This window comes from Hyaena hyaena, unplaced genomic scaffold (genome assembly GCF_003009895.1).
Source record: "Hyaena hyaena isolate Hyena2069 unplaced genomic scaffold, ASM300989v1 scaffold_495, whole genome shotgun sequence".
NCBI lineage: Eukaryota > Metazoa > Chordata > Mammalia > Carnivora > Hyaenidae > Hyaena > Hyaena hyaena.
In genome coordinates this window covers 1056252-1120287 of record NW_024081128.1, presented here as the reverse complement: position 1 = coordinate 1120287, position 64036 = coordinate 1056252, and the positions used below count along the sequence as shown (strand labels likewise).

At 42.7% G+C, this 64036-nt stretch overlaps 1 protein-coding gene across 1 annotated transcript; it reads right to left on the bottom strand.

The window, feature by feature from the left end:
• Window positions 1-14803: 14803 nt before the first annotated feature.
• BPNT2 (3'(2'), 5'-bisphosphate nucleotidase 2) lies at window positions 14804-42875 on the bottom strand. Its single transcript, XM_039254611.1, has 5 exons — window positions 42395-42875; window positions 25690-25852; window positions 24493-24588; window positions 17646-17807; window positions 14804-16180 (listed from the first exon to the last, which is right to left on the bottom strand). The coding sequence occupies exons 1-5, from the start codon at window positions 42782-42784 to the stop codon at window positions 15909-15911; spliced, it is 1083 nt and encodes a 360-aa protein (XP_039110542.1). The 5' UTR covers window positions 42785-42875; the 3' UTR covers window positions 14804-15908.
• Between the last annotated feature and the right edge of the window lie 21161 nt (window positions 42876-64036).

Sequence of the window (64036 nt, the reverse complement as noted above, 5' to 3'; positions counted from 1 at the left end):
CTTTCTTTCTTTCTTTCTTTCTTTCTTTCTTTCTTTCTTTCTTTCTTTCTTTCTTTCTTTCTTTCTTTCTTTCTTTCTTTCTCTCTTTCTCTCTTTCTCTCTTTCTCTCTTTCTCTCTTTCTCTCTTTCTTTCCATTTATTTATTTTAAGAAAGTCAGACACAGAGAGAGAACAGGAGAGGGGCACAGAGAGAAGGGGAGACAGAGAGAATCCCAAGCAGGCTCCAAACTGTCAGCGTGGAGTCCGATGTGGGGCTTGATCTCATGCACCTTGAGATCATGACCTAAGCCAAAGTCAAGAGTCAGAGGTTGAGCCGACTGAGCCACCCAGGGGCCCCGAAAGTGATTCTTTAAGATGATCTTTTGCTTTTGGTCCTTAGACACAGCAGTCATCCAAATCCATTTTCTTTCCTCAAAGATTTCTTGTCTCTTATCTGCCCTGAATCGTTATCTTCCTATACTTTGCTAGAAGCCATGGGCTACCTGATATCCTGGACTGGAATTAAATTAGTCAGTGCCTCACCCTGCAACACCACCTCCATGCTTCACCGCCCCTTCCCAAGTCATGCAGGGGCCAGACACAGTCACAAAGAGACCAGCCTTTGCCCTTAAAAAGAAAGCTGACTTGAAACATGACTCTTCAAATAACCTGTTACGTTAGAAATTTACACCTGGGGATTTCAACCAGCAGAAGAGGTTAATTACTAGCGAGCTCTTCTGTGTTACTTTCAATTCTAACTTCAAGGTTTTGAAATTCACACCCGAACTAAAACAGTCTTTTTGGGTTTTTTTTTCCCTAGTCAATGTAGAAAGAGTGATGCTCTACTTCCCCTGTGTGGCAAAGCTTGATATTTCACTCTCTACGAACCAGATTAACAGCCAAAACAAAACCAGATTTACAACCAAAACAAAAGGAGGAAGCAGGCACTGTCAGGACGTTTATTTATTTTTATTTTAAATTGCCCATATCATGATTTCCTTTTCTGAACAAAAGAAACTAATAGCTATTTCAAAATATCCTTAGAGGAATTTTCCTTTTATTTCTCTTCTCAACTTTGAGAGTCTGTGAGTAGCCTTCTATAACTGTAAAATTGGAAAGCATTTTTAAGGATTTTTTAAGCTCATGCAACACTTGGGGAAGATAACAGTAGTAAGTTCATATCTCTCTCCAGATCTTCTAGTTTAGAAAATAACAACAATAAAAATATCTAAAGTTTAGCTGGGGCGCCTGGGTGGCTCAGTTGCTTCAGCGACCTGATTGCGGCTCAGGTCATGATCTCATGGTTAGTGAGATCAAGCCCCTCATTGGACTCAGCGCTGAGAGCCTGGAGCCGCTTGGGATTCCCTCTCTCCCTCTCTGCCTCTTCCCCGCTCCTACACGTGCTCTCTCTCTCTCTCAAAATAAATCAACAGTTAAGAAACAGTTGAAGTTTAGGAATCCCGGGAGTCGGGACAGTACCCTTACTTACAGAGTCTTTTCCTGGAACCCCTGAAGCTGAGGGTGGGCGCCAGGGTCTCCGGGGTGATGGAGCGTAAGATACAGGCTCTGCGGCCGGAGCAACACGTATTCTGGCGGATCCAGAGAACCACCCAGAAGTACACCATTGTCCTGAGCCTGAGTCTCCTGGTGTGCTTCCTATACCCACAGCACAGCAGTCCCCTGGGGCCATTTTGAAAATGCAACCTCTCTGCTCTCCCCAGACCCCACCTGCCCAGAGTCTGCATTTTAGCGAGATGCCCAGGGGATTCACTTGGACTTGAATGTGTGAGAACCCCTGGGCTAGACCTGAGACAACCACCAACTGGGTAAGAGTGTGGTTGGAGACAAGACAACCACAGTTTAGAAAGTGAGCCCCAGACTGAAAGGACAAAGGAGGGCGTCCAGATTGCAGGGTATGGTTTGCAATGTGATTCCCAGGGCCAGGGAGGGGACTTCCAGGGGATTAGAAGCATGAATATTTTTTAATTTAGTGGGGATGATTAATTCTCCTGAGCTTTCCCACCTGGGGCAACTCAGTAGAAGTCACCATAAGAAGAGTCGTGGGGGAAATCAGGACGATGGTGGACCTAACTGTGATCAACACCCTAGTGAGCGCTCGCAAGGCTAATGGCTTACGGTGCATTGTTTGATTCTCACAACAACATCAGAGGCAGTGAGACTCGGGTACACGTTAGTACTGTGCCCGGGTCAAGGAGCTATGAAATAGACAAAGTAGGATTTGAACCCAGATTCTTAGTTGAACGTGGAAACTGAATTTGTGCCAGAACATATATTAAGCTAAGGAAAGAAGCAACTCTCAAACTTCAGCACGTACAGGAAAAATCCTTAGGCGTAGGTCGGATTTAATTTACCAAAAGGTCTAGAAGTCACATTAATAATGTGATTCATGTAGAGAGATAAACCTGAATGGCTCCTTTTGCATGATTAACTAGTGAGCCAGTGGGTAACTGAATTTTGTTACATTCCTGCTGAATGGTTGCACACAATGGAAAATGTATTCACTTTTTTCTTTTCATTTTTCTCTTTTCTTTTTCATCTTCTGCATCTGATAGGTTTCCCAGGTTTCCAGCAGCCTTATAACCTGGGCTTGTATGACCTTTAAAATAAAATTCTAAGGCCAAAACCATACCACTTTCCAAAAAAAAAAAAAAATGCAGATCCCCGGGCCCCCAAGCTAAAAGCGCTGAATCTGGGAGTGTCCCGCAGGCCCGTGAATCTACCACTTGACACATTTCCAGCTGAGGTGCCCCGGGTGGCTCAGTCGGTTTACGTGTCCCCCCGACCCCGTCCGACACCCCGCTGACAGTGCAGAGCCTGCTTGGGATTCTCCTTGCCCCCCGCCCCTCCACGTTCCCACCCCATACATGCATGTGTGCGCTCTCTCTCTCATAATAACAAACTTCAAAATAGATACTTCCAGGTGACTCCGAGGCAAGGGATGCAGGGACAATACTCAGGTAATCAATACTCCAGTGACAGGGCAGAATGGTGGCTGCAATCTTTGAGAGGCTAAGTTGACATGGAAGATACTATTTTCAGGCAAAGATCCTGCAGTTAAAAGGCATTTGAAAAACGATCTTAGCTATGCACGCAAAGTCCTTCCCAACCCACCCCTGGCTCCTGCCATGCTCAGCCTGGCGATTCCACAGGGTGGCTCTTATCTTGACTGTGACCCTGGGAAATGGGGAGGGACATTCGAGAGTTTCAGGATTGTCCGTATCAGTCTTTGCTGCAGTCTCCTACTGACAGATGCATGAATATCTGCAGGGCCGTCCTTCATGGGGAGGAACGCTTGCTACTATTTTTCTAATATTCAACTTCTCATTTCAAATTAAATGAGGTTCATCTCAATATGCTCATCTTACTTACATAAAAAATATACCAAAGTATATGTATGTAATAAATTGAGTGGCTCAAAGCATCTAAACGCGAATTGACGCGAACTTTTCAAAAGTCGAATATGTCAGAGGCTTTTACATACTTTCTTTAAAGTTTATTTATATATTTTTAATATTTTTTAAAAATTTATTTCTAGGAGACAGACAGCGTGAGCAGGGGAGGGTCAGAGAGAGAGGGAGACACAGACTCTGAAACAGGCTCCAGGCTCTGAGCTGGCAGTCAGCACAGAGCCCGACGCGGGGCTCGAACCCACGAACCGCGAGATCACGACTGGAGCGAAAGTCGGATGCTTAACCGACTAAGCCACCCAAGCACCGCTAAAGTTTATTTATTTATTTCAAGAGAGAGAGGGAATGAGAGTAAGCAAGAGCAGAGAGAGAGGGAGAGAGAGCCAATGTAGGCTATGAGCTGTCAGCACAGAGCCCACCGTGGGGCTCAACCCCACACGTTGGAGATCATGATCTGAGCTGAAGCCAACGCTCTTTCGCTTAGCCAACTGAGCCACCCTGGCACCAGCTTTTAAATACTTTTAATTCCTTAAAAAGCAAACCAAAAACTCATTAAGTATTATGATCATACAAAACTCTTTCTGGCACTAAAAATGCTACTACCATAGATGTAAAGTACTTCCCCATAATCTCTATTTCATTTTTATTCTCATCCTATTTCTTCCTTAGGTGTGTTCTTACGAGGGGCATTGCCTCCCCCCCAAAATTCTCTGTTGAAGTCCTAACCCCTAATATCTCATAATGTTGACCTTTGGAAATAAGGTCTTCACAGATGTCATTATGATCCTGGATCAGGGTGGGCCCCTAATCCCATATGGCTGGTGTCCTTATGAAAGAGACAAATCTGGGCACACACACAGAGAATCATGAGATGAAGAAGGTGGTACTGGAGTGATGTTCAAGAAAGCAAGGAACATCACAGATTGCCAAGGAGAAAAAGAAACAAAAACCAAACCAAACCAAAGCAAACCAAACCAAAACAGACACTAGGGGGAGCTAAGGAGCAGACGCTCCCTCACAGCCCTCCAGAATGAGCCCTGTTGATACACTGATTTTGGACTTCTGGCCTCCAGACTGAGAGACTGTCCAGTTCTGCTGCTGAAGACACCCAGTCTGTGGGACTCTGCGAGCAAACTAATGCAGGTGTAATTTTATTCACTTGAATCAGATGAGTCAAGGCAAAGACTCTAATCAGGGCTATGGATTCAGGTTGGCGTAAAACAACCGAGTTCATGGAACTGAACAAAATATTTCTAAGCAACGGACGATAAGGGGGTACCTCCCTGGAATTCTTACAGTCTTAGAAATTGCTAATACAGAAGTCAAGAATATTAAACAAACAAATGTATAACCAAGGTTTTAATTTATTTACTTATCATAATAAGGGATTCTCAGGACATAGGCCATTTTTCAAAAAATCATTTCTAAATGTTAGTATATTGAAAGCATATAACCTTTTAAATGTCTTAACCCCTAAAGGAGTGTTTCTTTAACTCTTGTAGTTGCTCTGATCAGAAATATCATCTCTGTCTCCACAGTGCTTTACCGTGGACCGAAGTCCTCCTAAAAGAAGCGATGGCATCAACACGAGAGCATTTCTGCCCTAGTCTGTTATCCATTTCACAGGGCTCTTTCACGTGGGAACTTTGCCTGTTAGATTAAGAATTATTAGATCTGAAAGATCTGGAGGATTTCTTTTATTCACAACCTCAGTCTCTCCTAATACTTCATCTGAGTTCATCCGCCATATTGAAAGACCACAGGACTTGGGACCTCACATTCTCCTCTTGCCAGAATGAGGCCAGCCCCTCATGCCACCACTCGGGATAAATAAAGTCTGGGACTCTGGCCTTTGGGCACTCAGTACTCATCACACTCAAACCTGGAGTGTTCAGAACTTGCCGTGTCCACTGAGCTCCACACAGGTTTCTACGTGTCAGCAGTGGGCACAGTCACGGGCTACTCAGACTAACATGGTAGTGCTGACTTTTGCCTTGACTCCTGGAAATCTGAAGAAGAAGAATGATCACGGATCTTGACGGGGATATAAATTCTGAGCATGAAAACAAGGGTGCAGGCCAATCGGTGTATCTTCAGTCTCTACCCAGCCCAATCTCTCACGGAAGAGCAAGGTGCCAAGAAGGTGGCCTCAAAGGCTTTAGGCCATGGAGGACACAGTCCACTGCTGCAGAGCTGGGGTGTTGTTGAGTCCAGGGCCTCCAGTCAGGAAAGAACAGGTGAGAAGCCTAAGCAGACAGCAGTTCTCAGCTGCTCTTTGCACAAACGGGCACCCACTGAGGCTGAGTGGAGCTCCTTCACCTCATCCTCATTGATAAATCCTTTATTAGATGTTAGTAGCTACAGTTCCCACTGTCAGTTTTTTTTTTCTTTCAAGTTTTTATTTATTTATTTGGAGAGAGAGAGACAGGGAGAGCACCAGCAGGGGAGGGGCTGAGAGAGAAAGAGAGAGAGCATCCTACACAGGCTCCTCAGCGTGAGGACGGAGGCAGACACTGGGCTTGATCTCACAAACCATGAGATCCCGATCTAAGGCGAAATCGAGAGTCGGATGCTTAACCGACTGAGCCACCCAGGCGCCCCTTTTCCTTTTCTCAACAGACCCTGTCTTGTCCCTTGGGACAGAGAGTGTAGGACAGGTAAGGGCATGTGTTCCAACCAAACTGACCTCCGTCCTTTCCAGAAGTGGAAAGTTAGTAGAGAAGACTGTTGTGTGTCTGTGGGGATGACTGGGAGCATGTGGATCTTGGCTCATGGACAGCTACGTTCCCCATTTTGTAGAGCGAGACCGTCTACAGGAGGCGAGGAGCACAACACACCAGCAGAGACAGCCAGGGGGGAGGGAGAGAGAGACAGAGGGAGAGAAATGGCCACACCCTCTAAACGGCCCACCTTTTCATCCCTTTGTCTTTCTCAGACACTTGAGCCAATAAATCATTTCCTGCTTCAGTTAGTTTGAGGTAATTTTTGTCTCCGGAAAGCAACAGAGTCCTTCCAAGTAAATACAGCAGGGAGCAGAGGCCTTGAGATCAGACCACTGTAAGAACATCTCAGGGGGCGGCTGGACAGCGCGGAGGGTCGTGCATCCTTCGGGGCCTGCACCCCCTTCTAAGGCTGTTGCGTATTTTATCTCGTTTCATTGCAACAGCACCCCTGTGGGTGGTACTTCCGGTACGCCCCTTCACTCCTGAGTAGAGTCTTGCTCAAGACCTCGCGGCTAGTAAGAGGCAGAATGGGGGCGCCTGGGTGGCTTAGTCGGTTAAGCGTCCGACTTTCGCTTAGGTCATGATCTCGCGGTTCGTGGGTTCGAGCCCCGCGTCGGGCTCTGTGCTGACTGCCAGCTCAGAGCCTGGAGCCTGTTTCAGTCTATGACTCCCTCTCTCTCTGACCCTCCCCTGCTCACGCTGTCTCTCTCTCTCCTAGAAATAAATAAAAATATTAAAAAAAAAAAAAAAGGCGGAAGGGTGTTCAGATGGGTAAGGGCCGCGCCAGGGTCCCGGGAGTGAAGTTCCCTACTCAACACTCCTCTCTGGAAGTCCCCAACTCCTGTCTCCGGCACCTCTCAGTAACCAAACTGTTGCGTTAAACGCGGGCCACTCGTGTAGCAGATCTCCCCTGCACTTTCCGGGGGCCCGGGACTCCGCGGTGACCTGTCACTACTGGAAATTCAGCTCTTGCCGTTAGTTGCAGGATCATTTTGTTGTCTGACATACTTTACAATTTTAAATGTTTCCTCTTGTTGAGATATTGGACCACTGAAGTATTCCAGGACGGATTTGGCCAGCAGTCCAAAACAACCGTTTGACACACTGAAGGATGTTTTATCACTTCTCCAGAGAATAATAAGTGCATTTGAGAAAGATCATGTTCCTTCCCACCCCACGAGTCTCCACTGCTTACCTACCAACAGCTGCTTTAGGCAAAATTACATCCACTTTTAAAAATATTTTCCATGACAATGTTCTCTTTGAAGAATGAGTTTTGGTCTTCTGCCAGTTGGAGATTTGATGTAACCAAAGATCTTAATCCAGCCCAGAGAACTAAATTCACTGAATACAGAGAGAAAAACTTTCACAAATGTGCTGTTTGCATTTCTACCAGGAAATAAGAGCTGACCCGGTACTTATCTGGGAAGAACTCCCACCAGAGCTGTGGAAATCTTGTTTCATGATCAGAAATCTTGTTTGGGAAAGAAACTATGCTGCTCTCCGTCCAAGAAGATGGACTCCTTCATTTCCCGATGTTCTCATGTGAATCCGTGAAGCACGACTGGCTGGTAAGCTGCACTGGCTGAGAGGAAAAGCCATAAGTTCCGGAGAGTCAATGGAGACCAGGGAGGTGCTGGACTCCATCAGTGAATCCACTGTGAATCAATCATAGTTTTTGTTTTTGTTGTTTTTTCTCTGTTGTTTGAGCTCCAAACTGAATGAGACAAGTTAAAATTCTCAGAAGTTGCAAAACGAAACAAAAACAGAAAAACACAAAAGAATCCAAAGACAAAAAAACAGATACAATTTGTGAAACATCAGGTGGTCCTTGGCACTCCCAGGGTGGCCCCTCTTCTGGGAAAACTTGAATCCATGTTAACTTTGGAAACTCTGACATGACATTCCTACTAAGAGCCTCCCAAAAGAGTTAAAAGGGAAAAAGAAAATAATCTTTGAGGTTATAGCTGAGACATTGAAAAAATTGTTTCTGTGCTCATCTCAGATTTCAAGATATACAACACAAAGCTATAATAATCAAAACGGTATGGTATCGGCACAAACACAGACACACAGATCAGTGGAACAGAATAGAAAAGCCCAGAAATAAACTCACATTATACAGTCAGTTAATCTATGACAAGGGAGGCAAGAATATACAATGGGGAAAAACAGTCTCTTCAGTAAATGGTGCTGGGAAAACTGGACAGCTACACATTGAAGAAGGAGACTGGACCACTTTCTTACACCGTATACAAAAATATACTCAAAATGGACAAAAGACCCAAATGTGAGACCTGAAACCATAAAACTCCTAGAAAAAAAACTGTAGGCAGTAATCTCTCAGGCATTGGGTTTAGCAACATTTTTCTACTTCTGTCTCCTCAGACAGAGGAAACAAAGGCTAAAATAAACTATTGGGACTACGTCAAACTAAAAGCTTTTGCACAAAAAGACCCAAGAAAATAAAAAGGCAACCTGCTGAATGTGAAGAAGATATTCGCAAATAGTAGATCCAATAAGGGGTTAATATCCAAACTGTATAAAGAACTTACACAAGTCAAACCAAATAAACAAATAATCTGATTAGAAATAGACAGAAGACGTGAACAGACATTTCTCCAAAGAAGACATCCAGATGGCCAACAGACACATGAAATGATGCTCGGCATCCCTCATCACTGGGGAAATTCAAATCAAAGCTACAATGAGGTATCACCTCACACCTGTTAGAATGGCTAAAATCAAGGACACAAGAAACAACAAATGCTGGAGAGGATGTGGAGAAAAAGGAACCCTCTTGCGCTGTGGCTGGGAATGCAAACTAGGGTAGCCAATGTGGAAAACAGTACGGAAATGTCCTCAAAAAGTTAAAAATAGAACTTCCCTATGATCCAGGAATTGCACCACTGGGTATTTACCCCTCAAATACAAAAACACTAATTCAAAGGGATACATGCACCCCTATGTTTATAGCACCATTATTTACAATAGCCAAATTATGGAAGCAGTCCAAGTGTCCATCAATAGATGAATGGATAAAGATGATGTCATATATATGTATATATATGTATATATACACGTATACGTACATACGTATATACGTATACGTACACACACACACACACAATGGAATATTATTCAGCCATAAAAAGAATGAAATCTTGCCATTTGCAGTGACATGGATGGAGCTAAAGAATATAAACGTTAAATAAGCCAGAGAAAGACAAATGCCATGTGATTTCACTCATCTGTGGAATTTAAGAAAAAAAAAACAAAACAAGAAAAGACACAAACTGAAAAACAGACTCTCAACGATAGAGAGCAAGCTAATGGTCACCAGAGGGGAGGTAGCTGGGGGGATGGGGATTAAGGAGCACACTTGTCCTGAGGAGCCCCGGTGACGTATGGAATTGGCGGATCACTATATTGTATACCTGAAAGTAATATAATACTGTATGTTACACACTGTATGTTATACTGGAATTTAAAATAAAAAAAGGATCCTTCCAGCTCTAACTGCTTTTCCACCACCTTGTTGTCTTCACTTCTTTTGCTCCTTTTCTACCCTCCCTCCATCTTAAACAAATCTATTAAGGAATGCAAGTTACCCAATTTTGTTATGGCTGGGTTTGTCTTGTGTGCCCCGTCTCTAACAGATGCCTTTTCCATACGTGGGGTGAGAAGACCGGCAATCCCCGAAAAGCAGGGGTTCCAAAGCAGATGCGTTCATAGAGAAAGCAGGACGGGTGGTCCCGGGGGGCTGAGGTGAAGGGCGAATGGGGAGGGACAAGGTGGGTAGTTTCTGCTTGGGACGATGAACACGTTCTTCAAAACCATGGTGGTGGAGGTTGTGCGACACTGTGAATGTATTTAACGCCACTGAGTTGTCCACTCACATATGGTTAAAATGGTAAATTTATGTGTGTTATGTTACCCTCGTTTATAAAAAGAAAGACAAAAGCGGATGCGGCACACCGTCTCTTCCAGACATGACCGATTTATTCAGAAAAGTCCAATTTCAGTTTGGCAAAGTATATCCAGGGGCAGAGAGTTTGGGACAGTCATTTCATTGGAAGCAATCACATTTTCTAGAGAGAAATGTCCATGGGGTAGCATCTAAAGGAAAGAAAGCAAAACTTCTAAAAATAATTTAGTGCGTGGGGTGATAATCATAAATATGTGCGGTTAACAGAACAATGGGCTTACACAACTGAGGGGTGAGAAATGCTATGCTAGTAGTAACCCTTTATTCGATTCAGTTCAACATACATTAAGCACCTAACTTGTTCAAGACGCTGGGCTAGCGGCTGGGGTTGAGGTGGAAATACAAGCATCACCAAGACATAATCCCTGTCCTTAGAAGTTCACAACAGCACATATAAACGCTACAGGTGAGGTACAAAATAACTGCTCTAAACACATGGAGAGAGGAGAGTTTTTCAGTAGAGATGAAAATCGGGACCCTCCCGCCTGCCTTAAATTTGGTGGCGTGGGAGAGGCAGGATACAGCATGCCAAGTAAAGAAAACTCTGGAGTCGAAGCAGGTCTTGGCAACAGGAAATGAACTAGCTCCTCTTTAGCTTTACATGTGTGAAAAGGGAAGGAGAATCCAAAGGCATTTATTTTGGTTTTAATCCTTCTCATCAGCGTTAGCCTGTTGCAAGGAAGAGATCGACAGAAGTCAAGTCAATTAAAAAAGCAAACTTTGAAGAGGCAGGGACGTGAACGGGAAATGCCACTTCATAGTTTAGTTTACGTAAACTCAACCCCGTGTGTACACACATCTGGTAGCTTAAGTAACATCATGGAATGGGGGGCTAGGCATCAGGAGCACCGCGGTGCGTCGTGGCACAACACGGTCTCTCTTGTTAGACTGTACAACTAGCTTGGGCTCCCGCCATTGGAGGATGTAGTGTCACATGGAAACTGAAGTCCGTATTTTACACATGAATTAAAGTCCTTAAAGTCACCTCCTCGGTTCAGCATAAATGATGGAGAGAGACAAATTTGGGGAGAGAGATAGAGGTCTCCTTAGGCTAAACTGATCTACTGATGACTTGGCATGCTGTATTTCCTATTTAAAAAATACAGGATGAGCAAGTCTTTCCTGAAGAATAACTTACTACATGTGTAACATACTTCAAAAGTAATTTTAACGCAACGTACTACTAAACATCACAGTTTCTGCTTTTGTCACGTACACAAATTACCTTAATTATAATACTTGAGGGAACATTTACAAACACAATATATAATGTTTTAATATTATCCATCAGCCTTAACTTCTAAGTTTGGCTGATGTTATCTCAAAAAAGAAAAAAAGACACTATTAATAAATCTCATTTTCCCACAGAATAATTCACCATCCAACTTTACAAATAAATTAAAAAAAAAAAAAAAAGAAACCAATAGTAAATTGGAATGGTTAACACCTGCCAGGTTTGGAGAAAACAAAAATCAACAACTTACACAAAGAGCACCTCATAAAACCAAAATTGAAGTACCAAGTTCAATTCCTGTCCTCTCAGTAACTGCGAATCAGAAGCCCCCCCCACCCCCCGCCTTCAATCCAGAACTGCTCCGGTTTAAGTCACATAATACACGGTATTTTGTAGCATTAATAAATTATTGATATGGTATCACGAACAAATTGCTAATTTTTAAAAAAACAAAGCAACTCAGAGGACCAGTAGTAGAACAGATACAACATACTAAAATGATTTCAAAGTCAAGTGAAACAAAATGTACCTTACCTTGGTCATGTGTTAATTCAAATTAAGAACCAAAGGATGAAGTATCATTTCAGACCTATATACATCAAGATGCCAGTTCTTATAAAAATGTACTTCAGGTGTAAATGCTAGATTATGCAAAAATAATTTTATATCAATTGTATTTAACTTTAATGAATTTTCCCCAACTCTAATATTAAAAATGTTAAAAGAACTTAAATTTTAATGGCAAAAAGTTCCTATTTTCCCCATCTATTAAAAAAAGATTTTGTTTTCCCTTATTAACATACAATGCCCTATTGTTAAGGCACAACTTTTTTTTTTTGTTTTGTTTTTTTAGGATAAAAATGAAACCACAGAATCGGTTTATTTTATACAACAGTTACAAGACAGACGCTTTGTACGCATAGACTGAAAATAATACATCTTAAAATTCAACCCAGATCAAAATGAAAAATCACTGTTTCTAACCAGGACCAGTCAACACACAACCAGCATAAATCGTCACGGCTAGAATAATCCACGCAGTTTCTATTTTCAACCTGCCAAAGACGGTCGTCCTAAGGCCATGTTCAAGGTGTTATCAAGGGTTGACAAGCTGGATGGCAGCCCCCCCAGCTTTCTTTACTTACTACGCTAGGCCATCAGAGCGAGTTCTCACCTTCAAAGCCTGCGGAAGATCCGCTTTCTGAATATCCGGGTCAAGGGCAGAGTTCCTGATCCTAGGGGCGGTCGATGCCTGACACCTCCCTCTGCAACCCTTCCCCAGAGACTTGCCCCTCCCCCACTTCTTCCGACCCAATTTGCACAATATTCCAAGGGCAAATGGAATTTGCACAATTGTTACTTAAAACACAGAAACCAAAGCACTTCTCAGCTTCATCCTACGGCCACTAAAATCAAGAAAAAAACACTAAAATGGGGGAAAAGGGCAATGAATACCAGACACACAGGATCCATCTTGTCGGTCCTCTGTAATCTCAACTGAAACAGGGGCAGAAGCGTGGAAACAGAAAAAGCAAGTTTTAAGCAGGCTCATATACCTAATTCTCATCTTTACTGCATTTTCATTCTGTGACGAATGGATGGGAAGAAATGCTCTGTATAGACAGAAGTACTGGATTAGACCTGACAGTATAAATCTTTGTGGTTTTGAATGATTTTCCTTCACTTTCGGAGAAGTCTTTGGAAAGGACTGGTCAACCAAACTCTAACAGGCTTCATCTCTCTGACCGAGAACTTAGCTAGAGTCTCCATTCTACTTTAAGATTTCAGCAGCCAATCCTGAGAAAAGTAGGCCTACGAGAGAATTCAGGGGTTAAGTGTTGGGGTCAAGAAAGAGGGGCAGATACTGAAGAACATGAAGGGGCTCAGGACATCGAGAATGAGGTAAAGATGAAGAAGGGCAGAGGAAGGGGGCAGCTGATAAATTACTGAAGTTACTGGCGTCACTGTTTTCCCTAAATGTGATGTGTAGAACTCAACATTGTAAGGGAACACTGTGCTCTAAATGAGGGCAAAGGTAAAGGAAAGGGAAGACCAGGAGCTGGGGAGCGTACGAAATGTTAAACTCTAATGATTTTGCTACATTTTATAGGTGATTTTCTTTATGTAATTCTCGGAGGTAGTACATGCGTTACTTACTCATGGTGGTGTACTGGTGTGTTCTGGCACAATGTCTCACATAAATATAAACACTGTTCTTTGTACTTCTCTTAGTTCTGTAATGTAGACTGACTTAAAAAAAATTTTTTTTAATGTTTTATTTATTACTGAGAGAGGGAGAGATACAGCATGAGCAGGGGAGGGTCAGAGAGAGAGAGAGAGATACAAAATCCGAAACAGGCTCCAGGCCTCTGAGCTACCTGTCAGCACAGAGCCCGATGTGGGGCTCGAACCCATGAACCGTGAGATCATGACCTGAGCCGATCAGGATGCTTAACCGATTGAGCCACCCAGGCGCCCCCCGACTGACTTTCAGAAACAAAAAAAAATTGAAAATGAACTTCCTATTAAAAGCCCGTAAAACCATTCGTAATTAGACTATACCCAATGAATTATAAAAATAATGCATTTAACTGCCAGCATCTATGTTTTGCACATGAGCCCTTCACAAAAGTCATTATCTGCATGCAGATTAATGAAATGAAAAAGTAAAACCAAAGCAATCACGCTTGCTAATATGAACTAGTTTCATTTCCATTAAACTAGAAAGTTTCCATCTATCATTGGAAAAAAAGAAAAAACAACTCCCAATCAAATGCCACTTGCTAATACGCTGGTCTTACTCCCCCATGTTTGACAGTACAATCCAACGCTTCTGCCTTTGCCATGTCTCCCGAGAAAAAGTGTTTTCATGTCATTGCCAGGTAAAAAGGTGAGGTCTCTGACATTCTGTTCTGAATCCCTAAGTCCTATCTACATACCAAGTGTTCCAATGACCAAAACAGTGTATGAATTTTCACTGACCAAAATTCTACCTATTGAGGCCCCCTACGCTACCAGATTTGTGACCAGTTGCTGGATGTTGAGCATAAACATGTGCACCCTCCTAGAGTCGATTCCCTAAGGAGGAATTAAAGGGCTTTGGAGACAGTGTAAAATGCAGACCTAAAGTTGTAAGCATATCGCACCAGGTGGGGAGGTCCATTCTCGGTCAATTTTATCTCCAAGATAGGAAAATAAATGGAAAGCTATTTTAAAGAAAAGAAAATAAGGCATCCCTCCCTTTTATCAGTATATTATAAAATACAAAATCACGTGAAATAACGGTATTTGTTTACACAAAGTTTCCAGATATCACACGGAGAGAAATCCGGCATCCCCGTGAAGGACAGTTCACAATGCAAGGGTCTAATTATAGGGACTCAGCGAATCCTCTACCACCTCTCTTCCAACCAGATTCTGCATACGGAATTTTAAAAAATTAATCAAAAAGTAACGTTAACCATCATTCTTTTAATCTCAATGGAAACTTTCAAGTATCTTAAAAGTTATTACTTTTGAGAGTTTAGTTAGGTTAGGTCCATTTATTAATGGTAAAAGCAACCATAAATCATTCTTGAGAAGGAGAGAATCTCTACAAACAAACCCGGCAAATTTTTTAAGAAGTACTAAAACAAAGTGTTTTAAAATAATGAGAGCTAGCTTCATTCATGGAATTATCAAGTAAGCCAATTAACAGAATCATTTATATTCTTGTAGTGCATCATTTATCCCGAATGAGCCAATGTACCCAAATCCCAGTGCAAACCCTGAAACCTTAATCCAGACCTGACGAGTTAAAGACTAAATGTTGGTCAGGAGGGAAAAGAGGGAACCTCCACCCTTAGAGCAAACGAAAATCAACAGGAAGACAGCAGAAGTGTTGAACCCAGGGGTACAAATACACTTTTCTGCATCAAAACCAAACCAAACCAAGCTACACACCCGGAAGCTACAATTACGACGCAACATCATACAGCTACATTCTCGACTCGCTGGTGAACCAGTTATTAAAATCTCAAAGAAAGAAAACAATTTCTGCTTTTTCTGTTTTAATCCTTAAGAAATATTCAGTAACAGATAAATAGAGCATTTGTTGCATATTAACGAATGTGTGGCTTCTTGTGCTTTCTATTTGAACGAGGGGTAGGACCCCCAATTATTTTCAATGAGATACAGTTGTAATTATTAAATCTACACAAAATCAATCCTTTCTTCAGCCCAATTCTATATGAAAGTACTAACAAATAGTGAAGATTCATGATGTTGTGTGAAAATGGTGACTCATAACAAGGTACTCGGCTATAGATTTTAATTCACAAATATATATATGTGTGCCTTGTGTATGACAACTGTACGAAAATAGTCTCAAAAATAAAGACAATACTTGAGACAGGAAGCAGCCCACTTTCCCTGATCTTGCATCCTATCACAGGGAAAATAAGTCTCTGATGCTTCATAAATACTTAAAAAGTTCAGGATGGCCTTAACCATGCATAGTCTCTGCCGCTGCTTTGACCATTTGACTCGGAAGAGCTGTGACCTGTGGCGAACTTTGCTTATTTATGTCCTGTCTTCTCGAGATCTGGGAGTTTCCTGACCAGGGCTTGGTGGTTCATTCTGATGCTGGCAAGGAGCCCTCCTTCAATGCCGTCAGAACCAGTGTAGCTGATCTCTTCACCATTCAGGGTAGTCATGTGGCCCCCTAGGGCTTTTAAGATGGCATTGCCAGCACATATATCCCACTTTTTGATGTATGTCACGTGGATGTATAGATCGGCTTTTTCTTGACTCTTATCGGGCACATCCAAGAGCGCTAAAACTTTGTAACCTAAAAGATGAACACAGAATTTAGGTTACTCTTCGGAAGATTTGAAGAGAGTAGCTTACTGTTTAAGGGCACAGGATGTAGAGTTCTCTGGACTGTGTCTGCAACTGCTACGTCTCAAATTGTGGGAAAATAATTTTGTTCTGTTTTTTAAAAAAAAACTAACGGCACAGACCTGAAACCCAAATGAGCGGTTAAAAACTACTGCAAAGTAACTTACAAAGCTATTCTCCAGTGTGACCAAATACACGTCTATCATCTTCTAAATGTGAACCTCCTCTGTGGTTCTTCTCTGTGGAATGACACACTCACTATGACACACTCACTAGGTCTCGTTTCCTATGGACACTACGCAGAAGCCACGTGCTGTGGGTTTCCTCTAAATACCTGTGAGCGCTGGACCTGAAAGAAGACCAAGTAACACTACAGTCTTAAGCCCTTATGGTAAGGAGGCAAAGCTTTTACAAAAAACAATATAATAAAGCAAATGCACATGAAACCAGCTCTAGAATCTGGTTTATCCCATTCCCACCGGTATTTCGAACCTCCCGCTTCCTAACCAGCCGACAGACGGCTTCTAAGAAAACAGCAAAGTCCTATTAAGTAAGGTTCATATGTGTAATCGCTAAATTAAAATTATAAGGCTTAAAAGTGAATGAGCATTACTTTTTCCTTTATTTCTGTGATGAAAAGGTCTTCAAACGCACGTTTCCGACCATAACGTGTTCTTCATTGGAATGAAAACATTTCTGTCCTATTAAACAGCGCGCAAAACCAGTGTGAGCAAACGGCCTGTCAGCCGAATCCAGGCCAGGCACCTTCTGGGTAACCCTAACGCTGCGAACGGTTTTCTGTGTTTTAAAGGTACTAAAACCCCAGAAATCCGAGAGGGTCCAGATGTGGCCTGTAGCGCCTTACATATCGATGGCTGGCCTTTGAGAGAAGGGAAGCCAACCCGATTAGTATTGGAGGGAAGAAAACGGTACAGAACATGCAGCAGGCTGGCGGCCGCTAGACTCTGGCTCCTCCCAGACACGCAGGCTGCAGAGTTCACGGGCGTCAGAGTGATCCACGGCCCGGCCGTCCGAGCCACGCTTTGGATAATGCCTGGCAGCTTTCTGCCGTACAAAGCATCGTAATGTGCTGGGGCCTCCCTTTCCTCCCTGCTATTAATACAGATGAGCGAATAGCACGATTATTTCATCATGCACGGGAAGACGCTTCTGCAGCACTCGCGGAGCAGGCGTCATGTGGTGAGACTGGTCGCGGCTGTGACACTGGAGCGCAGGGGCTCCTGTGACTCGAATCCCACCGCGACGTCACTGACTAGGAGACCAGGCCTGTCTGGGAGGGACACGGTCTCTCCTCACTTTCTTCCCCAGCACAGGACAACTGGTGCGCCCCCCGGTAGGGCCCTGGGCACGCTGGGGACGCCGGGCACAGGTGCCGCGGGCCGGGAGGGACGTACCGGCACCACCGGCTGGGATGATGGTAGTCTGGTTCCCAAAGGTCTGAAGAGCAACCTGCTTGACCATTCCTGAGTGGGAGCGCGACACAACGATCCTTGGGGTCTTCTCGTTGTAGGAAGCGCGGGCTCTCACGTTTGACCCGCCGTCCACCATGGCCCAAGCTGCAGAGCGAACACAATACCCATTAGTGGCACTGAAGCTCCCTCAAACTAAAACTCAGAGCACAGAGAGCTGATGCAGAAAATACCCTTTGACACAGGATTACTTGTATTTTCTTCCAAAACAGAAGTGTTTGCTTTTCTGAGAACAAGAGTAATATTTAATATTTTTTACATTAAAATAGGCAAATATTAAGACAAAGTTAAAAAGAAAAAGGCCACATAATCCTGCCCAACCAGAGAGAATGTCTACTAAAGACTCGAGTTAACAACCCCCAGGTTCCAGAGCTCTCTGTGAGGGCCGAGTTCTCACTGGGACTGCGCTACAACTCACCACGGCCCTGCATCTCATCCCGCTTCGTTCCCTCCCTGACACAAATAGGATCCCAAGGGAACACTTCAGTAAACGTCCTGCACGCTAATCTCCATCTCAACAATCTGGCTCCCGTGCCCCTACAGATCTTTTTAAAAGATGTTTATTTATATTTGAGAGAGAGAGAGAGAGAGAGAGAGTGAGCCAGTGTGCACATGAGCAAGGAAGGGGCAGAGAGAGGGCGAGACACAGAGTCCAAAGGAGACTCGAGGCTCCAAGCTGTCAGCACAGAGCCTGACGCGGGGCTCGAACCCACGAACTGAGATCATGACCTGAGCCGAAGTCGGGCGCTTAACCGACTGAGCCACCCACGAGCCCCACAGCTCTAATAGATCTTAAAACTATTTTGTGAAAGGCTTCATGGAATCCTAATCCCAAATGGTGCCAAAGTATTTCTCCAGACTACCGGCTGGCAGCCAGAGAATCACAATAATTTACAACAGAGACCCAGTCATGACCACTTTAAACATCTTTGTCTCACTAGTAACGAGACGAGATGGGATATGACACGTAAAATCACGCACCAGCAAGTACAGGGTGAATATCTACAATGTATTCTTGACAAAAATGCTTAGCCTTAGTCCTGTCAAGGCTTCAGACCTCATTTGCACTCGAGAAGAAAGAGAGGAGGAAAAATAGACAAGCTAAGAGACACCCTGAGGAAATAATGAGAAGAATCCAAAAAGCAGGACATTATGTAACAACTAACTTGATCTTAACAAGTAAGGTCATGGGGAGAGCAGGACGGGAGGTTGTTCTAGGTTAAGAGAACTTAACAGAACAAGGAAAAACTGTCACTTGGCTGGATCTTGGTTTGAAGTAAGCAGTTATAAAACCCACTTTAGGAACAATCGGGGACAGGGGTGTCTGGGCGGCTCAGATGGTGAAACATCCGACTCTTGGTTTCATCCCAGGTCGTGATCTCACAGGTTCGGGAGTTCGAGCCCTGAACAGGGCTCCGTACTGACAGTGTGGACCCTGCTCAGGATTCAATCTCTCTCTCTCTGCACCTTCCTTAATCATGCGCGCACACACTCTCTCTCTCTCTCTCAAAATAAATAAATTCAAAAGAAACAACTGGGGAAAATATGAGTATTGGATCAATTAGGGAATAAATGTTAATTTTAATATTATAGTAACAGTTCTATAGAAACAAGTCCTTTTTAGGGATGCACAGTGAACTATATAGGGATAAGACGTCATGATCCTTGTAATTTTCTTTACAGGACATGAGAAAAAAATAAGGAAGAAAACATAAAAATGTTTTAACTGTCAAATCCAGGTGAAAGAGCATATGCAAACTCAGTACAATTTGTGTTTGCTTGAAATTATTCATAAAAGTGGAAAAAACAAAAATTCTCTAAGTTCTTTTTAGCGGTGATCAAAAACCACACTTCTACTAAGAAGTGAATTTACAGTGCTACAGCTCTAGAGGTCAGTATTGTGTAAGAGAAAAAAGACGGTAGATCTTTGTAGATAGTATCAGAATAATTTAGGTAAGAATTACTAATTTAGTATTTTAAAGATATACTTCATGTCATATGCTCTCAATATATTCTCTCATAACACAGGGACAAATATTTCAAGCACGTTAAAAATTCAGTAGGTACTTAAATAAATGATTGATGATGAAGAGGTAATTGTGAAAAGGTAAAACAGCAGCTAAAAGAATGTTTCATTCTATCTGTAAGATATGCACCCCCCCCCCCAAAAAAAATCCAGTGGGAAATAAAAAGTGGTGGGTATTTTGCTACATAGACCTCAGACATGATAACTTCTAATAGCTACAAATTTCCCCTGCGTGGATACACCACACTTACGCATGTATGTATTACTTTTAAAATACTGTTCAGTACCTGTTGCTTCCAAGAATTTCAAACCCAATGAATTACTTCTAATTAAGTATGATAAGGATTTTGATCAGTTCTGCTCTAACTGCTGCCAGTAACAATACTATCCAGCTCCCAAGTGCAGCTAAACTCTGGTAACACACAATACTTGACAGTTGGCACGCTGCCAGTATCAAATACAGGCTGGGTCTGAAAATAACAGTCTGGAAAGAGGGACAGAAGGCCCATGCACACCTCATTAAGGACATACCGATTCTTCTGGAACGTTTGCTGACTGGCAAGCCCCTTATGCTCCAGGATACGGGACAAGTCGGCTGCATCACCGAAGAATAGGGCATTCGATTCGAACTTACAGAAACGTTTGTGGGACACAACTTGCTCCTAAGTTAGAGACTTCTAGCTTTGTTATTTTAAAGGAGGTAAGACTATTGGGGGTGAGGATACATGTCCTTACAGAATAAAGATTTTTTTTTTAATGGGACTTTTATTATTCCTATTCTCCACCACCCCTAAAATGAACAGATGTGGAAATCAGGGCTCAAAGAACATGAATCTCTTTGCCTATCCAGTATCTGCTTCCTCTGCATTTCCTTTTCTCTTCGGAGGGGCAGGCTGTTTGCAGCTAAGGTGCCCTGTGACATTTGGCCAATGACGTGAAGCAGAGGGCTTCAAGTTACTCCTTCCTAACACAAAGAGTATCTGGGATAGATCTTTCGTCCCTCTTCTTTCCTCTTTCTTCCAGCCTGGAATAGAGCCATTGTAACCAGAAGCACCTATCTTTGTGAAGGTGCCAACAAAAAGCCACCTTTCTAAGAAAAGCAGCAAAAAGTCAGGTGCTTAAGGGTATTATAAAGCCACTGAACCATTCTACCCCTTGGCCATCTTACTATGTGAGAAAAAGAAAACCTTTACTTGTTTAACTACTGTAATCAGATTTATTCTGTATGCAACTAAATGCAACCTTAAGTGATACAGACAGGCAATGAGAAGCACTGTCAAAGGATGAGTCAACTATACTTCAATTAAAAAAAAAAGACAAGAAAAGAAGCAGAGAGAGGACTTAAAGATGTAAGCCCTGTACATAACCTTTAAAATTTTTTTTAAATGAGTATTTATTTTTAAGACAGAGAGACAGACAGAGTATGAGCAGGGGAGGGCAGAGAGAGAGGGAGACACAGAATCCAAAGCAGCTCCAGGCTCTGAGCTGTCAGCACAGACCTAACATGGGGCTCAAACTCACGAACTGTGAGATCATGACCTGAGCCAAAGTTGGATGCTTAACTGACTGAGCCACTTAGACACCCCTGTACATACCTTCATATGTCTGTTTTCTCTTTTATTAATTGAAAGTCACTATTATTCCTCTTTTATATGCTTTCCAGAGTTATTCTGAGCTTGGAATGAATTGATGTCAATACATTTCATAAACTGTGGAAATACTAAACAAACATCAGCTATTAATATGGAGTAGTTAGCTCTTGCTGTACCACTTTGAACTACGAGGCTTTCATGATAAGAGCTGCTAAGCACCTTTTCTCATCTATAAAAAATGGCAATGTCAACACCTTTCCTTGTCACATAGTTATCACAAGCTTCAAACAAGATAACTTAGGTATATTTCAGATGGTTAAACACTACACAGATGTTAGGAATTGTGGAGTTATAAAAATGGTGACATACACTGAGTTGCATAAAATTTGTGAGGTTGATTGCTCCTAATGCAATTGGATGACCTTGAGAAATATATCAAACTTCTGAGTCGCACTTTCTCATCCAATAAGTGGGAGTATCAGTAGAAAGCATATCCTTCCCCTGTGAGTTGTACTAAGCAGAACAATACTGCTAAGTTGAGTTCTACTCCAACAGCTGCTTGCCCACATCTGCCCTGAGTGACAGAGCCCCTGAGCTGGGTGCTTGGACGGCCACCGAGAATAGAGGCTGCATTTCCTAGCCTCCCCGCAGCCGGCTTTCAGCTACATTCGGGTCAACAGGATGTGAGCTGAAGTGATGTGTGCAACGTAGGGTCCAACCCTTAGTGGGAAACGTCCTCGACGTCTGCCTTCCGGGCAGTCTGCACTGGTGAAACGCATCAGAGCAGAGACACCCTGGGTCATGCAGACGCAGGCAACAAAACCGGGCAGAACAGAGCAGTAGGTGACAGCGGCCTGCACACCTGCCCTGCCTGCACGCCATTCTGAGCGGAGGCAGGAATCAGCTAGTTGGTTCAACCTCGGGTATTCTGGCGCATTTTACTACAGAAGCCTACCTTAGCAGCCTAACCTGGATCCTAACTCACTCACTAAGGATGAAAGGAAAAGAGGTGAGAGTAATTCACAAACCATAAAGCAATTATGTAATTAATCTTAAGGCACATTGTCGTAGTAACGGCCTCAATCTTCTGTAGCTCATCAAATTGTCAAGTGCGAAAACTATCTGAACTGTGAAAAGAAGATAAAAAGTCAAATAACACACAGCACATTTGGTCTCCACATCACTGAGATGAAGCGGAGGAGGCTGCAGTCGATGGTGCAGCCGAATGCACGCGGGGTGTATTCGTTTCCTAGGGCTGTGGCAACAAGTCACCACAAACATGGCGGCCCACGGGGAAGAGATTTATTTTCTCACAGTCTGAAGGATCAAGGTTCAAACTCAAGATATTGGTGGGATTTAATCCTTCTGGAAGCTCTAAGGGAGCAGTCACTGCATGCTTCTCTCCCGGCTTCCACCACCTCTGCCTCCACCATGCCACGCTCTTACCCCCTGGGCCTCTGTCATCTCACTTCCGTCTAAGGCCACTCTCGTTGCATTAAGGACCCACCCTAGTCCAGGACGACCTCATCCTGGCGCCTTAATTACACCTGCAGAGACCTGACTTCCAAGTAAGGTCAGATTCTAAGTCTGAGGTCATGGGTTTATGTTCCCCAAAAGAGATGCCGAAGTCCTAACCCCCAGCGGAGCAGAAGTCTGAACTTATCTGGAAATGAGGTCATTGCAGACGTAAGTAGCCAGGAAGAGGCCGTGTTCGGGCAGGGTGGGCTCTTAACCCAGTGCGGAGTCTTTAGAAGAAGAGAAGCGGCACAGAGGTGGGCGCACAGGGGCGGCACAGAGGCGCACGCGCACACACGGGCAGCAGAGAGGCACGCGCAAGGGCAGAACACTATGAAATGGTGAAGGCAGACACCGGAGTGATGTGTTCACAAGCCAAGGAAGAGCATGGGCATGCGCTGCTGTCAAACTATTAGAAACTAAGAGAAAAACATGGAGGAATCCTCCCTTCTAGGTTTCAGACAGAGCATTTCTCTGCCAACACTTTGATTTTCAACTCTGAAGCTTCCAAAACTGTGTTAATACATCTGTTGTTCAAAGACAGCTTGTGGGGTTTTGGGGGTTTTTTGTTTGTATGGCAACCCTAAGAATTAACTTGGAGTGAAAATGAATTGGAGAGGGGCTTTACTTACCACACTACACCCTGTCAGTAGCGCTGCTTTCAGCGCTGGCACTGGCAAAACGGAAACTGTCACCATCAAGAACCTGATCATAGTGGAGCCAAAAGGCCTCGTGACGGGGACTCCCAGGGAAAAATATGATGAGTCCCTGCAGACTGTCAGGGATACTGTTTACACCGCTAACTGTCGCCCTCGACCTCTACATCATGACAACTCACAGTGTCATTCTGGACTTGTGACCACGCTGCACGCTATCCCTGCTCTCCAGGAGACCATGGCTAGTCTCTCTAGCAAACTACAGCATAATGGCTATGGTGACACCAACATGTCAAGCCCGGATCCACCAGCAGTGGCGAGGCTTCTGGTGAGGTCACCTGAGCTGCCTGGGGAGCTCTTGGGCACGGTCCTCCATGCTCCACACTCCCAACGTGACCACCGCTAATCTAACCTGCCATCCGCACGAAGCTAGCACACGTGACTACCTCAAGCCGGTGGGGGAGGCAGGGTCAAATGGGGCTCTGCACAGTGCCCGGGGCTACGCGAGGACTTTCACCATGACGTCCTCTGTTTTTGATGCTGAGGTTGCCAGGTTGCCACTGCCCTTCACCAGCACAGCATCAGGCTCATTTCCTGACATGACCACAGATCTGGCGATAGCCACTTGATGGCAGGTCTCGGAACCCACATGGAGCCCAATGTATAAGAGCCCCAGACCTTGACCCCAGCAACAGCACAAGAGAAACAGAGAGGAACGCAGTCTGTGCCCAACTGTATTCCTCAACACTGTCTATCTCTCATGGTCACAGTTCCTGTCCTCTAAAGAGAGTTTAGAAAGCTCCTCTAAAGAGAGTTTCGTTAGCAACACCAAATCCTCACTGTATCCAATGAAAGGGTGAGCAATGGTGGGGACTGACTTCAATAATTACTGAGCTACAGTTGCGATTCTGATAAGACAGTTAAGTACTAAAGACAAATGACCTAATAATATTAGCTCTTGAGAGCTTTAGTTAAGCTCTTACCTGTATATTCAGAAAATGGCTTATGTATCACTCCCAGCACAGGTTTACCATTCACAGCCACACACACCATCGTAGTGACATACTTTCGAAGATCCTCTGGGAGAAAAAAAAGACAAAAAACCAAAAAAAAAACCCCAGTAACAAAAACTATTAGAATAAGTAATTTTAAATTTTAGTTTTAAATCTGAAAATCAAGTTAAATACTTAGAATAGTCCCTGCACAAGAGAGGAGCTCACATTTATTATCACTATTATATAATCAGGCCAATCTCAGTGTAGGAAAACTTTTTATAAAAAGCCCCTCAATGGTCTATATTTCTATTATCTACTTCCACAAAATAGTTTCTAATTTCAGTTGCTATGAGACACGTAGTGTCTTCCTCCTATTCTCCAAATAGTTACCTACTGAGTGTCTATTATGGGTCAAGTTCAGTGCTTGAGGAAGAATACAAAGATGAAAAAGTAAAAGGCCCCACATTCAAAGAACTTACCATGTAGAAGGGGGGCACACAGATAAGCAACTAACTTTACTATATACGCCCACTGAGCGGAGAGAAAGCAAGAATTGGATCTATCTGGGTAAGAAGGCAAGAGAGAGGACCTACAGAAATGAAATCTGAGTTAGGCCCGGGCAACAATACAAACAAACAAACAAAGAAAATGGGGTGGGGGCAGTAATTCTCCATTTTGCTACTTACTTCCCCCTGGGTGCCTAGGGTTTACTATTCTGAATTCTAAAGATAGATGTGTATGCAATAAACCCTCAATTCCTCAAATCACGAGTAAGCAACGTATTCTGGCTATATACATAAATACCTGAATAATGTGCGTCTCAATATAGAGTAACTCAGTCTGTAAACAAACACCAACAGGTGTCTACCAGGAGCCATTCTGTTGTTGCCCCTGATAAAAACGTCCCTTCGCTGAAGGATGGGTGATGCAGTGAATCCCTATCAGCAGCAGGAGGTGCCATAATACAGTGGTTTTGGGGGGAGAAAAAGGTTGAGAATAACAGATTCAATCCCAAGGTTTCATACCACGCCGCAATAACCCAGCTCTGTCTTAAAATCTAACTGGAAAGGTTTGTGCGCAGCTGGTAAAGTATTTACCACCAAGTATATACCGCCCGGCTTTGTGCGGATTCTCCAACACGTAACGGCAATCTGAAGTCTGACATAAACGTTAACGTAAAGTCACCTGTGTATTCCTGTGTAGCATCCAGTGGATCGATCCAGACAGTGACGCTCTCTGCCGGGACCTCCTTAGGGGTGCCTATTTCCTTCAGGATGTCCTCGGGGACTTTACGGTCCCATACGATCACTTCCTGGTCAGCGGCATCCACTCGCTCCTCTGTATTGATCTGCACCAAAAATAGAGGACAGTTAACACACTTAAAGACAAAAAAGTACCCCTTCGGAAAATAAGAGCGAGAGAAACTTTTCACACCAGATCACATAAACTGGAAGTGGGTAAATCAGTATTTTTATTTTGAAGCATTTCGTTGCAAAATGGAGAAATAGAAAAGAAATTCCAGCAACATTCTGTTTTCAAGTGCTATGTAGTTAACTTAATATTCATAAGACAGAGAATCCAAATATAGAGAAATTAATCATCAAAGAAACAAGCTATTTAAAGCTTAACGATATTTATAGTATATGTGCTGCCGAAGCGAGCACTACGATATTTATAAAAATAATAGATCTGAAGTGTGCAATATTATGGAACACTGAGCTGAACACAGTAACTATGAAGAGGAGAAAAATGACAATGGACTTAAAAGAAATATGCTTTAGAACAGATAATTTATGGAGGCTAAGAGACACGATGTCCTAGAAAAGTAATCATCTAAAATACACCTTTGATAAATAGAAAAAAGAAACCTGGAAATAAGGAAACATAATAACTTAGCATATTAAATTTTGTAAACAAGGCTGAAATGAATAATCTAAAGGGACAAAAAAAAAAAAGATCAGTCATTTAAACTTTCATTTGAACCAAAGGTTAAGTCACAGGATAAAATGCCAAAGTCAAATTTTCTATTTTTATATACCAGGAAACAAAATTAAAATATAAAATAATTCAGAATTACCACATAGACATGTAAAGGTGTAGGTGGGTAGAGAACCACTGCTTTCAATACTAAGCTTCTTAATGAATATTTAAAACATACTCTGGTTTATGAAACAATGATGTAAGGTATTACAGGGGCTCCTGGGGGGCTCAGTCAGCTAAGTGTTCGACATCAGCTCAGGTCACGATCTCGTGGTTTGTGGGTTCGAGCCCCGCGTTGGGCTCTGTGCTGACCGCTCGGAGCCTGGAGCCTGCTTCAGATTCTTGTCTCCCTCTCTCTCTGCCCCTCCCCTGCTCATGCTCTGTCTCTCTCTCTCAAAAATAAACATTAAAAAAATTAAATAAATTGATGTATTACATTTACATTTACTTTTGTAAATAAAGACCTACTGAAATGAGGCAAATCGAAGAACTGACTACGTTTTAAGAATTAGGTTAATAACAGACTGTCATTAACTTTATTCATTTACTACCTTATCAAGAGACTTCCTCTAACAAATCATAACATACACATGCAAGATAAATGTCCCCAAAAGGTGAATTTCCAGTAGGGATTAAGACTTAAGGCAGACAGGTTTCTGGGAACTGTGCTTTCTGACAAGCCCCCTTTCCAGAGCAGATCCCATGTTTACACTGCGTGTGACGCCATGCCCATACCCCACCCCACAGTGTCAGAGTGAGGATAACACTGACAACTACATTAAGTAAATAGTCGCACACAGTAAAAACCCTACAAATACCAACAATGTCTGAAAAGTGCCTGAAATATCCCAAATTGTCACAAAGTTAAAAACAGTAATATCTCAGAAACATAAAACCACTTAAATAAAAAAAAATTTAATATAGTGTACAGTAAACGTCCAATTCATCCATTCACTTATTCCTTGATGGACTCAGCCAATTCCTACGGATCGCCGACCACATGCGAGCCAGCTCCGGGAACTGACGTACAGTGGCGATCAATCTGAGATAAAAATCTCTGCCCTAGTGGAGGCTAGATCCTAGGGAAGGGGTTACACAATAAACAAGTACGTAAAACATATGATATGCTTAAAAGTGATGACAAGGAGATGTAAAATCTAGCAGAGAAGCACAGGCCGTGTGTTGTAGGAGATCAGAAGGGTTACTGTTTAAGACAGGGTGGCTGGGATTATTCATACTAACTGAAAATAGCAAACTGCCAAATGTCCATCAACTGATGGATAGAGAAACAAAATGTGGTACATCCATTCAATGGAATGTGATTCAGCCATAAAAAGAAATGAAGTACTATTCGTGCTATAGCAAGGGTGATCCCCAAAACATGTTAAGTGAAATAAGCAAGAAACAAGAGACCACGTACTGTATGATTCCATTTACGTGAAATGTCTGAAACACGCAAATCTATGGAGACAGTAGATCAGTGGCTGGCTGGGGCAGGGGCGGGAACGCAGATTAGTGGTCACTGGGCACAGGGACATTACTAGGGTGATGAACATGTAAAACTGATTAATGACAATGGCTGTACAACACAGCCAACCTAGTGAAAACTAGTGAGTTGGATATTGGCAATGGGCAAATTATAGTGATATGTAAAATCATGCTGCAATAAGGTTGTTTTCAAAGATAGGGAAGCCAAGGAAAAGGTGGTGTGAGAGTGAAGATTTAAAGGAAGTGAGGCATCTAAAGGAAGCACCGTCCGGCCCATGGAGTGAGTAACAAATGCAAAGGCGCTGAGGTGGGAGTGTGCCTGGTATATTCAGAGCAAGCAAGCAGGCAAGTGTGGCCAGAGCAGAGTGAGAGAGAAGGAAGGAGCCGGAGATGAGGCTGGCAATGAATGGAACGTGATGGTGAAGGTCCCCGCAGGCATGTCACAGAATCAAGCTGCCCTCCATCATAACCTCTGTTTACAATGTGCACGGGGCCCTCGCCACTGCAGAAAGCTAAGGGGGGGGGGGGGGGGTGGCAAGCGTAGGGAGGCAAAGGCATAGAAAGGAAGAAGTGAAAACTGTAACATGCAATTCATGACTTCTTCCTGACAAAATTCAGAAGAACTTGTAGATAAATTACAGAATAACAGAATATAGCAAAGCCTCTAGGTAGAAGATCAGTATTTAACAATCATCTGCATTTTTTATACACCAGCGACAAATATTAAAAATTATTTAACATAAAAATGGATCCCATTTAAACTCACAAAAAAAGTAAATTTATCTGGAAATAAATCTATCCAAGATGTACAAACAGTACGGAGAAAATTAAGCTGTACGAAAAAACAGTAATATTTAAAAATGATAAAGAAGTCGATTCTTCCATCAGTAAACTATAGATTTACTGAAACTCCAATCAAAATCCCTATACTTTTTTTTAAAACCCCTTCTTGGAAAAAGAACAAGGCATTTTGGTGAAAAGGGGGCGGAATCATGGTGGGATGACTTTCCTTACCAGCTATCAAGACTTACCTCGATGCCAGAATAATTAAGATGGTGGCCCTGGGGACATAGTTGCCCTTTCCCTGAAGGTTCCCTGAGAAAGCTACATACACATCAGAGGTGCGCAGTGCAGTGACTTGACATATGTATATTCTGTAAAATGATCACCGCAATCAAGTTAATGACTACATCTATCACCTCGAATATTTACTTTTTTGCTTTGTGGTGAGAATGCTTAAGACCTAGTAAAATACAGTATTATTATTCCCAGTCATCTTCCTACATATTTGAGCCTCAGAACTTACTCTTCTTAGTTATAATTACCGGTTCACACCTTAGACCAACACCCCCCTCTTCCCTCATTCCCTAGACTCTGGCAATCACCATTTTACTCACTGTTTCTAGGAGCTCAACGTTTGTTTTTTAATTAATGGCAGAATAACATTCCATTTTATGTATGCATGTGTGTATACACACACACACACGCACATGTACACACAGACACACACCATATTTTCTTTATCCATTCATACACTGACAGACACTTATCCATCACTTTCGTATTCTGGCTATTTTAACTATTGCCACAATGAACACAGGAGTATAAATATCTCAAGACATTCAGGTATATATCCAGAAGTGGGATTGCTAGATCATATGGTAATTCTAATTTTAATTTCTTGAGGAACCTCCAGACAACCTTCCACAATGGCTACACCAATTTACATTCCAACCAACAGTACAAAAGCGTTCTCTCTCCTCCACATGCTTGCTAACATCTACCTCTTGTTGATTTGATAATAGGCATCCTAACAGGTGACAGAACATTTCAATTGTGGCTTTGATTTCTATTTCCCTAATGATTACTGATGCTGAACAACTTTTCATATAATTGACAGTTACTTGCAGGTCTTCCTTGGGGAAATGTGTGCTCAGGTCCTTTACCCATTTTTAAACTGGATTACTTATTCTTTAGCCATTGGGTTGAATGAGTTCCTTATATATTCTGGATTTTAGCACCTTATCAAAATACATGGTTACAAATATTTCTGGCCATTCCAAAGGCTGCCTTTTCCTTTAGTTGTTTCCTTTGTTGTGCACAAGTTTTTATACTTGAAGTTGTTTGACTTGCTTATTTTTGCTTTTGATTTCTGCACTTTTACTGTCCTTTCTAAAAAATCATTGCTGAGACCAATATCAAAGAGCTTTATAGTGTCAGGTGTTAAATTTAAATCTTTAGGCATTTTGAGCTAGTTTCTGATGAGTGGTATTCGACAGGGATCCAGTTTTATTCTTTTGCATATAGATAACCAGCTTTTCCCAGCACCTTTATTGAGGAAACTATCTTTTCCTGGTGGTATGTTCTTGATGTCTTGTCAAAGATGAGGTAAATGTACATGTGTGGGTTAATTTCTAAATTCTATTCCTTTGATTTATGTGTTATGTTTTATGCCACTGCCACACTGTTTTGATTGCTATAGCTTTGTAATTTGAAATCAGGAAATACGATGCCTCCAGCTTTATAGTTCTTGCTTAAAATTGCTTTGCTATTCAGGTCTTCTGTGGTTCCACATGAATTTTGGATTATTTACCCCATTTCTTTGAAAAGTGCCATTGGAATTTTGATAGGGATTGCATTAATGTGTAGACTGCTTTGAGTAGTATGGGCAGTTGAACAATACTGATTCTTCCAATCCAAGACATATGATACCTTTCCATTTAGTTGTGTCTTCTTCAATTACTTTCATCAGTTTTCAGTACCCAGGTCTTTCACCTCCTTGGTTAAATTTACTCCTGAGTACTTTACTGTTTTTGAATTACTGTAAATGGAAGTGTTTTCTTAATTTCTCTTTCAAATAGTTCACTGTTGCTTACATACAGCAATAACACAGGGGCACTTGGGTGGCTTAGTCCATTGAGCATCAGACTTTGGCTCCGGCCATGATCTCATGGTTCATGAGTTCAAGCCCCACATTGGGCTCAATGCTGTCAGTCACAGCCAGCTTCGGATCCTCTGTGCCCCTCTCTCTCTCTGCCCCTCCCCTGCTCATGTGGTCTCTCAAAAATAAATAAAACATTTAACATAAAAAGAAATAATAATTTTTGTTGAATTTGTATCCTGCAGCTTTACTGAAGTATTAATATTAGTTGAACAGTATTTTGCTAGCAATCTTTTAGAGTTTTCTTTCATAATATCATACCATCTGAAAACAATTTTACTTTGGACGCATTTTCTTTCTTTTACTTACCTAATTGCTCTGGCTAGGGTTTCAGTACCATGTTCAGTGGGAGTGCTAAGCATGGGCACCCTTGCCTTTCTGATGTTAAGGAAAGCTTTTAGATTTTCATGACTCAGTATCATGTTAGCTGTGGGCCTGTCATATATGGCCTTTATTATGTTGAGGTGTATTTCTTCTATACCTAATTTGTTGAGAGTTTTTATAATAAAAATGTTGCATTCTGTCAATTCCCTTTATATTTTTGAGACAATCACATAACTTTTGTCTTTCATTCTGATAATGTGGTATATCACACTGACTGACTTGCATATATTGAAACCGTCCTTCATTCCAGAGATAAATCCCACTTGATTATGGTGTCTCATCCTTTTAATGTGCTGTTCAGTTTTTTAGTATTTTGTTGAGGATTTTTGCATGTATGTTCACAAGGAATGATGGTCTGTAATTTTCTTTTCCGGTAGTGTCCCTGCAGAGCTGTGTGGTATCAGGGTAATGCTGGCTTCATAAAGTGAGTTTGGAAGTGTTCCATCTTCAATTTTGGGAAAGAATTTCAGAAGGATCTGTATTAATTTTTCTTTGCTTGATAGAATTCACCAGTGAAGACATCTAGTCCTGGGATTTTCTTTATTGGGAAACTTAATTAACGATTCAGTCTCCTTACAGGTCTGTCCATCTATTCTATTTCTTCATGATTCAGTCTTGGCAGGTTGTCTGTTTCTAGGAATTTATCCATTTCTTCTAAGTTATCCAATTTGTTGGCCTATAATTGTTCATAGTAATCTCTTACGATCATTTGTATATTGTAACAATCAGGTATAATGTTTATGCTTTCATTTCTGATTTATATAATTGAATCTTTTTATCTTTGACTAGCCAAAAGATTTGTTAATCTCTTTTCAAAAGATCAGCTCTTGGTTGGTATTTTCTATTGTTTTTCTAGTCTCTATTTCTTTTTTTTTTTCTTTTTCTTTTTTTGTCTCTATTTCTGATCTGATCTTTGTGATTTCCTTCCTTCTGCTAACTTTGGGCTTTGTTTGCTCTTTTTCTATCTAGCTCCTTAAGGTGTAAATTAGGTTGTTTACCTGAGATACTTCTTTTTTTCTTAATGTAGGCATTTGTCACTATAAATTTCCCTTTTAAGACTACTTTTGCCGTATACTGTAAGTTCTGGTATGCTGTACCTCCATTTTTGTTAATTCCAAGATTTTCTTCCATTTCCCTTTCGATTTCTTCTCCAACTCGTTGGTTGTTCAAGAATTATGATGTTTAATTTTCACATATTTGTGCATCTTTCAGTTTTTGTCCTGTCGTTGACTTCTAGTTTGATACCACTGTGGTCAGAAAAGCTGTTTAATATCATTTTAATCTTCAATTTGTTAAGACTTGTTTTCTGGCCTTACAAGGTTATCTGCCCTGGAGAGTATTCTATGAGAGCTTGAGAAAAATGTGACTTTGATGTTGTATAAAATGGTCTATATATGTCTCACAGTACCTGTTATCACTCTGAAGCGTAGTATCAGTCCACCATTTCCTTATTTATGATCTGTCTAGATAATCTATCCACCGATAAAAGTGAGGTTTTGGGGTCTCTACTATTATGGCATTCCTGTCTGTTTCTGTCCTCAGATTTATAATATTTGCTTAATATATTTAGTGCTCTGATGCTGGGTACCTATGTCCTCACAATTGTTATATATCCTCTTGATGAACTGACCCTTTTATACCGTTATATAGTATCTTCTTTGTCCCTTGTTAGTTTTTTTTACTTAAAAGTCTGTATTGTCTGATACCACTATAGCTACCCTGTTCTCTTTGGGTTTCCATTTGCATGGAATATCTTTTTCCACCCCTTCACTCTGATCCTGTGTGTGTCTTTAAAGCTGACGTGTGTCCCTTGTAGGTAGCATATAGTTGGGTCTTTTTAAAAAAAATCCATTCACTTAACTCTGTTTTTTGACTGGAAGATTTAGTTCATCTACATGTCAAATAACAATTATTAGTAGTAAATGTGGACTTGCTAATGCCACCTTGTTAATTGCTTTCTGGCTTTCTGTATCTTCTTTGTTCTTTTCTTACTCTCTTGCTGTCTTCCTTTCTGATCGGAAGATATTCCAGGGTGATATGCTTTGATTCCCTTCTCTGTATCCTTTGTCTATCAGAGGTTTTTACTTTGTGGTTACCATGAAACTTACATATCTTATGCTTATAACAGTAAACTTTTAGTCAATAACAACTTTGCATATAAACTCTTCCCTCCACAACATTTTATTTTTGATGTTATAAGTTACATCTTTCTATATTGTATATCCAGTAACAAATTTTTGTAGCTAGTTTTAAAAAATACTCCTTTTAACTTTTATATTAGAGTTAAGTCTTTTATACTCCACTATTATATTAGAATATTCTGAGTTTAACTATATACTTACCAGTGAATTTTATACTTTGTCTTCATGTTACTATTTAGCATCCTTTGATTTCAGCTTGAAGAACTCCCTTTAACATTTCTTATAAGGCAGGTCTAGCGATGATGAACTCCCTCTGGTTTTATTCATCTGGGAAAATCTTTACCTAGTCTTCATTTCTGAAGGAGAGTGCTGCCACCTAAAGTATTCTTGGGTGGTGCTTTCATTTTGTTTTGTTTTGTTTTTCTTTCAGCACTCTGATCAAACATTATCAGCCCACTCTCTCCTGGCCTGCAGGGTTTCACCTGAAATATTTGCTGATAGCCTTAGGAGTGGTTCCCTCGTATCAGATGAATTTCTTTTCTCTTGCTGCTTTCAAAATTCTGTCTTTGATTTTTGACAGTTTGATTATAATATGTCTCAATAAAGTTCTCTTTGAGCTGAATTTATGGACTTATGAACTTCATATAAGTTCCCATTCTCTTCCCCAATTTGGGAAGTTTGCAGCCACTATCATTTAAAGAAACTATCTGCCCTTTTCTCTGTCTCTCTGTCTCTGTCTCTCTCTCTCAGAGGCTCCCAAAATGTGAACAGTTTCACTTGATGGTCCCCCATAATGCACACAGACTTCTTCCCTCTTTTTAACTTCTGTCTCTGTTGTATCTCTCCTTTTGTTCAAGTATTGTTTTCCTGATTTCCTTGAGTTGTCTGAGTTCTCTTAAGCTCACTGAGCTTCCTTAAAACAATTATTTTGAATTTGTTGACAGGCAGTTTGTAGATCTCTGTTTTTTGGGGGGGCCAGGTACTAGAAAATCATATTCCTATGGTAATGCTGTGTTTCCTTTATTTTGTGTATTCCTTGACATCTTGCATTGCTGCCTTCACATTGATAGGAGTTACCTCCTCCAGTCTTTACTGATGGACTCTGGGAGAGAGTTATCTTTACCTGGAATCTGATGTGGGATTCTAGGGTATTCTCTGACATTTTCTACTGATATGTCTTCTCCAGGCTTCTTGTTCCCTCTTGGAGGCTAACTCTTAAGATTATAAATTTTATCTCAATCCCACAAAGCTCTCCGGGTGCACGGAGACTCCCGTTTGTTTTCTCTAGGGTGCTACCCTGGGGCCTGGGCCTTCTCCCAATCCCGCAGTCATGTGGCTTTCTGCACCTGTGTGCTGGCCATTTACAATGGCTCGGCCTCACTGTCTACAGGAGTACATGCTAAAATCAGGCCATCGTGGGCGAGTGGAATAGGTCTGGGAGAGACATGAAGAGTGCTGGGGGTGCCTGTGGGCCAGCTGAGGGGCTCTGACGGTGAGAAGTCCCCAGCCACACGTGGGCAGCCTTCCCGAAGGGGGTCTACAAAGAGGTTAGTAGCGCCCCTTCAGGTGAGCCCTGGGGTAGTGTCCTCACAGCCTCTCCCAGCTCCTCAGTCTTGCCGATCACTTCAGCCATGGAGGTGACAGGGGACAGAAGTGGTTTCTCGGGCTGTGTCCCGCATGGCTGGAAAAGGCACGTCCCGTGGGTGAAACGGCAGGCTTCCGGGGTCTCGTGCCGTCTCGAGAGGGGTGGTGGTGAAAGCAAAGTGAAACATTTCTCTTCCTCTCATCAACGCATCCACTCCCAGTTTGGTTTCCCCAGTGGTGTGCTGGGACCTCTCCGGCGGACTCCAGACGCCTACAAAGGAACGCCTATCTGGGGGTGTGGACCAAAGTCAACATTCTGTGAGGGGTGAGGGGATGGCGGGGGAGAGCCCCTATTCTATCGCCCTGCAGCCATCACCTTGAAGGATCATAGCTCTGGGGCCCACATACGTACTGACCACACAACGTCAGACTACATCAGATAAATGAAGGTAAGTGTAACACCAAGCAAACTCCACAGAAGAAACTTCAAACAGCAACAAACGTGACTCCCAGAAAGTACAAGGTAGTTTCCGGGTCTGGAGCATGAGAGTTTACAAAACTTGTGGTGCCCAGTCTGGGGAGCAACTTTCGGGCCTTGTGATGAAGATTTCTGCCCAGGGCTCAGATCTGCTTCTCCAGGTCCCTTCGTGTGAGTGCGACCTAACAAAGTGTAGGACTGCATTTTCCTGAGAGTCAGGTTAGGAAGAAACAAATGGAGGCAAGAGAACAGGAACAGGATCGGCAGCGCAGTGTCCTTTGTCAGCTCTTGCACAACCGCGATTTGTGACCTGTCGCTACCACTGCACGCCTACACACGGAATAAATCCACCATACAACATTGAAAACGGCCTTACAAACCATTGGTAAGATCCAACCAGAAAGTTCATCTCGATTCTTTTCCACGTTTCACCAGCCAGGAGGTCCTGGAAATTCTACCCCCGATTCTAAATACATGAAACTATGAATACCAAGCAAATCTTCGCTTAGGCTGCCATCTGTCTCTTACCTGGAATTCTAAAATAGCCTTCAATTGCTCTTGCCTCCTATAGTGTGTTCATGGATTCATAGGTTCATTCAACAGCTATTAATGACCACATATTCTGAACCGTTAGGAGTCCTGGGATATAACCATGAACAAAAGGGACAAAAATCACTGCCTTTATGGAGCTGCCCCCTGGCAACCCAGCAAACTGCCATCTTCCTAAATCAGATTACTGTCAGTCCCTGCTTAAAACCTGCCTGTGGTTTCTCATTACACAGAGATCAAATCCAGGCTCCCTACCATCATCTAAAGTAAGGCCTGGATGATCTGGCCCCAGCAACCTCTCTCTATTTGCATCCTTATTTATACTACACTCCAGACTTGTCCTTTCTGCTCCCTTGGCTTCAGGGCCTTTGTATTTTGTACTAGAAAGTTATGTTCCTTTGGCAATGTTGTGTTTCCTTAACTTTTCCTCTTCTGCTCATACACACTTTTCTTAATCTCTGCAGATTTTCCCCAACTCTCTGCAGGATGATCTGTTTCTTTTCCTTCAGATCTCAGTTCAAATGACAGTCCCTCACAGTGGCCTGCCCTGGTTATCATGGCCAAAGGAGAAGCCCCCACTCAGTCTTCTGACATGGTCTTATTTTTCCTTCTTCAAAATCCTTACCGGTATCTGAAATCAATTTATTTGATCACATGTGTACTCTCTATCCTGAGCTACCAGAACAGAAGTTTTATGAGTTGAAGGACACAATTTCCTTCATTACTATAGCCTGTCTCACTGCCTAAACCAGTCCTTGGCACATTAGGCCTTAAATAAGTACTTCTGAATTGACAATATTATTCTTTGCCAATATACTTACATTTCTTCCCCATAACCCTTTCCATTCAATCTACTCTTCCTCCCTCATTGCTACTGCCTATCTGTCTCAGTACTCAATAGGAATTGAAGAATAGGAAATCAAGACTCCAAAACACAATTAAAGCTATTCATATGAAAGTTCAGTTGCTTTGGGGTTGCAGAGGATTTTGGTTAATGCCATAAGAAGTACCAATTATTGCATTCTTCTATAAATCATTATATCCTAAAATGTTTTTATATACAGTGCCTTACAACGTGCCTCTCACCTAGTAGGCATTCAAAAACTATTTTCTAGATGGATAAACAGGGCTCTACTTGTCTTCTTCCACCTCTTCAGAAGCTTTTTATCATTAATATCATTTTTCAGATATGTATCTATAAATAATTAAGCATGCTCTAGTGTCTGTCTCACATCTTAAAAACAATACAAAAAAAGAAAATCCATAGAAACTTCTCTTAGTCCCATAGAGAACCCCAGGCAAGCTCTTGAGAAGTCCAATTTCTTGAAAGCCCTGTCTTTACTCTCTCCATTTTTTTAAATCTCCCAACTTTTTCAGGTTTGCTTCCTTTCCATCAAGCCACCAAGCAAGTTCTCACAAAGTTCACGAGTGACCATTCACCACACAGAACTATTATTAAGAGTATGTGTTCCGTCACTGCCAGCTCCTCAGTCTGTTGGGAGTGTGACTTTATCTAGGCCAGTCCCCTAATCTTTCTGAGCTGCTAAAAGTGAATGATAAACACATCCCCCTACAGAGTTCTTTGGATGAATCAATGAAACAGAATAGGTAAAACAAACAAACAGAGTATAGGGCTTAACACAGAGTAAGCATTTAAGAAAAGCTGGATGTTATTAATCTTATTAAATGATTGTTTTCAATCTGTGTTATCCTTGGCTGCAGGCCCTTGACCCTCCCCTTTCACAATATATTCTTTCCATAAGCAATCCTGTCCACAACGGGTTTCAATTATTATCCTAACACTGATGACTCACAAATTCCTATTTCCCAATCCAGACGGGTCTTGGGAGCTTCAGACCAATATATTCAACTACCGCCCTAACCTGTCTCCTCGGCCATATCGAAGGCAACTCTAACTTCACAAGTCAAAGATGGCACTCATCATCTGCCCCCTTTGACTCGTCATCACCCACTCCTCAATACCAGTGGTCAAAATCTGATATAATGGGGTCATTTTTGTTACATCCTTAGAAATTCTCTCATTCCCTCCCTTCCAATTCTATCTTCCCCATAACCATAAGCTCAATTTAAAATGTGTCATCTCTCACTTGAAAAAACCTCCTACCTGACTTACCCCTCCAAACTATTCTCCAAGCATCTACCCTGAGCTCTTCTGACCCTTCAAAGCAGGAGACGTTAGTTAAGAGGACACTGTAGTTATATCTCCTATATTGCCTTATAGACAGAATTAAACAGACCTGAGATGATTCTCAAGCCATTAAGCCAATCTCTGAGAGGCTAAAAGGATTTTCTAGCTGTGTAATGTTTGCTAAATTCGTTACTCTCGCCAAGCCTCAGTTTCTTTATCTGCAGAATGGAGGCAAAAGTTCTTAACTTCCTACATTGTTGTCAAGAGTAAATTAATGACGGCAATAAAAAGCTTAATTCAGTGCTTGCCACTTACAGAGGACTAAATAAACGTTAGCGAATAAACCAAGTGGAGTATATCTTTCCTATTAGACGCATTCTGGGCCTCATCTCTTGCACAGCCTATTTTAACATACTTCTAACTGGTCTCACTCACCTCCAAATGCCTGCAGCCCAAACTAAGTATGGCATATTGCAGGCTTCAAGAAAAGTCAGGTAAGTCTGGCCCTTTTTAATACTTTAGGACTGAACTAAAGATCAGGTCCAAACCTCTTTGAGCATGGCACATGAATACCTTCCTAATTTCTTCCACAGTGATTTCCCCATGTGCATCAGATTCAGACTCCTCAGGTTACTGGAATTTACTATACTACCATTCTACTGGGCCAGCTCCTTTCAACTTGGTTTTATTCTGTCTGCAGTGCTTATGTCCATGCTAATTATCAAATTTACTAGTTATCTAGATTTTACAGAAGAGGAGCTGTAGCTCAAAGACATGAAATGACTGGCCAGGATCACACAGGCACGTGACTGGGTAATATATCAAGGCAAGCGCTCTAAGCACTATATTAAACTTCGCAAACTCTTCTAATGAGTACTGCTGTTGAGAGAAGGGTTTAACTCCCATCCTCAAAATCAAGGAAGCACAGGCCCAAGACTCCTACCAGCTTGGAGCACCATGCTTGATCTTCAAATAAAATGAATCACTGTCAAAAACTTTGAGCAAGTGGGGGCACCTGGGTGGCTCAGTCAGTTGAGCGTCCGACTTCACCTCAGGTCATGATCTCACGGTTCATGAGTTCAAGCCCCGTGTTGGCTCTGTGCTGTCAGTACCCAGTCCGCTTCAGGTCCTCTATCCCCCTCTCTCTCTGCCCCTCCTCAGCTCATGTTCTCTCTCTCAAAAATAAATAAAACATTAAAAAACAAAACAAAACAAAACCAAAAAAACGTTTAACAAGTCAAGTTGAGGACAGGAGACTTTTAGATACAGAGTTCCCCGCAAACTGAATTGAAGCCATCCATTTGAGTGTGTCTATTCTGTAGCTATGAATCCACTCCAAAAAGCCATCTCCAGCCTTCCTTTTCATCATTATCCAGAAGAATATGACGAAAGTACCACACAAATGGCTCCAGTTACTACTGTTTTCACATAAAATCCAGCAGAGCCCATGTGTTTAAGAAGAGAAGAGAAGGTTGCCCTGAGGCCTCTCCCAAGATCCCTAAGGTAAGAATGGCTGAACGCCAAAGGAAATCCAGGGATCCCAGGCCAAACCTGAGTTTTCTTAGGACAACATTCACTTCTCTAGGGTAGGGTTGTAGAAACCAACTGCAAAATGAGGTTGCCTCATTCTTTGTTGGGGAGAGCTGTCCTGTGCATTGTGAGAGGTCTACTGTCCACCTACTGGACAGTAAATGCCGGTAGCATTCTACCTCCATCTGTGATAACCAAAAATCTCCAGACTGTGCCCCTTGAGGGCAAAACTATCCCTCCTCCCATGAGTATCCTAGAGTGACACCTGGTCTATATCTGTGTACTGAAGAATAAACATGAGGGAGGAAAGCTCAAGCCTCTGACTCTAGAAGGAAAACTGGTAAAAAAAAAAAAAAAAAAGAGACTTCCCTCTATTTGCACAGGGCAACGGGATAGAAGAAGAAAGGGTCTGTGTATGATCACTGCTAATTTTCCGCAAGGAGGTAAACCGAGTGGGCTCGGACTTTAAATCATTACCAAAAAAATCCAGGTGAGGCTTCAAAAACAGCTAGACATTTAGGACTGTACTCTGGCTGCTGGGGGACGAAGAGGGGGGGAAAAGGAACCCAGAAGTCTCTACTTCAATGACTATAGCATTTGGCCTCTAGTCTTAAGAACACAGTGACAAAAGGCCGCAAAAGGCCGTTCAAGACGCCACGATCCTTAACATTGTATAAGTAAGCGTGAGCTCCTCTAGGCCAGCAAAGTCCACGATAAAGGTGTGCGTGGAAATATCCAGTCACGAGAAAGCAAAAAGTGATTTTACATAAAGGCAGAGCCTCCGACATCTGCAATTCTGAAAGCTGAGCTTTTGTGTTTAATAAAACGCAGCTCACCACTTGGCGGGCATGCCCTTCCCGTTTGCTAAAAAGCGAGAAAACAAATGCAGAGTCCTGTGCAAGTTCACCAAAGCCAAAGGTCTGGTTCACATGTGAACACACATGCGCACACAGATACACGTTTTGGGTACTGAAGAATATTTGTGTCTTTACCTTTAAAAAAAAAAACAAATTTCAACTCTGTTTGATAAATTTTGCTATTATGGCTTTGAATCTCCTTCAATTTTATGTTTTCCCTAGGAAATGACATGGTAAGGTTTAAGCAGCCTCCTAGAGATCTAGCTAAAAGGAAGAATTAGGCAGTTCAAAGAAATGGTTGAGTGCCGTGAGCCTCACATTCCCATCTGCAAACTGGGCATAAATGAAATTTACTTCCTAACATTGTCATAAGGATCCAAGAAGCTGCGGGTGCCATTATCTGGGTGCCTAAAATAAATCCAAGAAACGGTTCCCATTTCTACTGATGGAACTCTCCCACATCAACTGCTACGAAATGCCTCTGTTACTTCCACAAACCCTTAGAGAGAAAACTGTCTTCTGGAGAAAAGGTATTTTACCAGCACATCTTCCATCTATGCAAACACGAGATAAGTATTATTTGTGATGATAAAGCAAGGCAGGACAAAAGAAAAATAAATGTTGTGTCCCTTGTTTGAGAATTCTCGTGGCAAAAACATCTGGTAGCCAGCAGCTCACGAAATGAAGCCAATGCTCCTTCCCCCTGAAAAAAAATTTTTTTAGAGGAAAGGGGGAAAAGAAGACAGTAAGAAAAAATGACAGATGGAAAGAGGAAAAATGATACGATAGACTGGAGGAAGGGTTCCACAAAACAAGTAATTCTACAGTGACAATACTCTTCCAAGAACAACAGTAAAAGGTCAGATACTTTCCAAAGAAGCGGGGGCTTAGATTTCACTGTTTACCTAATTAATAGAATTCCACTGGAAACAATTTTTCTTCCCGGTAGCCAAAATCTACTGGTGGGTGACTTAACACACACTCTTACAAAGTACTGCTAGGCGAGGTTAGGCGCGTCCTCTGGAATTCTGATACATTTTCAAAAGCGTTATTCATTCAACTGTGGCTCCACTAAAATGATGAATTCCTCAAGTATTAACAACAAATCCGAAATTCTGGATTTACCTACGATGTCAATTCCTTCCCCAGAAACGTACCTAAATAAAAGGCAAGTGGTTTTCAATTCTTAGTGTCTGTGGAAAATACAGGAGGGAGGGGAGGCGGGCAGCTGAAATGAAGGTGCTTGGGAAATATACTTCCCGACACTTCTTTGAAGAGCTCCCCAAATACATGCCGTTAAGAGGGTCCCGATCACTCTGCAGCCCAAGAAAAGCTCAAGTGTACGTCCCGCACGGCCCCGCTCGCTAACAGGTCTACACTTCTTGGTCGTCGACTAGGTCCTGGTAGGTCGGGCAGAAAACGTGTATTCTGTAAAACAGCCCTTCCAGCAAGCACATGAAGAAAGGCAGAGGTCCAACGCCTTCGTCTTACAGAAGGGCCTGCAGATGGGAAGGAAGTTAACTTCCACCGCCGTTCAAGGCCCACCCAGCACCAAGGGCTTCTGACCGCAGGCACCTAGCGCTCGCACACACCTGGGGACGGGTCAGAAGGACCAGGGATCTGATTACCCGCAAACTCGCCCAGCCCCCGGGTCAACTGTGCGTACGACCTTGAGCACCTGCACTTCCGCGTCCCGATGTCCACGTCGGCCACATGGGAGCCAGGGCCCCACGACCTAGAGCTGTCGGAGGCGCCGGGGCGCTGGGACGGGGTCCGAGGCGCCCCCACCCCGGCGCGCGCGGCACCCACCTGCACGTTCGGGAAGGCGGTCTTGAGCAAGTAGAACATCTTGCGGTTGGACAGCACGTCCCCGCTGGTCATCTTGTCCTCGGCCCCCTCGCGCGTCTTCCCCTTGGACTTCTCGTGGAGGACGTTGCTCTCGCGCACCCGCCTCACCTCGTCGCCGCCGCGCACGGCCGCCAGCACCGACACGGCCAGCATCTCGCGCAGGTCCACGGTGCCGCCGTCGGCCGCGGCCGCGGGCCCCGCCGCCCCGCCGCCGCCCGGCTCGCCGCCCAGGCCGAAGAGGCTGAAGCGGCCGGCCAGGAAGCCCGAGTACAGGTGGTAGAGCACGCCGAGCCCCAGCAGGCAGAACACGGCCACCCCCAGCGGGGACAGGCGGATGCCCATCGGGGCCATGGCGCGGGAGGCCGGGGCTCGGGGCGGCGGCCCTCACAGGCCTCCCCGCGCCCGCCGCCGCCGCCGCCGCCTCGCTCCGGGGCCGGGCGCCGCGCGGCTCACACCGGCGTCCGCTCGCCGGCGCCCGCGCGCCCCATCGCCCCCTCCCGGGAAAGGCCGAGCCGCGCCGAGAAGGCCTCCGGCGCCGAGCCGCGCGCCCAGCCGCCCAGGGCAACGCGGTCCCCGCTGCTCCGCCGGCCCGCGGGTCCCACTTCCACGTTAGCCAACGGCTGCGAGGTGAAAGGGGAGCGTGGGTGTGTATCCGGGTTACGCGAGGGGGCGGGGCGGGGGCGGGGCCACCGACACCCCGCCCCCGGGGCGGGGTGATGCCGGGGGGCGGGGCCCCGGGCTGCGGGCTCCACACACATCCTCCTGGTGCGGGGATGCAGCGGCGGGTGGGTTTGCAAATCACGCTCGGGGCGGGGGCGGGGGCGGGGGCGGGGGCGGGGGCGGGGGGGGGCGGGGGCGGGGGCGGGGGGGGGCGGGGGGGGACGGAGCTGTTTCCCGCGCAGGGGGCTGCTGAGTGCCTTGTGCACACTTAAACTCAGTCTCTCTGAACGACGGCGTATGGTTGACATCAAGTCTAGCCTTTATTTTACAGCCTAGACTTGCCATCGCCGAAGACTGGGGAACGAGGGAAAGAAATTACAAGCCATTTTCAGAGAGATCTGTATGGGGTTTTTTTGGCTTGTTTGTTTTTGTCTTTCTCCAGCGCTTGTGTAGACAGAGCCTGTATCTTTAAATCGCTTCTCCGCGTTGGGAGAGGTGAGCAGCGACCCACGCTGGAGAATTTGACTCGGCTCTTTATTCTTTGGTCTCTCTGCGATGATCTCAACGCGTCTGCGTTTACATCTGTATGTTTATATGGATTTTTCCCTGTACCTCCATCTGCCGGAACAAACCATCCTCTATGCAGCTGAAAAATATGCCTTGATTCTGGACTTTCATAATGGAAGAAACGCTCCTGGTTTCTTACACTTCCTGGGATACATTACACATACCTTCCTCCCAGAGGTTGAGAAGGAAGAGGAACCATCTGAAAAAGCCTACTTGGTACAAAGGTTGTTACACGTTGGCCGGTCAATCTGGAATGTGTAATCTTTGAGTCAACACAGGCCCTCCAAATGTATTTCCAGAAGTCTTTAAATGAAATAGTTGCCTTCTATGCCACTTACCTTAACAGTAATAGTGAATACTGTACTGACTAAATTTTAAAATTATGATAAGCATTAATAAGTGTATTTTCCATCTCACAAGTGAATGTTAAGATGTGCAGTATCATTCTCCAGTGTTAGACTATTTATATAAAATCAACGTAAAATGCAGCCTGTTTTACAGTTCATAGCCAAAGTCATTGGTTTTAAATGGGCCTTAATAAACACTAACGACCTTAAATACTGCAGGGATATGGATTCTGAACACCCTTTGTTAGGCAAGTCAGCAGAGATAGGCTGACCTACCACTTCCCTGGGGTTCAGGACATCTGTAGAATTTGCGTATGGTTATATGGATACGATAAACAAAGACTATGGATTGCTCGGTTTCCCTGCCAGCAATCTGTAACTAGCTTAAAAATAATCACAGCGCAAACTCAAGTACAAATACAGATCAATTAAAGAACAGTCTCTGAGTGTTGGCAGCACCAGGTCTTAAAGATCTGGCACCGTTCTCGTCAGCTTTTGGGAACAAATTCACAATCAAGCAAAGCTGCTCTCAAAAGAAAGCTGAAGGTGAAGGTCACAGGGTAATTGGGGCTACCGCATCCAGAGGTCAACATAAAGATCTGGCGTGAACTACAAAGGCTTAAGCTCAACAGAAACGCCTCAAGCTATGCTATGAGATCAACAAAAGGTTTGAGTTGGGGAGTAGTTATGAAAGTATTAAAAGAATCAATGGAAAGTATAGATGAGGTTTGTAAAAATAAACTGAATCATATTTTCCAAGGGTATTAGAAAGGACTAGCGGGCCCCATTCACTGTGGCACTTTGCAAAGCACCTGTGGCAATCTAACAGAGCACCAATGGGACACCCAGAGAGATACTTAAAGCTCTGGAGCATTTATACTTCCGGGAAGAGATTAAAGAAGTTGCCCTGGAAACAATGAATGAGGTTAAAGGTCACAGTTCCAAAGAGGGTCCTAGTAACCAGCTGACAATAGATAATACTTTATAGATACTGATAAAATATAACATGTAATCATCAAGAGAAACTTTGTGATGAAGAAAAAAGTTTAATTAATTGCATGTGGGACAGTGATGTTGCCTTAGAACCTTCATAGGGATATGATTGCCAGAAACTTGCTTTTTCAGTAACAAGTTGTTAGAGGCTGTAAAGAATAAACACTTACCAATGAAAATTATACGAAAGTAAATGTAAATTAATAGGTTTGTGGGGGTGTCTGGGTGACTCACTTGGCTGAACATCCAACTCGATTTTCGGTTCAGGTCATGGTCTGGTCCTAGGGTCATGGGACCAGCCCTGCCCCTTCCTCCGCATTGGGCTCCTTGCTGCCTATGGAGCCTGCTTGGAATTTTCTTTCTCCCTCTGCCCCTCTCCACGCTTGCATGCTCTCTCTCTCACTCTCTAAAGTTAATCAAGAAATTAAAAAAATAATAATAGGTTTGTGAACTAGGCAAACTGGACTTTCAAAAATAACCTTTTTTTTCTAGGTGTTGAAGATGAGGCGTGCCTATGTTCTGTATAAATACTAATAGCAACAAGCATTGATTGGCACACAGTAGAAACTTCTTTAACCACTTTGCACTTAACTGGCTCTGCAGTCACCTGTTTTCCACCATCAGCAGGTTTACACATAATAAATTCTGCCTTCTGGGGCACTGCCCACTTGCACTCCCATATCTAAGCAAAGATATCATAAATATCTACTCAGAAACTTTACTTTAAAAAAAACTAGTTTTAATGAAATTTTGTCTTTTGTGTAAAGTGTTTTTAAAAATCTTAAATGTAACAAATATATTAAGGACCCAACATTAATTTTGTCTGTCCAGAACATTGTTTCACAGGCATACAAGGCAGATGAAATAAATATTTGCTTTGGAGCTGTTAAGATGTCAAATATTTGGTAATTTATGTGTGTGCTCTTTATTAAATCCAATGCTTGGCAAAGCATCAATTCAGTTTGTAATACGAGTTTCCCCACACTGTGTTTTATTCTCTAAGTGGTCCAAACTCATAATACACATTTTGCCCACTATCTACCTGAAACCTAAAGTAAAATTTACCTTCTTAAAACTCCATTTAGTCAAAAAAAAAAAAAGAAAAAAAAAGGCCCACATGAAAAAGTATCTAAAATTTTCTAGTCTCCAAAATAGAATTTGTTTTTTTTTTAATATTTTATTTATTTATTTCTAGGAGAGAGAGAGAGAGACAGCATGAGCAGGGGAGGGTCAGAGAGAGAGGGAGACACAGACTCCGAAACAGGCTCCAGGCCCGGAGCTGGCAGTCAGCACAGAGCCCGACGCGGGGCTCGAACCCACGAACCGCGAGATCATGACCTAAGCGAAAGTTGATGCTTAACCGGCTAAGCCACCCAGGCGCCCCCAAAATAGCATTTGAATGTGTTTATCAATCATGATTAGAATACAGAGTCAATATGGCATTGTATTTATGATTTATACTAGAAGAATCCCAACATAAGACATGTTGCTATCGCAGTGTTTGGGGTATAATGCAAGCCAAGTGATATCACCCTGAATGTAAGGATTCAGTATATTTAATAACATCTTAGCCAATGTGTCTCAAACTTACTTTTTTCAAAAGGTGAAAAAATGTTTTTACATGTAGATAGAACAAAGGAAAATTTTCCTTAAACAATGCTCATTCTGCTACAGGAAACATTCTTTTATGTGTGTGAACCCTCTATATTGATTTCATGATTCTACTAAAGAGTGACTGTTTGGAGTCAGTTGTCTGTAAGTCTCTGTTTCTGCTTGTCTTTCCAGCAAAAGCACTGACTGTTTTCAAGACTGCTGGCCTTTCCAGGACGTTTGTACAGCAAACAGCCTTGAAAGACGGAGAAAGATCTTCCCCCAGAGAAAGGACACGTTTGTTTCTTGCACATTAAAATAAAGAGAGTGGCAGGCAGGCTTAGTGCCAATTATAGATGTCTCAAGGTTCCTAAGCTCAAAGTTCCACTCCTCTGGACCCTCTGAACGTTACTCTGTGGGAAGTAAGGCTTGAGAAACAAGTGCAGCACTGAGTCTGAACGCCCTCCCTTTCTCTCTTTATGAATGTGTTGAATCACCTTAGATTTGCATCTGATCTGATTCAGATTGCATTTTTCAATGTTTCTCACTTCTTCCATGCCTCTGCATGATACCACTTAATTTTAAATAGTCTACAATTTCTGATTTATGAATCGCTAATTACCATGAACCATCCCAAGAAACGAATCCTCAGGTTTTCTCACTCTTCACGTTTCTGAAGCCTGGAGGTCACAGTCTCCAGGAGGCTTCCCTGATGTAAGAATGGACGCCACGTTCTTTGTATGTGTTCCCGTACCCAACAGCACGGCCTCTGTCACTGCATGGTCCAATCCTCTCGTCACTGCCTGATTACATGGCTTCCTCCTCTACTCAACTGTGAGCTCCCGGGGGGCAAGATCCCACAGCTCATTCGGGGTTGGTATCCCAGACCCCAAAATACTCGATGCCTGCCCAACAAATGGCTTCTAATGCATTTTGTTCACCACACTACATTCGCACCACCATTGTCCTTCTCCACATGCGTCACTTAGCTTTGTTCATTACTCCTTATCTCTTCCTATTCCCATAGGGTGACAATGTCTCAGACACAAAATGTTACTAAAATCTAACCAAAAGTTAATAGGAGGAGAGGTAGGAGAGTTTTCTACATTTCATTTCAATGGAACATCTCTTTGTCCTTAAGCTCGGACTGCTCTGTTTTTAGCCCCAGACAGATGTCAATTACAGAGCCTTCCGTTTGGAAACACGGAGCAGACTTGGTCTCTGATGTACTAGAGCAAGTCAACAATGACGACGAATTCCGTTGCAAATCAGTGGCAAAAGATAGACAGATTTTAACTATTCCTGATGCTTCAGCATGCCAGTTAGGAAATGACCAGCAAAATGCCATTCCTGTAGATTAAGAAAAAAATAACTAGGTATTTATGTGACCATGTGGTTTTTAGGCTGCTCACGTCCCTCTTCATATTTAAGAAAGGGACCAAGTATGCCAGGGGCCGGGTTAGGAGGAGGGGGTTGGTTGCAAGAAACCTTTGAGAGAATGTCTAAGGTAACAGAAATGTTCTACATTATTGCTGCGCGAGTAGTTCCCTGACTCCATTCATTTGTCAAAATCAACAGATTGTATACTTGAAATGGGCAAATTTTATCAAATATAAATTATACCTTAAAAAACTGATTTTTTAAGGGTGCCTGGGTGCTTGGTTGGTTAAGCATGACTTCGGCTCAGGACATGATCTCACAGTTTGTGAGTTCGAGCCCTGCGCCAGGCTCTGTGCTGACAGCTCAGAGCCTGGAGTCTGCTTCAGACTCTGTGTCTCCCTCTCTCTCTGCCCCTTCCCCTCTCGCACTCTGTCTTTTTAAAATGTAAATAAACATTGATTTTTTAAAACTGATTTTTAGAAAGGAGGAAGGACAAACAAATCACGTCAAGAAACAGATCCTGGAGGTGATGTTAATGTAACTCTTTGGTGACAAAACAGGGCAGGGGGTGGGCTTGACATCCGCATTTCTGCCACAGTCATACTATAACTGCTGTTCCAAGCAAATTGTCTGAATGTAATATCTTCACAAGATAAGAAATAACTTCAATTCCTGTCTAGCACCATCGCCAAGCTCATTCTCCCCACTGACGTGTGCAGGTAGAAACAAATACAAAATAATCAAGGGAGAAAAGCCAGCGCTTCCACTGCACAAACTAGAATGCAGACGGCCAGGGAGGGGGGCACACGGATATTTCTTTCCAAGGCAGCCAATGAATGTACGTCCTGAGGGTGAATATAGTCCCCTGTCTGGCTGGATTTGTGACCTAAGGTCCTTCAAAGGTTGACCTGGATGAGAAAAACTAGGGCAACTTTTACAAGTGAAGTCACGGGTCTCCATCCATCACAGCAAGGCTCCAGCCAAATAGAAGGAGGAGACAAATGCACGCGGAAGAGTCTGGAAGGGCACTCTGCTTGCATCCTAACTAGGTGCTCAGGGCAGATTGCAGCCAAAGCTTGCGAGCTCCAAGACAGGGCTGGTGAGGCTGAGACTACGGCGGCAACAGAGATGCAGAGGGAAAGTGTTAAGACTTTGCTTTCCCTTCATGTCGATGCGCACTTTGTAACAATGGGTCTTCCTGTCCATTTCAGAAGCCGTTTTCCTTTCTGCTGCGCATCCTCCTGCCCTTCTGGGCCTTGCCGGATCTCAGCCAGATCTCCAGCCCGGTGCAGTCGGCCCACTTCCCACCCCTGCATCCTCTCCACAACTCAGGCTCTGAATTTCTCTTGTGCTGCTAACGTCTCCTGTTCGGCTGTGGGCCTGCCCTGTCTTCCTAACTATTTCTGCCCACTACTCCCAACTCTCTACTAACATGATCTAGTCTCTTGCGCTTGAAGAGACACAGTCCCGCAACCAAATGACCGTTTCCCTCGAATTCTGGCTCTTGACTTGCATTTCCCACACGCTGCCGTGCAGGCTATGCTTTTCTCTTCCATCCGCTTTCCTCAGAGGCGGGGTGCACATTGGCTTTCCTAGGCTGTGGAGGGCTGTGGAGGGTCCTTCCCCAAGGACAAGGAACTCTGTGACCCATTGGCCCCTGGAGTGGCTGAGATAGAGAGGCATCGTGTATTTGCACGGCCCATCCTAGGGGAAGGACAGGTTACCCCCGCTCTTCCCCCTTGTGCCCTCTCCCTTTCGAAGGCTCTGTGGCTTCGGAGGCGTGCCGCCCATCCCTGTGTTTCAGGTGCCCAGTCTGACTACCCCAATGGGGCTGTGCCAGCTGGGACAGGACTACTTGTTGACTCGATGCCTTGTGTTTTACATAGACGCCATTTGTTCTATTTACTGGGATGATGAGTTCTCAAAGACTTAGAATCGAGTTTTTCTTTATAACTTCCTCACTGCCTGGCACAGACCTGGACAGATAGGGTTGTTGATTGGTCACATGATGCCCTGTGCGTGGGGGGGAAAGGGACGGAGGTGCCCAGTTGCATCCAACCCACGCAGCAGGGTGCCAGATGTAAGGTTTTTCACTGTCTTGCAGTTTTCGCTGAGATTCGAAAGCTGAGAGCAATGAAGAGACTCTACATTCTCAAGAGAGGAGCTTGCCAGCTCATCTTTCCAGAACTATTGTCGGGATCTGCAAGGAACAGGGCCAGTCCCTCCCTTTCACCATCCCATAGACCAGGAGCATGATCTGGGGCAAAGGAGGAGTGAGGATCCATTCAAAGCTAGTTTCTGAACCCGGTTCTTGCCTTGACCCCCTCCCATCTCTGTCTCAGAACGAGAGGGGTTTGGATGGAAGTGTTTAGACAAAAGAAAACAACCCAGTGCCCTAGATTTTAAGATTACGAGATTTTCCCGCAGGGAGTGGCCTGGGCTCAGAGAGTCTGGCAAGACAAAGACTGGTGTTTTCTGTCCCAGACAAAGTAGCTGTCCAGAAAGTAGCCAGGCCACAGCTCTCTCGAGGTGACACTGGCCTTGATGACGGCCTGCTGGCCACACCGAGGTGACTGTCACCGAGGGCCTCTGGCAGATGACGCTTCCAAGACAGACTGGAGGGCGTGGAACTGAACTGGACAGTGTCTAGCAGGAGAGTGGGGATAGAAGGCTTCAGGGAACTCACAAAAGTGCCCCAGGAGAGGAAAAAGCCAGAATTTGGGCTTCCGTCATCCAGATAGCACCACCACCATCTAAACTCTTCCATATGCCACAGCTTTTTTTTTTTTTTTTCTGCTGTTCATCAGGAGAGCGGCCAGAGAATGAAGACCACACAAACCCCCCCACCTCCTCCCTGCAGCTGTCTGGGTCTGAGGCCAGCCTGAAGGGTCTGGGGGGTAGAAGAGTCCACCCAAATGCAAGATGTGCTTCCTTTGATGTGCATTTTCTTGTTTTGTGGGAGGGTCCCCTCCCTAAGAAAAGAAAAAAAAAAAAAAAAGAACATCTCAAGGCAACCTTGCCATTCATGTGTGTGATGACGTCCCTCACGACCTGGTAACACGAGACCACTTTAATCAGATTCCATGTTTGTGTGTTATCATATATGGGAGACAGAGGAGTAAAAAATATACAAAAAAAAAAAAAACCCCAAAAAACAAAAACATGCCACGTGGTGTTCAGGGCTCAGTTCTTCAGGTACAAACCCAACTCAGTGATGCCCGATGGAATAAAGTTGCTTCCTGGAGGGAAAAGCCTCGGTGTCACAACTCTCTGTGTGAGAATCCTGCTAGTTTGTCCACATACCAAGCAGACTGTTGCCAGGGGTGTATATTCTCCTTACATCTATGTAGACTGTATGGAGAATAGAAAGAGAGGCAAAACTGAGGAAGAGAAAGAATGGGAAATTGAAATAGGTAAGAAGGAGAGAGTTTGTCTCACGATTGTGGGTTCAGCTAATGGATTGCGTGTTACGGTGTATTATAGTGAGACTTTTCAAAAGATCATGGTAGGGCCCTTCACTGTCATGAATCCGAAGAGGGAAGCAAAACTAGCAATCCCTTCGGCATTGTTTGGCACCTGTTGAGCCGTTATGGAGGCAGGGTGCGCCCAGAGCAGGGAGGTGTCACCACAACCTCCTTTCCCAGGAAGCACACACAGCCTTGCAGCGTCCAGCCGCCATAGCTTTGAACCGTGTCTATGAGCATCTGTGCTTTATCTCGATGTATGTTGTTCATCTGTTAGCAAGATGTGTCCTGAGGTATCAGAAAAGCCCAAGGGAGATTATGTTTTGAGCCTGGGAGCACTCAAGGAATTTTCCATGTAAGTTAATGGCAGTTGCTTCTTCCCTTTATGGCTATTTTGGCTGATGAAAGATTTCATGGGAATGTTCTACTTTTGGATAGTTGGGGGAGAGGCAGGGGTAGGGTGGCCTGTCCTTCCCAGCTGCTTTAACATGGTTGTAACTGAAGATGGGTAGGATCTAACTGTAATCTTTACCGAAGTCTGTTATGACTTTGGGCACCTGGTTTTGCAATTTTTCACCATAAAACCACATTGGTTAGGCAGGAAGCTCGTCATGAGCGACAGAGGGATGGACCTCAGACATCCTGATGGACAGCCCCAGCCCAGGACCGCCGCGGGACCGCCCCACATACCCATCTAGCAGTGAGTCTATGATCACAACATCCCGGCCCAGAAAGAGCTAAGTCTGACGTGTTTGTTGCCCTTGTGAAGATCTGACCTATGTCCCTAGAATAGAAATAATGTTGTGATTTCCTACCCCATGCAGGCACTAACCGTAACTCTAATAAACACAAGAATCAAATGAAGAGAGGATAATAACGCCTAACACAAAACACCGGATGAGCACGTAAATCTCCTATGTGGAAAATAGTTTTGTCTTCCTCATGGCTGACAGACGTGCACTTTTTACGTGTTAACTTTAAAAACAAAACAGCCAGTTATTTTGATCAGAATCATTATTTCAGAAGATAAATGATTTAGTAGGGCATCTCCAGACCATCTCACCATGAATGGTTAGGTTATTTAAATGTATTTGGCTTCAGATGAGATGAAGATTAAAGGCAGGCATCACAGGCATCAGGGAAGAAAGAAATGACACTACTAAAGAACACTATATATATGTGTGTAGTACTATTATGTATAGTATATATTATTATATTACGGTGTAACTAAGATCAATTGGGAAGAAGTTACGTAAAGAAAAGTTTTTGTTCCAAAGGAAGTGAGCTTGCATCCAGCAACTAACTTTAACAGTGCAATAGCTTGGAGACATTGGAGACTGCTATTCAAAGCCAGACGGTTACCTGGTGGTAATATTGTAGAACGGGTTACACAGTGAGGAAGGGAGTCAACTAAATCATCTTCAATGACCCTGCAATTTGTCACTGGACTAAATATCTCAAGTCTTACTTTTCTCATAGACAACAAAGTATAATAGAGTAGAACTATCTTCAGACGTATAGTTTGAACTAAATGTTCGTACTCTTGAAAAATTTAAACCCTGTCTTAAATTTGAGTGAATAAAAAGCTCTTGAGGTACAAATGAGAAATGCTTCTCTAAGAAGGCAAGTGATAGTTGGGGCACCTGGGGTGGCTCTGTCAGTTAAGCATCTGACTCCTGATTTCGGCTCAGATCATGATCTCTCAGTTGGGACATTGAGTTCCCCAGTGAGCTCTGAGCTAGGGATGGAGCCTGCATAAGATTCTCTCTCTCTTTTACTCTGCCCCTCCCACACTCATGCGAGCTCTCTCTTTCTCTCTCTCTCTTTCAAAGAAAAAAGGCAAGTAATAGTTAATTTTATCATTTACTTGACATAAAATGAATTTATCATTATGTCATCTCGGTATCTTGGTCTTGTTCAAGGGTCATTGCCTTATAATCACAATTTGGCCTATAAGTGGCCCAAATAACCTTTACTGAAAGCTCATCATCCTACTTTAGGAGCCACACATACTCTTCTAAAACTATAAAGATACAATTAAATATGAACAATCAATGAGCTCCTTGAATCTTCTCCTTGAATTGTTTCTTTAAAAATATTTATTTATTTTGAGAGAGACAGTGAGAGAGAAAGAGAGAGAGAGAGAGAGCACAAGCAGGAAGGGAGCAGAGAGAGAGGAAGAAAGAGAATCTATCAATGTGGAGCGCGACACGAGGCTCAATCCCGGGAACCGTGAGATCTGAGCCAAAATCGAGAGCTGGATCCTTAACCAACTGAGCCCCCCTGAAATCTTAACTAAATTTCCCCTGAAATCTTAACTAAGTAATAAAAACCATCATGTTATGACAGGATGATGATGCCATCTAGAGTGATGCATGCATTTATCACGTAGTGTAGAGCTTTTGAAATATTATATTAGTGACACTATGGCTGTTGTTCAAATGGATTTTTAATTAAAACCAAGAGGGAAAATAAGGATGTTGGGTGGAAGAAATAATCAATTAGTAATGAGATTTGTTGTAGAAACATGATATACCCTCACTTCATGCTTGAATTGGATTGAAAACATTAACAAGCATTTATAATCAGTCTTGATGCCTGTTAAACCTCTCCACATAGAATAAAAGAGGTTTGAAAACCTAGTAACATTTATCATTTATAATAGGAGATACAAATGGAGGTAACTGAGTTCAGAAAGCAGTTGTAAAAAGGCCAAAATTCTAGCTACTGATATGTGAACAGCTCCGTCTTCTTTTTTCCTTATCTCTGATTAGTTGGGTGTTACAATGAATGTAGACATTATGTACCGGAGTCTAATATTACTAAATGTGACTCTTTATTTCTCTCACAAAACAAAGACAAAAACAAAAACACGCATGAGATCATGACGTCAGACGAAATCAAGAGCAGGACGCTTAACCAACCAAGCCACCCAGGCATCTGACTAAATGTGAGTCTTGTAGAAGAGTTTTTTTTTTTTCTAGCTTTCTCTAACTTATACAAGTTGTACAGTAGAGACATTGAATGCTTATTTCACACCTAGGATTGGTCCTCCTCCATTTACTAGTCTCCTTTGCAGCTGGTTGGTATCGTGTAACTGGTCTGGCCAATGGGATATGGGAGGAAGTGAGCTATGCCACATCCTGGCCATAAAAGAGCCGTAACCGCCCCCCCCCACGCCCCTGCCCCCTCCAGGTCCCACTTCCCTCCCATGTTGATTGGATTGGCCACCACTGAGAAGGTAAAGCTTTGATCCCTTTGTCACTGCATGAAAAGTAGCCAGACTGGACTTTGAATGAGCAAAAACTATATGTGTTAAAAGATTTGTTATTATAGATTCTTAGAGAAGTATCCTCTGATTGAGAATGTGAACGTGATTCCCTAAAACCCTTAATTTAAAAGTGAGGTATATTTTATGGTCAGTCTAGAAAATTCTTTCCGCAGCTGAGGGTCCTGCACCTCCCTTTTAAAATTAAAAAAAAAAAAATTTATTATTATCTGACCAGGGGAGGGTCAGAGAGAGAGGGAGACACAGAATCTGAAACAGGCTCCAGGCTCTGAGCTGGCTGTCAGCACAGAGCCCAACACGGGGCTTGAACCCACAAACCGTGAGATCATGAACTGAGCCGAAGTCAGACGCTTAACCAACTGAGCCACCCAGGTGCCCCATGTCCTGCACCTCCTATTGCCTAATATGGAATCTCAGTCAAGTTCATGGATATAAACACTTCATCATTCAAATGAATTCTCTTTAATTCCTCCAGCCATAGGACATAACACACTCAGAGGAGTGAAATTCTCTTTCTGTGTATCATCACACCTCTACCCATATTTGTTTTCCCCTAAGGGTCCTTGACTGTCATGTTGCATAATGGAAGGTTTCCTGTCTAAGTGATTAGGCTGCCCCAGCTACTCCAAAGGTTGCCTAGGGATAAGATGGAAATGCTTTTTTCTCTTCTTTTTCATCTTTAGGGCTCAGAAGGATTTACAGACTTTGAAGTAGAGTCAAGGGAAAGAATTCCAGGGAACTTTGTGTCCCTTACTAGGGCTTCCATTGTCTATGTGCATAAGTAAATCTCACCATTGCCAACAGTTCAACCGCATCCAAATGACCTTCTCCATCCTTAATGGGGACATCTTTCACTTCCTCCGCTTTTTGGGGGGTGTTTCACAACCAAGACCAATTGTGTTTGCCCATACTGGGCACTGGTTAGGGAGCGTTAGTGGGAGAAAACATCACAATATCACATTACAAGGGAGCTTTACTGGGGACATGTATAAGCATATGCTCAGTCTCACGAAACACTCTTCAAGCTGCGGAGAAGATCCAGGGACCTGGACACACCACGAGTCGTAAGAACCTGACAATAAGATCTGGGAAACCTCTATATAGTCCCTTAATAAAATACCCTTCACACCCTTCAAATTTAGCTGAATACCTCCACTGAGAGAGTACTATTTAATCAGGGCTGTCTAAATTAGAGGAATGTTAACAGATTTTTTAAAAAAAGACACTATCAATAACCATACCTGGACAATAGGCTACATGACGACTGCTGTGGGCTGATGCATATCATCACTCCTCCCTTAACCTCACGGTGGTCCATTTTGTATCAGGTAGTTTTACCTATAGTCGATGTTCATCCTGTCCCACCTAAATGGTGTGGCCATTATTTTACACTTGGCACTCACTTGGATGTTTGGAGAAGAAGCCTTTTCAGTTGTTAAAAGATATCAAATATCACCACCATTTAGAATGTACATTCTTTTATAAAACCAAAATCTGTAATTTAACCCATCGGTTTTAGTTCTCTCTCTTGTAGCCATGCAAAGCCAATTTAATTCTCCAGTCCTCACTGTGCCCACAAAGCATCCACTTAAATATTTGAGAAGAGCTGTTTGAGAAATCACTGTCAAGCTTGAAATAGGGCTTTGGACAATCTGGGGACTTCCAAGATACCATTACAGTTTCATTAAGGAATTGATGTAAAAAGAAAAAGCAACTCTAGAGAGGGGGAAGGAAATATCAATGTATATGTATTTATTCACCCTCTAAATTGGAAAGAAATTTCTTATGTTAAGTCACACTGGAGAAAACTAGAAGAGTTTAGAAATGTTGATGACATTAAGGTTTACAACTTCAATAGACAAAATGATGAATAATAACAAAGTCAAAGAAACTAAAAAAGCAAAGTTGACAGATATGCTAAAGGATCAGCAAGTCAGTAAGGAAAACACTAAGGATAATTAGTTGGCGAAATTAAGTAAGTAAAAAAATTCATAAATGTGGAAATATAAGTGATTAATAGACTTGGAAAACTGTTGAATCTCACTAATAATCAAGGAAATGCAGATTAAAAAAACAAGACATAAATTTTCTCTTTCTAATAGAAAATATTTTTTAAGTAATGCCAAACACTAGAGAAAGATTGATAAATTGTGAATTCTTAGCCATTTACCAGCAGGAGAAAAATACTGAAAAACCATTTGGCATATGTATGAAGAGATTTTATGCAAGTAGACATTATGTTGATGAAATGAATTGGTAAAAGGCTTCTGCACACAAATGTGTATCCCAATGATTATTTATAACAGTGAAAATTTAGAAGCAATCTAAATCTTGATCAGCAAGTGAGTGGCTGTGATATATCTCCACAATGAAACAGTATGTTATTATGAAACGGTATTTATGAAGACTTTAAAAACATAGAGCAAACACTTGCTCTTAAAAATGGCAAAAACATGCAAAAATGAGAAAATAAGGTAAAATGGAAGAGCATCTTAAAAGATTGTGCATGGAAAACAGTCTGGAAGGATCTATATAAAAGTTATGTTAATAGGGCTTGTCTTTGGATGGTGGGAATATGGATAACACCCCCCTGCCCACTGCCTCTGGTGATGTTGTTCAAAAAAAAGCTTATTTTGGGGGGGCGCCTGGGTGTCTCAGTTGGTTAAGCCTCCGAGTTTGGCTCAGGTCATGATCTCACAGTCTGGGTTTGAGCCCTATGTCAGGCTCTGTGCTGCCAGCTCAGAGCCTGGAGCCTGCTTTGGATTCTGTGTCTCCCTGTCTCTCTGCCCCTCCCCTGATCGCTCTCTGTCTCTCAAAATAAAATAAAGACATAAAAAAATTGAAAAAAAATTTTTAAAAGCTTATTTTTTAAAAATATGGATGTAAAAACCATTAAAGCCCCTCCTCCATTGATGCTTCTTTCCTCTTCTATATGAATAGCTCCAGTTCTTTTAGCTCCTCTTCCTATGAGTTGGTTCTGGGACCCAGCTGATCCTTTTGCATGACTGACAGAAACTGAATGAAATACTTCATGTTTGAGATCATGAGGGACAAATCTTGCATCTCTGTCATTCTGGACGTTGTTGATATCAGTGAACTTCATTGCTTGTTTGCAGACATTTCTGGTATTGATTTGTATGAATAAAGCTCTCTAAGTGAATGGATCTGAACAGTTAATTTTTTTCTCTGCAACTCACCTGAGTAATATAACCTCGTGCACATTAATGGTAGTGGGTCACTCAAGGTTAGAGATGGGGTCAGGGAAGGGAGTGGGTCCATCAGAAGATTAGGATGAGAAGGAATGGAGGGCAGGTGTGCATACTTATGAGATGCTGGGGTGAAAGATGTCGAGATCTTGCCAAATTCCCTTGTTCCTTTCTCCCTAACACACAGAGTTGCCAGCCCTTCCTTAAAGTTGGATGGTCTTGTAATTGACTATGCAAATATCTCCCAAGAGCATCCTTCATGGTGCTTCTCCTTCTGGTTAGGTGATATGGATTGAGTTGGATTTTGGGAGCCCAGAATATTGGAAGCCACGTACTGAAGATGACAGAACGCTGTCAGCCTGAATTCCTGAAGTATCTTATGGAAGAGGGCCACTCTGCCACATCTGCTCACCTTCCCAGCACTGCTACATAAGCAATGAATAGTCTCTGCTTGTGTGTTAATAATTTCATAATTTGGGATCTACTTATTAGAACACTTGGCCAACATTAACTAATATAACATCCAATGATGTCCTCCAGGTGACCTTCATATTTCCTTATTTTTTTTTCCCCTCATCTCGTCTGCTCCAAAGGAGAGAATTTGCCCTAAGCATCCTCAAATGCTTCAGACAAGACATAAGAAGCCATGCTATATGTGTGCTATACATATTATAGACTATGATATAAGACTTCATATTTAATATATTATTAAAGTTCAACCTGTTGAAGGTGTCTTATCATTTTGCTTTTCAAACATCTCTCTCACCTTAATTATATCATTAATTTCTAGCCTTCTTCACCTTTAGTAAACATCCCATCTATATTATCAAGAAAGTCCATTACTAAAAATTATAAACTGGTTACATTAGGTAGAAGTTAAGCAGTTTATTAAGCATATAATTTAGAATATGGCAGTATAGTTACTTTCAAGCATTCTACCGTGAGAAAATGCTATTGCTTTTATCAATTAACATTTGCTGTATCACAAGCCATGCCAAAACTTAGCAGCATAAAACAAAACACTTATTATTTCCCACTGTTCTACATCCTGGCTGGACAGGGCTTTCTGTCTGGTCCATTTTTGCAACAAGTTGGAAAGGAGACTCCAGGATGTCCCCACTTACCATTTGGGACCTTACCCAAAATGGTGGAAAATCTAGAAGGCTGGAACCTTTCCCTCCCTCAGGAGGCTTGTTCCTCAGGTTTGTTCTCATGGGAGAGAAGGGTTTGTTCTCATGGGAGAGAAGGTTCTCAGGATTAAAAGAAATGGAAAGCTCCATAGAATCAGTGTGGGAGGCCCAGCCCATGGACCTGTCCACAGAGAAAAATCATGGCGGCCACTTTGCCAACAATAACCACAGTGCTCTTATCTGTTCGTTTGATATGTATTTGTTGTTACATCTACACCCCAAAGTGCAGAGCTGTAACACGTACAGGAAGTACAGATACAATATAAGACTCAAGTAATAAAGTTATAGGTCTTAAAGGACTATCTACACCAGCATCCCTGGGCTAATGGAAACTACTCCAGGTGAGCACAAAGCTTATGTTTGAGCTTGTTATTAGGCGGAGGAGGAAGGGACAAAGTTCCTGATGAAGCCCAGCTTCACAAATTCAAACTGCCTATTTGAGAGTAGGCAGCATCCTATAGTAGCATGTCATGTCTTAAGTTTTTCCTTCCCATTTTCCTGACTTTCCCTCCTGTTTGCCTTCCCTGATCCTCTCTCCTTGGGCTCATCTTCCATGGTAGCGATGTAGGAAATTCACAAGAGAAGGCAGTGAGAGAAACAGAGAAGGAGACTGTGAAGAAGATAAAGCAACATGGAGAGGTAATAGACACGGAGTCCTGGAGAAAATCCACATAGGAAACTAATTTTCACCTGAAGCTAAAGCTTGCTGTAGGGTATTTATCTGTTCATGCTGTTCCATCCCGCCTAAATGCTTTTCCTGAAGACCTTAGCCTGGCTTTGTTTTGCATGTCACCCAGCCAGACCTGTGTTCTGACATCACCTTGTCCCAGAGGACTTCCCTGGCCTCTCCTCCCTCCAGGCTCTTCTCACACTTTAGTCTCTTATGCTGAGGTTTCTTTTCTTCCTGGCCATATTCAGTCTCTGAATTCATTCACGTGTTCACTTGATTTTTTTGTGACTCACGCACTAGACCCTGCATGTAGGTTATGGTCTTGAGCTGGAAAACCTAGGTTTCCAATCTTGGATCCCTTTCTTCCTGCTATCTAACTTGTTCTCAGTTTCTTCAACTGAAAAAGCAGTAATGCTCATTCTAATGTGTTGGGAGTTTGAAATGTGTCATTGCACATAGTGCCTGGCATGTGGCCAAACCTCAGTAACTCTTAGTAATTGTTGACTCATTCCTTGCTGTGTCTTTAGCACCTCGAAGAGTATTTGCCACACAGCAAGATGCTCAGTCAATATTTTAAAAATAAATGATAGCTAAATATTAAATAATGATAATCACAATGAACTCTTATATAGTGCTATCTTTGCTAGGTATCATACTGTGCAGCAAAACTATGAAAAAACAATTCTTCTTCTTCTTCCTTGTTTATATCTGAGGAATCTGAGCCTTCAGTGAACTATCCAAGGTCATAAAGCTGGTGTATAGCAAAGCCAGGGCACAAACACAGGGTTCATGTGATGCCAAATGCCTATCCCTTACCAATTTTTAATGCATCTTCTTAATTTCCTGCATTTTAATGAAGAATACATTACAGCTGTTTTATCATAATTCTTGAAAGAATATAATTCAAAAATACCTTCTTGATATGTCCCATTCTTTGTTAATCACAAACATTTCTTTTTTGGTCTGACGTTTTAACCTGACCTTTGAAGAAAGCAAGACAGAATTAATAGACCCAGAAGCAGAAGCTGATTTCTTTGGGAGTACATTCTGGTCTAGTATAGCCCTTTATTCTTAGATAGAGCTTCCTGACCAGTGTTGCCCCATGTCTCCATTTCATGGTCGACAGAAGCTAGGTTAATGTGGTGTTAGCTGTGGTTACTCACATTTCACAGTAGCGAAATAGGCAGTCTTTTAGAGGCAGCAAGTGAATCTGTTCATTATTCCTTCCCTAGGATAAAGACCAAAATCTTCAAATTTCTACACTGTTGTACTCTTTGTTGTCATTCTCTGCCTGGTTCTGGTCAAGTTACAACAGCAAAAACAAAACTGGGAATACCTGAACAAAAAGAAGTATAGGGAAAAATTTCAAAGACACATGAATGAGACACCAGTGGGGGAGCTAAACCAATGTTATTTGAAATATTTCTGGATTTCCCCCTCATCAGTGAACACTAGCTAAACACAAGGGTAATTTACAAGTTCTCTTGGCACAGTGAGTAAAATGTTCAATTGGTAGGGTTGTGGCTGGCAGAAAAAGGAGATGCGAGGTGTTCTTTTTGCATTGCCAGAGTGTGAAGATAGTCTGAGCAAGTTACATGCTCAGGAAAGCCAAATAGCAATGCTTGAGCACCACTGAGCACAGCCCACACTCAGACCTTCACAGAAAAAGGTGTATAATGACATGGAGGGTGGCCTTTGCCATAAAGTGATACCTTTAAAAATCATAGCATTCTGGAATATGGTGTCAGAATTTGTAAAGAATTGCTGTAGTCTTCAAAGACATTAATATTTCCTTAAAAATCACCAAAGATCCTCTACTACTAACAAAATGGTTTGAGTCTTGGGTGGGGAATTCATGACCTAGAGTTGAGATTGACCCAGTCCTATTTTATTAACCTACAATAAAAAGGCAGAATTTTAGCAGTAGTCTTCATGTATTCATTCCTAACACAGGATTACAGTACCGCCCATCATTGCTATTTATTGGAATATGTTGACTGAGGGTGAGTAGATAATATTGTTGCTATTGGTATGGTGTCCAGAAAATAATTTTTAGATATAAAGCATGATCTGTAGAGCTGTCTTAATAGTTGATATGATGATGATGATGATGATTTTACTGTGTATTATTTGCCCATTATAGGGGAAGTGATTCTTATTCCTGGTTTTGGCCAAGTGATAAGTGATTTCTCTCTATGCAAAGATTAAAAGGAGAAGCACAGCTACTAGAGCCCTTGGAGATCTCTCTGTATACAGAGGTACAACCACGAATCAGGCCACTATCCAAGTTGTACATGGACTCACACACATGGATGCATCCACACACACGTGAGCACATGGATACACACACACATCCACTTGTGAACACACACATACCATATACATCTTTTAATGCATACTCTTTTAGAATCAAATAATCTGCCAAGAGTTGGTAAAATAAATATTGTTTCTCTCATTTGGTTATTGTAAGTGGTTTACACAGTAAGACTAATCACTTAGTAAGATTAAGTGAGATTCAGTCGAGAATAAACAGTAGAGGGGCGCCTGGGTGGCTCAGTTAGTTAAGTGTCCAACTTCAGTTCTGGTCATGATCTCACAGTTTCATGAGTTTGAGCCCCGCGTTGGGCTCTGTGCTGACAGCTCAGAGACTGGAGCCTGCTTTGGACTCTGTGTCTCCCTCTCTCTCTGCCCCTCCCCCACTTGTGCTCTGTCTCTCAGAAATAAAATAAATGTTAAAAATTTTAAAAAAAGAATAAAAACGAATAAATACTAGAAAAATAACCATGCTGCCCCCATACGTTTTTTTCCTTAATAGCATATATATTTTTTTAAATGCAGTGATCACTTTACCAGGTCAGGACAAAATGCTAAGTAGGTGACAATGAACTTTGTCATGAAATCCTATTACTAACACCGAGTAAGATGAACTTTTTCTTATATAAATAAAAACCAACTCATCTTTTTTAAGCAGTCAATTTGGAAGATATCTCTATATGATTACTAAGACTTCGTTATTATTCCCCGTATTTACATTTTGTGTGCTCTCTTTCCTTTAGGAAAGTGTGAAGACTGTAATTCTAAGAAATCAGCCACTTATTCTTGCACTTCATCATAGGGAAGCATAACCTCCTGTGAACTTGTCCTCACAGTCGTTGCAAAGCCATTCGGAGTGGTCCCTGATGAAGAGGTTAGATTAGTTACCAACTCCCCGCCTTCGCTCCAGGGTGTGCCTTTGGGTAAAAATGTAGCTACTTTCCTTCAGAGGGCCATAAACTAAATGACCTCTAGCAGGTCATGGAAGTAAAAGGTCAGGAGAAGGAAGAAAAATGGCCTATTGGAAACGGCCCTGCTTTCACAATTCTAGAAGCCTTGCTTCCATTTTTAAAGCTTGACATTTCGTTCTCATTTACATATTAAGAATATTGTTGCTCCTCCAGGAAAAATCCCAGGCATTTCAAAATCACTGGTCAGGGGGGTGCGTGAGATAGAAAGTGAAGGGGAGAGAGAGAGAGTAATTTAAAATAGCGCAATGATAAATTGGATGAGAACCCCAGATTAGGAGCCATATGCTGCCTGTGAAAGGCGGATTGGAGGAACGTGGGAAATCACTCATGAGGCCGCTGAGTCGGAGGTAGACATTGGTTTTGTTGAGATATCACGGATGTGTGTAGCTACATATTGAAAACCCTCAGCCACTCTTTTTAGGCAGATTGGCACACAACAGCACACCAGAACTCGAAAAGGCCTGTTTTTCTTCCTTTCACTTTCTTTCTCTTTCTTGTCCCCTCCCTCCCTCCCTCCCTCCCTTCCTTCCTTCTCTTTCCCTTCCTTCCTTCCTTCCTTCCTTCCTTCCTTCCTTCCTTCCTTCCTTCCTTCCTTCCTTCCTTCCTTCCTTCCTTTCTTTCTTTCTTTCTTTCTTTCTTTCTTTCTTTCTTTCTTTCTTTCTCCCTCTCTCCCCCTCCCTTTCTCCCAGCTTTACCCCCTTCCCTTCTTCCTTCTTTACATCCTTCCTTCCATCCTTTTTCCTTCCTTAATGGCCTTCACTAGCTTTCTCAATGTAAATAGTAAAGCACTCAAAGTTTATTAACATTGCATCAGTCTTGACTTCCCCCTAACTACTAGGTTTGCATCTTTATCTTAGTTTTTTTTTTTTTAATATTTTTATTTATTTCTAGGAGAGAGAGAGAGAGAGACAGCGTGAGCAGGGGAGGGTCAGAGAGAGAGGGAGTGACAGACTCTGAAATAGG

Coding starts and splice junctions, on each gene's coding strand:
- BPNT2 (XM_039254611.1), bottom strand. CDS start 42,784: ATGGCCCCGATGGGCATCCGCCTGTCCCCGCTGGGGGTGGCCGTGTTC. Junction 24,589..25,689: donor TGCTACACAGGAATACACAG/GTGACTTTACGT, acceptor TTTTTCTCCCAG/AGGATCTTCGAAAGTATGTC. Junction 17,808..24,492: donor GCCATTTTCTGAATATACAG/GTAAGAGCTTAA, acceptor TTCGCTCTGCAG/CTTGGGCCATGGTGGACGGC.